Source organism: Lepisma saccharinum, chromosome 4 (assembly GCF_977018435.1).
Source record: "Lepisma saccharinum chromosome 4, izLepSacc3.1, whole genome shotgun sequence".
Lineage (NCBI taxonomy): Eukaryota > Metazoa > Arthropoda > Insecta > Zygentoma > Lepismatidae > Lepisma > Lepisma saccharinum.
Window position 1 is genome coordinate 79,221,949 of NC_139232.1, and position 60,948 is coordinate 79,282,896.

Below are 60,948 nucleotides of genomic sequence, written 5' to 3' on the forward strand. Positions count from 1 at the left end.
AAAGTAGATGGAAATTTCCAGGGGGGTCGACTGACAGGTTGGACACCCTCCCCTGCAGACGCCCATGCATACAATGATTGATTGATTTGACTTATTGTACTTCGCTTTTCTACCACTTTTGGCTAATTGCGAAGAATAGGATGATATGCTGAAATTGATGCAGGGACACTTACAAAGATCACCCATGCCGAGGCCGGGATTCAAATCCGAGACCACTGGAGACGTAGCGTGCTGTGCGAACCACTCGACTACGGACAATAAAGAATTACAACTATTTTTAAATTTACCGTGGCACTAAGATTAATAATTACAATGAACTTGACAATCAAGAAGTGACTAGAGAAGTAAGTTAAAATAAATAAATCAATAAGAATTGCATATTAAAGTAAACACCAATGAATAAAAAGTATCTCTTTATGTTCCATTATTTTTTGTACTTTAAAGCACTGTATTTTTATTTAAATATACCAACGTTTCAGAGATTCGTACTGTCTCCATCCTGAGGGCAAGGTATGTCTCATTCCAATGCCTTCCTCTTTGCAGTCTGATGAACGTCATCCAAGCAGGCCTGCCTGCTCGATTGATTGATTAAATTTAAAATTTTGGGAGCGTCAGCGCTTATGCTATTTTGCTCCTTTCACATTATACGGGGGCCAGCCCCTTGTCATTACAAATAACATCTCTAACGTTGCATAATTAAAATCTTAAAATGTTCTGACTTCTGTTAAAAGCTGAGGCTGCAAACGGGCACTCAGCACACAAAAGGACAAGAAACAAGACAACACACAATATTATACTGGCCATAGTGCCAGTCGCCAGAGCCTCGGTAGTCGTTAGTCCAGGGTACACTAGGTGGAAGTGAGGTTGACTTTTGGGCGCCTACGTGGAAGGTACCCCTTGCACCCCTGCCTGCCCGACTACTAGACAAGGTGGATCCTCGGTTGTAACTAAATAATTTTCCCAGGCATTGCCATCCATATTTTCAGTGTTATGTGGTCACATGTAGGTGGCCCTTGAACGCAGGATGTGCTTGGGGAAAACAGTCAATATGAATGGCAATGCCTGGGACAATTATTTAGTTACAACCGAGGTTCCACCTTGTCTAGTAGTCGGGCATGCAGGTCTGCTTGGATGACGTTCATCAGACTGCAAAGAGGAAGGCATTGGAATGAGACATACCTTGCCCTGAGGATGGAGACAGTACGAATCTCTGAATTTTTGGAATATTAAAAGAAAAAGAAAACATGCACATGTTTAAAATCCAAGGGATTCATGTCTACAGCAATACAATTAATGAATACAATATATTTAACTATAAGATTGTATTAGTTTATTGTGTGTATGTTACGCTTCAGCCTACATGAGCAATACGATATTTAAATGTGGAATTTAAAACAGGATACTTTTCGTATACATCAAATTCTCTTGTGACGCAATTGTGTAATCTTTCAAAATGGTTATTCACTAACCTGTGAGTCTTTCCGATTGCTATAGTGCGTCTCAAGAGTCTGTGGAGAAAGCTAACGAGAGCAAGTTCTCTGTGCAAGTGGTGACTCGACAGGGGGTCAACAAAGGAACGCCTGAGAGGGGAAAGGCCTGGCGTGGAGAAGAAAAGTAGACTGCAGCTACCAGCCGTTTGCAACACCGCGTACTGCTTCGTTTCGCCCACTCGCTTTCTCCCCTTCTCTACCGTTGTGCACGGTGTTGCTGCACAGAATTCTAACGGGGTATAGGCCATTTAGATTCCCACTTTACATGTGGGCGAGTGTTTAAAAATACAAGCAGTAATGACTCAATTCATATTTGACCTTGCAGCTTTTATACAGGGTGGTGCAAAAGTAGGTTGACAGCTTTTTTTTTTGTATTTGATAGGTTGGTGATTCGTAATGGCGGGCAAATTGACAGTCCGGGACAGAAAGTGGATTCTGAAGAATTACTGGAAATATGAAAATGCAGAGGAGTGGAGAGAAACCTTCCACACTATAATAAAATAACAATACTACTGTCAAACTACTTTTACACCACACTGTAGTCGTTTACAACCTTATTAATTTTTTTTTTTTTAAAAAAATCCTGGAAACAATATATTTGCTCATATCTTGTTCCATATTTGGCGTAGTGTTGCCCACGAGACGAGACTTTGGCCTGTCTCGTCTCGTGGAAATGCTGTCTCGTCTCGAAAATAGTTTGTCTTATGACACATGGTCAATCTCGTCTCGTCTCGTCCCGTGGGCAACACTAATTTGGCGATAAGAACAACAATAAGATAGAGTAGCTACTTGTATACTGTTTACAACCGAATATACTAAATATACCAATTATGTTCATCCGAATATGAATATATGATTTATACAGCAAACTTGGCAAATTTAACGCAAATTTTACTTTTATTTAGAATAATTTATAAAATATTATATTCTTGAAGTTCCAATACACATAATCAAATTTAATTACGTTTTTTTTTAGTAATAACGACCTAACAACAGACAAAAGGTTTACAAATAATTTGTATTTGTATTTTAATTTTACGTTGCATTTCTTCCACTTTTGGATAATTATAACGATGAGAATAAGCGATGGTTAGATAAAATTCACGGGGTGTAATGGGGTGACGTTATCAGAAGGCACCCAAATGTCAATATCTCTCTTCCACTAAGTACGCCCTGGATTGCATCTTGCAGGCTAGCGAGGCTCAGGTGTCGGAGTTCAATTCTATGCGGGGATTGTACTGTGCTCTGTCCATGTGTATAAGTGTTTGTCTTTTCTTCAATTTCATCTTATTACCACTCATCTTCATCTTCTCGACTAGGCAAAAGAGCGAAGTAAAATAAATTAATCTATTATGAAATTGACGAAAAGAAAGGCCAGGACTCTAAACCGAGATCTTCGGTGGACGCTCACAAACATCCATGCCCAGGCAGGAATTCGAACCCAGGACCCCTGGCGTCGTAGCGCGATGTGCTAACCACTCCGCCACGGGGGCCGGCTGAAGGAATATGACAGCGGATAAATTTCGTTGCATTTTTTTAGGATAAATAAATTTCTTTACCAGCAGAGGGAAAATTTGGAACTAAAAGGGAATTTTTATTGTCGAGAAAGGGATATTTGGACGAGAAAGGAAAGAACACTGTTACAGACGCGGTAGTCGGAGATTCAGAGGTTAAAAAAAATAGAATGGGGGAAAATGTATAAAACGGCTTGACCAGCCACCCACCTTCAACCCACACGTTAACTGCAGGTTGAGTGTCGCATTCCTGGACCCCTCCGGTCTCCGGGCTTTTCTTCAAAGTTGCGTTTTGGTGTGGGAATGGGCTTTCTTTGTCCCTCGGAGCTCTTTATCTGGAGCGAGGTGCCACCGTCCGGAGAGAGAGGAGAGCACAATGGAGTTGTCTGCTAAGAATTCCCAAGTCCCACAATCAGGCCCGTACATCGGCGTGGTTGCGTTTTTGTGTTCGGAATTTTCAAGGTTGCTGCGATCTGGGAGAGCGTCGGGTTGCGAAAGTTTGGCCGATGTCACGACCGCCAGTCTGTTCAATTAATTATGGGGGTCGGCGATGGCCTTTTTGCCTTTCCTCCGATACAGTTGGCCGTCTTTGGGGAGGCAAGGCAGATATGAAGAAAGAGTGCAAGAAAGAAAGAGCGAGATATTAGAGAAATGGAAGACAAAGAAAATAGGGAGAGAAATAGTGAGAGGAAAGAAATGGAAAGGTGTATATATGTAGAGATATAGGGAAAGATAATAGACTGAAAGAACGACAAAGATAGAAGAGAAACGGAAAGAAAAGAAAATTGGGGAAGTTGAGAGAAAAGAAATGAAAAGGGAGAGAACCAGCGAAAGTGTGTGAGAGAGAAAGTGTGTGTGAGAGAGAGAGAGAGAAAGAGAGATAGAGAGAGAAAGAGAGATAGAGAAAGGGAAGAAATGAAAGGTAGCGAAACGACGATAGAAAGAGAAAGAAGAGAATGACAATAGGGAAAGTAGAGAGAGAAAGGGAAGAAATTGAAGGTAGTGAAACGGCGATAGAAAGAGAAAGAAGACAAAGACGTTAATAGGGAAAGTAGAGAGAAAAAGAGAGAGAGAGAGAGAGAGAGAGAGAGAGAGAGGGGGAAGAAATGGAAGGTAGTGAAACGGCGATAGAAAGAGAAAGAAGACAAAGACAATAGGGAAAGTAGAGTGAAAGAGAGACAGAGAGAGAGAGAAAGGGAAGAAATAGAAAAGTGGGAAACAGCGAAAAAAAGAGAAAGATAGAAAAACGGAAGACAAATGAAAAATGGAAAGTAGAGACAGAGAGAGAGAGAAAGAAAGAAATGGAGAGAGAGATATGGAGAAATAGTGAAATAAGACACCGAAAGATAAGAGATAGATGAGGAAATGAAGGCAAAGCAGGGAAGTACCGAGAAAGACTGCAATTGAAAGAAATGATAAGATAGATATGGAGAAACAAGAACAGAAAGATAAAGTTAGAAGAGAATCAGAAGAGAGAAAAAGGGAGGAAGAATAGAGAGCCGACGCGGAGGTAAATAGAGAATAGACAATTTTCGTGATCATAACCACGGATGCAGGAGAAAACATTCCGTACACCTTGGAGCCCACCCGAGCAGAGTTCTCTGGTGATACCGATGCTGGATGAAGCAAGTAGCAAGGGATAGGTGGCGGCAAAATTAATCCTAGTGGGGTTACGTGTTATTGTGGGCGCCCGCAGGGGGAGCACCTGCCCTCCTGAGATTTCTGGAAAGTGTTAATGCAATTCGAATGGTGAAATTGTAGAGATATTTTATGTATAACAAAAAACAAAAAATATTGTTTTCTGTGACTTTCAGGTCGTAAGTTACAGCAACTTTTTTATTATTACTATTATTATTTGAAATAGGGTTACATTAAGCTTACAGTCTACTGTACACTATCTAATTATAAAAACAGCTTCTTTCATATATGAATTAATGTTAAGTTATACAGTTACGCAAATTGTATATAGATACAAATGTATGTAATTTAAAAAACATATGTTGTAGTAGTAATATTAATAGTAATGGAATAATAATAACAAAATAAAACAATAATAGCAGTAATAATATCAATAATAATAATAATAAAGTTTCTGTAACTCTTCCCCCCTGAGAAAAATTCTGCTGACGCCCTTGCTTGTTATTAATGAACTGGGGACTAAAGTGGTAAACGTTGTAAGTGCCAAAAGCGAAATATTGGGAAATCGCATCGTTCAGCACATCAGCCCGTAAGAACGTTCACACTAGTGACCTCTTTACACGCTCTTTGAACTACTTAGAGGGCTACCAGCCACATTTCACGTTTACCAATTTTAGTCTTCAACTTTCCTTGAAGATTGTCAAAATATACATATGCATACACACACACACACTATATATATACACATACACACACACACACACAAACACACAAACACACACAGGATGTTCATCCTAAAAGAATACCATAAACTAGATGCAGATTTCTAAATGTTAGTTCCATGCTGATAATTTGTGCTGTGTTGCTTGCGGGTAAGGTCACCAGGTGGCAGACTGTGAACAGGTTTCACTTATCAGGGTGGCAGTATATAAGCATGAAAAGCTGGCATCACTGCTTTTTTTTAAGGCACCGTGGATGGATGCAAATATCTGGTAGGCAAATATCTACCAGAAATTAATCAGATAGTTCACATTCCGACTAGAAAAGATTGAGCGTAAATTAGGGATGTGACGAAGCTGAAAATTCACCGATGCCGATGTACTCGCCGATAATTTTTGGTACCGATACCGATGCCGATATTTAACCGATTCCGATACATAAGGTTATTAAATAGAAATGGGATGTTATTTTCAGAATGACAAAAATAAATTTGCTATGTACATTTCTATTGCATATCATATGTATATACATATATATCCTCAAGAGATGCGGCCTCCCCGATGGCGCAGTGGTAGTGTCGTTGCCTTGTAATCAAGGGGTCCCGGGTTCGATTCCCGGTGGAGGCACATAGTGGTTCGGATCCCACTTTAAACTGTAGGTCCAGTCCCGATTAGTCTTACTGTGCATAAAGTGGACTTAAAACAACAAATCAATCCAATCCAATCAAGAGATGCGAATGTACATTTGCATCTACAAAAGGTGGTTATGTGAACCTTTAAGAAGCACATGGATTCTCAAGAGATTTAACATTAGTACACAAGCAGTTCTTTGAAATGCAAAATGAATTCCTGTTCTTAATGTTTGAAATTTACTGCTGCCAGATTCAACTTCAGAAACACGAGTTTTGGAAGCACTTCAGGAAGTAACCTACTTCTTCTCTTATCGCAAATCTGTTCAGCAACACTGAACACTCAATCACTGAATACTGATGCAGCAGGTATGCCCAAGTATTTTCTCATCACTTACTTCAGGTTTGAATACTCACTTCTGAATTTCCAATACAACAGCAGATCCTGGTTCAGCAATGTACTGTTTTATTTCCGATTTATAGTTAGGTTGATACTCTGAATGAGAGTTTGCAATAATTTTATTACATAAACTCTACAATAATGATGAATCAGAACCTAATTTTCAATTAATCTTACAAAACTGATATATATAACTTATTAGAAGGTAAAACTCTAGTATAATCTGTAAAGGTTTAAATATCGGATTTTTGCCGATTCCGATACCGATGCCGATATGTCAATTTCGGCCGATTTTCATACATCTGTAATCGGCTTCGGCACATCCCTAGCGTAAATGCTTGTCCAGAAAGATAGTTCAACTCAGCACGTTTCTACAATAACTATGACTATGTTTCGTTATCTTGCACCCTTAAGATTGTGAGGGGGATGAGGTCCTAGTTTCTTTAGGCTTGTCAGGAACTTTATAGAAGGATTTCTAAAAACTGGCAGTTGGGAAGGGAGATCACCCCTATCACCCTCCCCGTGGATCCACGCCTGGCTGGTGGGCCACGGGTTATCTTATGTGCGTCTAGGATGAACAATTTATAAAATATTCTGGGAGTTTATCTTAGCGGAGACAAAACAAGTCCAGAAGGAAAACAAAAAAATTACAATTTGAAAGGAAGGTAAGAATAATAAGGTGTCCGGGATAGATGTATACAAAAATATACGCACATATTTTAGGAATTGTAAACTTCATTAACTTTCTTGTCCCGGTTTTGTACTACAAACTATAACAGAAAGTTTTCATGTACACTGGTACGCCTCAATGTGGACACCACTTGTTGACAGATACCGAAACGACACTCATGCTCTTGCCAACTATATTTTTGTATACATCTAGCCCGGACACCTTGTATTTTTCAAACTGAGGAGGCTAAAGTTGGAGTATGCCCCCGCTCCCTCTCCAGCTACGCGCCTATGCGTTGGATGTTGGTGTGGACCCCGCAATCAACAAGCAATAGACTGCTATTTAAAAAAAAAGCAGTCAAAATATTTATTCTTGTTAAACCAAATGCCGGAAGCTAAAGGATGCAGTTTCCGTTTTTTACAAGAAATCAATGGTCTTAATTTGTCCGGTAATTGGACATTATCAACGGTATCAGACCGTTAGTTTCATTGTAAATGTTCTAATTGCGAACGTAGCTAATTACAAACGGCTCAAAACGGGTTTCTTACAATTCAATCTTTGTTCTAATCGATACGTACAGCTTTCTGATTCTTTATATCAGTGCTTTCTGGGCATTCTACGAGACAATTTTATTGTGACCTCACACGACGATATGTTTTTTTCTGAAAACAAGGTATTTTCTGTTTGATGTAGAATATGCACCTCACTGTGAGACGTGTTGTCTTTACTAATATGATCAAGTTCACTGAAAATACAGCGTGTCTACAAAAACATTCCGTGATTATAAACGACCACAAAATTTTAATTATGTATATTACGAAATTTATATCAATACCATTCGAAAGAACAGCTCAAAGAATTTTAACGAATGTGTAATTGTTGGCGTTAACTACAACAATAGATGGCATAACAATAAAATAATGAAAAAGGGATAAAATAGCCAAAAGTAGCAGAAAAACACATTTGAGGATATAAGAGAAAATTAATAATATTAATTGCACGGTAATACTCATGGATCCCACTGTACAAACCGAAACATCCAGTAAATATCAACAGTAACACAATTTGCTTCTAACAACAATGCCATTTACAATACCACATTAATAATCGAAAGATATTTTAGTGTGTTCTCTCTTGTCCACCATTATGTTTCTTCTTATTATTATTTGAAATTTCTTTGCAACACTCATTCATACAACATTGTACAGTGGGATCCGTGTACAATTTACCTTGCAAATTGTCCATGACTATTTTCATTAATTTTTCTCTTACATCCTAAAATGTGTCTTTCTGCTACTTTTGGCTATTTTTACCTTTTTTCATTCTTTTATTGTTATGCCATCTATTGTTGTAGTTAACGCCAACAATTACACATCCGCTAAAATTATTTGAGCTGTTCTTTCGAATGGTATAGGTATAAATTTCGTAATATACATAATTGAAATTTTGTGGTCGTTTATAATCACGGAATAATTTTGTAGACCGGCTGTATGTTCAGATACAGTGACAAAATCGAGAAAATTGTTTTTGGGTAACGATACAGAATATCACTGTCTACGTACGGAATGACATTATAGCTTACTTGAAAGCTTGATCAATGCGGACCTCTCCCATGAAGAAATTGGGGAGGGGAAACGAGCATTTATTTAATAAGATTTATTGATTTGGTGTATTTTACTTCGCTTTTCTGCCACGCTTGGCTAATTGCGAAGATGGGGATGAGTGATGATATGATGAAATTGATGAATGGACACTCGCAAACACCCATGGCGGGATTCGAACCCGGGACCTTAGTTAATATGAAATTTATTTCAATTTCTGTGAATTGTCAAATGATGAAAAATAAATAAATTAAGACAAAGAGACAAGGTAACTGACCTTTGAATATTAGTGGAGTTGAGGGGGAATGTAACAGTTAAAGGTGAAATGAGTTGATTTTTGGTGTTACACAATAGAAAACAAAAGTAAATAAAATACGTCAACAATATGTAAGTATCTTCTACCTTCTAACTTAATTATGCATAAGTAGGAACGTGAAGTTTTCGTTTTAACGATAACACCAAAAAATTGAGGAAAGCAAAATAAAGTGTTTAAAATGTATTTCCGTAGGTTAAGCACGCAAGTTTTCGGTGTTTCGGAATCACGAAATATCGCGAATTATGTAATTTTTTAGATTAACACCGAATTTTGCACTTTAACGCGAAAAACAGTGCGAAATATGCAATATGTATGCACTGGGGACGTGCTTCTTCTGTTCAAAGAGTGTTATGAGTATTATTATTATTATTATTATTTCTAGCCTAACTGGTGAGAGTTGCATTGAGAAGAGATTGTCATGCTTCATCTATTGTAATTTGGCTTGACCTCGTCCTGATCTAAATTCGCTGCAGGGATCTTCCCAGAAGGGAATTATCGTAGAAATGGGAAAATTTTGAGGGAGAGACACCTGTTGTGTTGTGGGAGGGGAGGAGGAGGTGAGAGTATGTGACTATGTACACAAAATGTTATTTGGGGGTCGCAGACGGATTTTTTGGCATTGTTAGGGAAGACAAGGAGTACGTGGTGGTACTTTGAATTGTGGAAGGCTTTGCTAAAGTAAAAATTTCATTGGAGTCAATGGAGAAAACTGCAATCTTTCTGTTTAGAAGAGTGTTTTAAATACAAAATTGTATAGGAAGTGTTGTGAGCGAATACTGTGAACAATTACTATGATATGTGGAAAATATATATTATTAATATATAATATATAATAAATATTATTGTAAGCTAACAAGTGAATTTAAAAAAAAACGAAAATTTTTGTATATTTCAACAAGCATTTAGTAGCCGATAAGGTGAAATAGTTTTCCAAATGAAAGACATTTGGTCATTTCTCACAAATATAAGCTTTAAATTATTTTTTGTCAATAAAACTAAAATTTGTCTCAATTTTCCAGAACTAAAGTAATGAGAAAATCTTAAGCAAAGAAGGGACTTTAAAAATGCAATAAAAATAACACGATTTTAAATTAATAACACCGAAATTTGCACTAAACCGCGAAAAATAACACCAAATTGCAGTAAAAAATAACATCGAAATGTGGGAAAAATAAAACGAAAACTTCACGTCCCTATACATAAGTTAATACTTGAACTTTTATGCAAATGGCAATTTTAGATTGTTCACTCACAAGGTAGTATAAAGTTACAACATTGCATTTAATCTTAAAAATTGAGGCACTTTGCCATCGAATGCCCCACAAAATGAGCACTGATAGACAAGAAAACATTAATAATAGAGTAAAATAGAGATAATGTTAATACTATAAATTGAGGGAGATAATGTTAAGAATAGGGACTAATGAAGACATACATTGTAATAAATGTATTGTAAAAATAACAATGGCGGAACAGATATTATGTAGAGATAAACATGTGCGATGGAATAAAATACAAGAAGAATATAAATATTGTAACGAGGAAGGAATCCAGAATTATGTCAAATGTATAGTGTGCTCATAATTACTACATACTACGGCTTACGCAAGTAAAAAAAAAATCAATGATATTAAGAATAGATATTTTTATTCCTGTAATTAAAATAATAATTTTTGTAGTTGTAATTGCGTCACTAGATTAATTTATCCACATTTCATATGAAGTATGGGAAGAGTTTAACAACTTCAATTGTTTATAAAGCTCACTAAGTGTTGAGTCTATTGAATTTAACTTATTGTAATAAATACCTCCTAATCCCGCCTGTGAACGTACTTTCCACCACAGTCTACGTCACGCTTATCATTATTTAGGCTAAAGTAAACAGGTTGCAAGTTTTTACATATACATATTTCTGCCCTGGAATAGGCAGCATTTTTCTCGGCCCACAATTCTTCCCTAATGGAGCGACACTCTGAGTGTCTGAAGGGTTTTTGCCTTTCCCCCCGTAAGAGCTCAATTAGCGGCAGTTAGCGTGACCATTCATACATAACCCGGAGCCCTGTGTTTTCAGCCCAGGCAATCCAATTCTTATGACTTACGGCATGAGGAAGGTTTCTGTCCAGCGGAAAATACAATTATGGTCTTAATGACAGAAACCAGTTTAGTCGACCAGCTCGTAATTTCTCTGTCGCGGGATTTTCTCCTTATATTAAACCGGGCGAAAAAATTGGCTATAATTTAAAGGCAAATGCTCTTCTTCGCGGTCCTGGGACACAGCACCACGTGGTTCGATTTGAAGAGCGGTTTACACGACATAAATAGCGCAAAGCAACTTTCTCCCTGTCTTAAACAATTGTCTCCTGGCCCTTCGCAGCTTGTAGACACTTCTCCCCATCTTTTTTTTTTGTCCGACAGACTTCACACGGTAGTCGTAAACATTCTCCAATCATTTTGATGAAGCGCCTCTATCTTGTCAGACTTATTTGTGAGGTGCAAATACTTTGCGGGAACCTTAGTCAGCTCCAAATGACTAACGACGTGGCCCCTTAGGCAAAAGCTTTATTCTGTTCCCACGAACAGCACGTTACTATCCAGGTTTGTCGTCACCCGGAAATTACCTTGCCCCCTCCCTCCTACCAAAATACATGATAGATTTACAGTATCAGTTAGAGTAGAGCAAGAATCACACACGGAAAAATAAAAATATGTAACGACACTATACAGGGTGGTACAAAAGCAGGTTGACAGTTCACAGTTGAGGTCACGTAGGTTTAGTATTCTTTATAATACCTTCTCTGCCTTCTCTTTCAGCACACCTCAGAAATAGAAATCCATGGGCGTAATGTCTGGGAATCGTGGGGGCCACTCAATGCTACCACTCAATGTAAAATAAGAAAGAAATACCAAAGTAAGACTGTCAACCTATTTTTGGACTCCCTGTATATCCGTGATAGAGGCAGATTAATGGCCTCTTTCCTCGAAAGGGTGGCCGAGAGGTTAGTATATCGCGCTGCGACGCCAAGGGTCCCGGGTTCGAATCCCGCTCGGACTTGGTTGTTTGTGAATGTCCATTCATCAATTTCATCACTCATCCCCGTCTTTGCAAATTAGCCATGTGCTACAAAACGCGAAGTAAAATAAACTAAATCAATCAATCTTTCCTCGAAAGGAACGTTGATTGTCTTTTTACTTGACACCCACCATGTTTTTTCATTTTTTTTTCATTTTACTTCGGATTTCTGACATTTTTGACTAATCGCGAAGATGAGGATGAATGCTATGATAAAATTGATGAAGGGGCACTCACAAAAGGCCAATGCTCAGGCAGGGATTCGAACTCTGTACCCCTGGCGTCGTAGCACCTTGTTCTAATCTCTTCGACGTCCACCATGTGTACTGAAGACTTATTGTTAGTTTCATTATGTGTAGGATTTTTTGACGTCAAGGTTGAAGCAACCATAATTTATTCTTAATAATACTGAAAATGTATTGTTAATTGTAAATGTCCCCCATTCCTCTTTTGAATTCGTACTGTATGGCGAAGCAAAAATGTTAAGACCATTGATTATATTTACAAGGCGAAAATCGACTCTTGTCAGGCCAACATTTGTTTTAAGTCCATTTCATGCATAGATAGGCTAACCGGGACTGGACTTACAGTTTAAAATGATATCCGAACTATGTGTTACTCTATGTGCCCCCACTGGGGACTGAATCCGGGACTTCTTCCTTCTCCAAAGCGTTACCACTAAGCTTTCGATAGATCGGATAGAGAAATTAATAGGGCAAAGGCGCCTTTCCCCGAGAGAGCAGACGGCAATAGGGAGCTGTGTCAGCGAAAACCAACCACGTCGGGAGACAGGCCACCGCTTTTGCCAAAGCTTACCGCATCAAAGGGTGCAAAATGGCCATGCGTGCCGACGCGTCTAAAAATTTTAGATCAATCAATCAGTCAAACAAACCTTTATTGAAATGGTCAAGGTCACATTCCCGGTTTTTCCCCTTACCCTTCATTTATCCTTCCAAAAAGTACATTTTGAAAAATCAACTGCTCATTACTTACAGTTACTTGAATTCCAGTCTATTCTTCTTTCTTTAGAGAGAAATGCGCTGATCACCGCCTCATAAAATTTGGATTTATCCCCTTCTCGCAGCTTAGAAAGTAATTCTTTCTCGTCATCCGGTTCTGAGTTTGAGTAGAGCGGCAGAATGTGTGGATCCTCTTCAGTGGTGAGAACGATCTCTCGACAGATAACGTCTTGGAAGGAATTGTTGCCATCAACACTGCTAATTTATATATTTCCGTAAACCCACCCACTAGATTCGTGTACAGTAGATCATTTACAATCTCAATTTGTGTTTTCTCTGATCCTTCAGTGGAAGCATACCAAACATAAAGTTAATTCTGTAGTTTGGTTAAATTAAACAGACTGCCATAAATTTCCTGCAATTTATGTAAGAGATGGTGAGGAAAGTTTTCTATTTTATTGAAGTAGTAGTAGTAGCATTGTGGGATTTAGTAAATCAAAATATTGCAATTTTTCAAATGATGCGAATCTAATTGTTATCTGGTTGCTGATATTATCAATGATTTCAAAGTAAAGCCTCCGGCAGTGGTCTTTCTGTGATTCGTTGTTCAGTCGCCTTCTTTTCATTTCAACAACCTCTTCCTCTTCTACTGCACCAGTTATAGAATTCCATAGTGTTTCGAAATTCTCCCTTTCCTTTTGCAGCTGCTGTTGAAATTCAGTTATTTTATTACTGCAATACAAAATATCAACATTTTTAGACTGCAATATACTGAATGATACGTCTGAAAAGGCAAGCAAGTTGGATAAAGCCTTTATTTAAAATATATTTTCGAAATCCTTCAGGAAGCTAGAAAATCCTCTTGAAGTCATTGCAGTCAAATGATCGAAGTCTCCACTTTCACTAACATGTTCAAAAAACATAAGCAGTACTTCTCTGTTGTCATTGACTGTCCACACTAGCCTAGAGGTAAAATTACATCTGGAAGGAGCTAATGACGGGAGCTTTCTGGACATGAAAGCAGAAAGTTCGTGTAACCTCTTTGGAGAATGAGAGAAGAACGTAGGCAGTGATTTAAGACTACAAAAGAACACCTTAAGCTCTTTGTTACATTATAACGATTGTTGCAGCACCAAGTTCATGACATGAGCATAACAATGCCTAGGCAATTAATTTATCCCCACACTTATATTTATCCACTATTTCAGTCACGTGACAAAAAATAGTTCCTGCAGTTTTATCGGCGCTCATGTCATGAAATCCAAGAAATCATTCAATTACTTTTTTCTGTGAGGCCGAAAAAAAAGTAACACGGTTGATTTATTGCTAATGTCTGATGTTTCATTGACCATGATAGCCACAAAGTCTGTGTTTTGAATTTAATTGTAGATTTCATCTCTCAGAACATCCGAAACTGAATTTATTAAATCACTTTGAATGTCTGCCGAAGTATCGCGAAAAACTGTAGAATTTAATAAAGTTCTTTTAATGAGGGATCAAACTCGGCACTTGCAATAAGGAATTCCATGTAATTGCCCTTATTTAGAAATGCTGCATTTTCCTCATGGCCTCGGAATGGCAGTTCTTGCTTTGCTAAATAGCAGACGGCGTTAATCAACCTCTTTAATATTTCCCTGTTCTTTTTTACTTTTTTCATTGTGTAGCTCTATTTCAGCATTTCGTTGAGTATCCAAAAGAACGTCAATTCTAGTAGGGGTGACAACAAAACTACTAATTTAAAGAAACTAGAAAGATAAAATTCAGACTCACTGTATTTTTTCACTGCAGTGTCGAGATGATTCAAATCTGCATACCCTTCATAATTCCAAACACATTTTTTAGTCGAGAATAATAAACATGTCCAACAGTAAAATTTATTCACCACATCACATCCGCAAAGCCAGTCCGAAATTTCATAGAGTTTTTTTCGAAAATGTCTCTCAAAACCTTTTCCAGCACCACTTCTTCCTTTATCATATGTTGACATCGTGAGCGAACATGGTCTACCATTGTCAATCACTTGTTTCTTCTCTTAATACGAAAGCGAAGAAAAGGAATTATTTAAATACTTTTGCACAACACTTTCACTATTCTCCATCTTAAAACAATCACATCACTTCACACCACACGTTTAAAAAATAATGCACAACAATCACGAGCAAAACAACGCGGAAGGCGGAGTGAATGAAAGCCAAATCGTTGGGAACAAATACAACGACTTGAGAAGCTAACCATGGTGGTGGGTGGCAGGGTGCGCATGCGCGGTCATTCTATGTTTTGGCAGGAGTAAGACGTTGGAATTCCTCGCCAAAGTCCTGCCCGTCCCGAACTAATCTGCCTGCCTGACAACCACTGCGCGCTGCGCCGCGTTCGAAAACTACCGGGCGCTCGAAACTGACAATTAAAGAAAAACGCTCAAAATCGTAATTTATAAAAGTACAGATACTTTCTTCTTTATTTCATTTTCCTTTGGGCGTTGACACACGACATACACACCCAGAGAAATCGCCACTGGTCTCTGTATATTATGGCTTATGCCTTGCTGGCGAATGTTGTCCAGCCGTTATTAATATCATACTTTCTTTGCCGACCAGCCTCTCTAAATACTTGAAGAGTTTTATAGAAACATAAAAAATGCACTTTCTTTGCTCATGTATTTAAGCACAGAAATTTTTATTATCTATAAATTATTTAACACTTCAACACTTCTCATGGTCTGCTTTCAAGGAAAACGAAATTGAAAATAACTTTGAAAACTCAAACTGCTTGAGATCCAAATCCAAAACAGAAAAACGATTTCCAAAACTGAAAGTAAGAAACCGTTTTCTGCAAATCCGAAAAACTGTTTTCGCAAAACTGAAACTGAAAAAAAAAAACTGTTTTACAAAACGTACCGCAAAACGGTTTTTTGAGAACAGCTCTCAAGAAAGATTTTAACGACTCTAGCACCTATGCGTTATACCCTGGGCGAATTCGTGCAACGTTCAAATAGAAGCTACTTGACGCAGGTCCCCAAAGAGCCCCATAATTCACTGGACGTACAGACAGCTGAATATATGCGCAGCCAGAGCGGGAGGATTTGGGGACCGAAGGATGTTGAGCATCTTAGCAGTCACGAGGAGAAGAAAAGGCAGAGAAAAAGGCTTGTCATTTCTCCGAGGTTCGGAAGGGAGTTGGAGGCCACCCCGGAGAGCAGTAGGGTCATGGAGAACCGAGACAAGTGAAGGTCACATAGCGCTGACCCACTAAGAGCTCAGTGTTTCCATCTTCTCAAGAAATGTACGCACTCTAGTTTCTAGTTGTTTCGTGTTCAAGACCTAAATGATTCAAATTCTTATTTACTTGATTATTTTCCCATTCCCTTATGCCGACGCCAGCCGAGCCGTGTTCGAAAATTCCTGTCCATTCGAAAAACTGCAATGACATTATAATTTCTGCTTTTAGAACTCCTAGTTGAGCATTCACGCGAACCTTTGTGTGGTTTGCTTTGAATGTTGTCTAGATTCTCGCAATAGTTTTAAGCCTATTTTCCATCACAGATATCTAAACAGCGAAAGAAAGTCTAGAAAGAATTCTAAGCAAATGTAATTTTTCAGAATTTGGAATTAGTTTTCCAAAGGAGATAAATTTTCGAAAACGGCTTGGCTGGCGTCGGTCAAAGATTCAGTGGACTGATTGATTTGGTTTATTTTACTTCTTTTTTTTTCTGCCACTTTTGGCTAATAGCGAAAATGAGGATGAGTGATGATATGATGAAATATATGAAAACACACATGCCTAGGCCGGGATTCGAATCCGGGACTTGGCGTTATAGCGCGCTGTGCTAACCAGTCAGCCACGGGAATTCCCCTGGAGCGTCTGAGAAAAAGAAATGGGACCGAGCCACACACTGCTTATAAAAACATCTCCTCGAAAGTTGTCGCGAGTATTCTTTTGTTCGGTTTGGGGTCGCCTCCGAACCTAGCATCGAGCAAATTTTCTTACAGTTAAGGCCGAGTCAAACGGAACTGGATTTCCAGTACGAATGCCCTAGATGGCGCTGGACTGGCTACCCATCTGCTAGTTTTCACCTCACACGATACTTGTCATACCGTACTCGTCGGTATACCTTTGTTCCCATAAGACATTGCGCGGATCTAAAAGGATGGACGAGCAATTTGAAGAACGTTGCCGGAGAATTACTGCTGTTATCAAAAAAGAAAAAAAAGTTAAAGTATGGACTAGAAATTAGCTCGAAAGAAAAATATAGTAATAAATGCGTAATGAAGAAGCTTTTTAATATTGTTACGCGAGCCATTTGTACCAGCGCGACCCTACTCCGCTCAACGATCGTCAGCATAAACGCACCCTCAATCAATTCTTCGGATTACATACTACAATCATACTTCTTCCGAGCCACTGTTTGGAGTACAATTGGAACACGAGGTTGAAACACTGCTTCAAGTAGAATACACGACCGAAGCAAGCAGGCGGCACTCACTCTGTGAGCCGAAAATTTCCGACTCCAGTCTCCCAGATAAAAATCTTGTCATAAACTTCGCCATTTTTTCACGTCGAGGCCGCACTGTCATAGTTTGAAAAACTACTGCTTTATAAATGTGACTGCGCGCGCTCATAAGCCTTGCAAGGTGAAGGGGGGAGCGCAAGGGGGAGGGGAGGGTTGGAGCCACGTCTCAGTTCGCCACTAAGCAAGATCCTTTGGAAGTTTCCCGCAGTGATCTGTTGCAAGCGAAGGCAACAAATCACGAAATGGAGTGCACGAGGCTAGCCGAGAGAAGTGGCAACACTGAGAACAGGGTTATGGAAGGCAAGAGAAAAGAAGGAGAGAAAAAAAGAGGAGAATGAAATAAAGATAAACATAGCGGAAACATGATTTATCTTTAATGGCGCTTGCCCATTCCCCCCGCTGCTATACTCCCAGGTGATCAAGCCTGGATGGAAACTGGGCGAAGTCTCGTCGAACGCCAATACAAGGCCCTTTCTCATAGATACAGGGATGCGTCCGTCTCTGCCATTGTTGAACGGAATGAGGTGGGCGAGGGGCTGATTTGCATATGTAATCGCCTCTGATTCACTGTCCCGGTTCTTCATATTTCCCGAAATTCCGTGTCCTTTCCCGAGGAAGATGCCGAAATGATGTACTTGAAACGGCCATCTGTTGCATGATATCCACAAGATCTACTCAACTTGAAGTTGAACAAGGTCGCTGCACAAGGCAGTGAATAGAGCTGTTCATTGTAAAACTTTACCGATAGTGGCGCTGTTGTAGGTGTGCACGAAGATAAATTTCGTTCCTTGTTTTGTCGTTTACAGGGAACGGATTTATATGTACTGAAAAGATGTAAGATATGTAATATATATTTAGTTATGTTAATCAAAATGTAGAATAAAATATGGATTTACAATTGTCAAAAATGGCAAATTTCATTAAGCAAGCTGCTCACCTAGCTGAACAAAATATGCATATTAGTCTTACATGACATTAACTGTAATGCATAATCCAAATACAAAAGTGATTTATCAAAATTTCATTTGAGTGCTGAATCGTGAATCTCCTATTGGCCCTAAAGACAGATTTATATTGACCGAAACTGCGTCCAATATCGCACGAAATAATGGGGATATATTTAAAATATGCAAAAGATTTCACTGCGAAATCTTAATATGAGCTTGCATTGTCTATTGTTGACAAGAAAGTTACAATGACAAATGCATTGTCTGTTGTTGACAAGAATGTTACAATGACAAATGCATTGTCTATTGTTGACAAGAATGTTACAATGACAAATGCATTGTCTATTGTTGACAAGAATGTTACAATGACAGAGGCAGTGTCTATTGTTGACAAGAATGTTACAATGACAAATCCATTGTCTATTGCCAAGATTTAAAATAAACAGAGTACAAAACGAACAAAATACAGATGAACGGTAAACCTTTTGTATTTAACACAAGAAAATGTAGTATTAGCATGAACATGGAATTATGCCGAAAAACGTTTAAAAATATGGACCTTATATGTATAAATAACAAATATGTGCTAAAAATATGTAAAAAATGGATAATAAGAACAGCATTTTTGGAGCTTACATACCACGATTCGCAAAGACAATATGCAATTACATTAATTTTAGCATTGTATGAATATATGTATTTACATATATCTAAATCCGTTCTCTGGCCATTTATGTAACACTGGAACGCCATGAAAAGTGACTCGGTCTTCTCTCGAATTGTACATTCCTGCTTCGTTCTTGGTATCTTCTCGGTTTTATGAACATTATGTCGGAAGATGTCGAATAGTAAAGTTAAAGTCTCTAAGTACCGTAGTCACTAAGAGACAAAGTGTCGTACACACTAAGTCTCGTTTTCCGTCTCGACAAGTCTCGAAGAGGCTGCTCTCGTTCTCGTCTCGATTTCTACAAGTCCATCTCGGTACAATCCCTACGACCCGCTACCAAATGTACCTAAGCGTACTTGAAGTGTACCAAACATGCATAATTGACTTCATTTTAAATCACATAATATTTTATACTTTTTATACACTTTCAATACATATTATTCTGAAAGAATGTGAACAAAATGTGAACAAAACGTGTAGACCTATTTTCTTACATTGTAAAATTGTCGCAAACCGTCTGTAAACGATTCAATTTGAGTTGAAACACAATATGTACAGTGAACAATGGATTTTGATCTTTTTTTTTAACGTCACTTCCCTTCCAATTTTGTCTAACCGCGATGATGAGGATGACTGACGACATGATGATGTTGATGAAGGAACATTCACAAAGAACGCCCATTCCCAGGCAGGCATTCGAACCCGGTATAGTCGCCAACAATTGAAATGTTGAAAACAGTTCTTATTGGTTAACTCCAAGGGCATTAAATTACATGCATACAATCATAGACAACCATTTCACTCATACCGAAAGATGGCAGGGCCATCCACAAGAAAATAAAATAAGTAAATGTGTCTTGATGATAATAATATTCATTATGTAGGCCTATATATTTTTTGGGTCTGGATCATCTCGGGATAGGGTATTGCCCGATGGCCCCCTTTCAAATGTAGCGCTTGTTAGACCTGCTTTACACGAAAACATTTCCTTACCATTTTTTAAAACATTTATTCCATTAAAATGAAGAATCTTATGGCATTTCAGATGCCATGGCATATTTCATGGCATTTCTCAAGGATAGAATCGATAGTATTTCCGCAGCAACCAATCAGAAGCGACCTCTAGGTCACGAGTGCAGATGTAAACAATGTATCAATTCATATTTTTAAAAACCGATAACTATTCAACCTAGAGGATTAACGTTTCCTATGAAACGGTATTAACTAACTCAATGGAGCTGCTTAAATACATACTTTATAGCTTATACAGTACACGTATGCAAGAACAAATTGGTTGTTTCAATTGTAAACACCGGTAACTGACTCATCTCGTATACCTTTCGTGCTGTATATATGTATTATCTAACGTTCTCTGCACGCTTCGCATCGCAATCGCAAAAGCTGACCGGAATGTTACAGGAAATGCATCCGTGTAAAGAATTGATTGATTTGCTTTATTTTACTTCGCTTTTTGTGCCACTTTTGGCTAATTTTAAGAAGATGGGGATGAGTGATGATATGATGAAACTGATGAATGAACACTCACAAACATCCATGCCCAGACCGGGATTCGAACCCGGGACCCCTGGCGTCGTAGCGCGACGTGCTAACCACTCCGCAACGAGGACCGCCCGTGTGTAAAGTATTGTCTGCTATAAAAAATGCTATAAGATTTTTGGAAGCATATATGCAAGCAAGAATGCTAAGGGAAATGGTTCTGTCTAAAGTGGGCCTACTCACATAAACCTTACGCCACAAGAAGCTTTAAATAAATCGCTTGATGCAGAGAATGTGATAAGATGTATGCTACAGCTGTTCAAGTTAATGTCCCAAAAGATGTTCCTAGCCTCATGTTAAAGAATCTTATCTCTTTCCTTTTCCAATTTTGTATTAAATTCGAAACTGTAGAAGGCGTTGGCAGGGGACATTTCCGGTGCCAAACTTCTGCCACTAATGATTTTCAGCATATGTAAAATCATTAGAAGATGCCGAAACAAGATAATGAAAAAATACCGTATGTGCAAACATGTAGGCTATAAGTACTCAATTAATTATATCTGAAGCTGCTGAAAGCTTGGTTGCACCTGCTCTTGTAACGGGTCACTAACTCAACCAATTAGCAACTGTTCTTTCTAGATGTAAGAAAGAAAGGCAAGAAAAACAAAAGACACGAAATGAAGCTGAGATAAAATAAGAGTAATGCAGTCGGCCTCCGTGGCTAAGTGGTAAGCGTAATGCGCAACGAAGCTAGAGGTCACAAGTTTGCATTCTGGTTAAAGTGTCGATATAGTATCATCAAGCTTGTCCTATGATCAATTCATCGTTCATCCTCATTAACAAAAGATGCAGAAAAGTTACCGAAGTAGGGGGAAAGTGAAAACATAAACCAGTAAGGTAATAAAATATTGATAGGAAGTAAATAATGTGTCGTCCTCCGTGGCCGTGCGGCATAGATTCGAGTCCGCCTGGGATTAGTCTCTGGGTTCTTGGCCTGTGTGTATAGAACCGGTGGCAACCCACCATCGTGAGGAAATTGTGGAGCTACGAGCGAGTAGCGTAACCCGGTCTGGTAAATCTCCTACGTATAACGGCTGAGGGTTCGACGTGCTGATCCCACTTCACCTCATTACCGCATTACCGGTTGAAGATCTCCACACCTCTAGATAGGATTATGGGAGGGAGACTGGCAGTCGGGAGATAGGCCATGGGTTATTATATTATTATATAAATAATTTGAAGAGGAATAATTCATCGATTGATTAATTTGTTGTTTTAAGCCCACTTTATGCACAGGAAGGCTAATCGGGACTGGACCGGACCTACAGTTTAAAGTGGCATGCGAACCATTGTGCCTCCACCGGGTATCGAACCCGGGACCCCTTGATTACAAGGAGACGACGTTACCACTACGCCGGAAAGGAATAAGAAAACAATACAGAAGTGTAATGCAAGACAGGGAAAATGAGGGAATCAGTGGGTAAAAAGGGAATTAAGATTGCTAAGGATACGAAAGGCCTAAGAGTGAAAGCAATGGAGATAAAACGAAGAAAAAGAAAAGAATGAAACAAATAAAAAATGAAGGCATGAACGGAAAAACAGACAAAAAGGAAAGAGGAAATTATAGAAAGGGCACTGAAAGAACAGAAAAGAAGAAAGAAAATCAATGGAAAAATATAATTTCGTATCAATCATTTTTTGGGTTCTCCACGATGCCAAAGTGGTAGCGTCGTCGCCTTGTAATCAAGGAGTGCCGGGTTCGATATCACATTGTGGTTCGAATCCCACTTTAAATTGTAGGTTCAGTCCCGATTAGCCTTATTGTGCATAAAGTAAACTTAAAACACAAAACTCATTATATATTAATCCGACTTTAGGGGGCATTGCAGTTTCTACACACCTATAATGCCTCCCAGTTAAGCACTGTCATTGAAACATTCCTTTGAATTTTAAATGTATGTGTTTCTCTCTCTCTGTGTGTGTGTGTGTGTGTGTGTGTGTGTTCACATATACACACGGCCCTTTTTGTGGGGAAATGCTGGGAGGGTTTCAACTTTCCTATAATATTAATACCTATTGATTATGGATGTTAGTCACTAATGAAGAACTGGTAAAAAATTACATTATCATTATCTTCAAACAGTTTCGAATTAATATTTCTAAAAGTCTCACTGTACGTACATATCGACGTGCACAACTTTTTATTCTCGAATAATATTACAAAATATCTCTGTCTGTTATTATTTTTAGAAAATAAGAGTTTAAGAGTTTTTGCCATTTTATACTTTATTTTTAATGTAATGAAAGCTGATACAGTTTCTGAAGATATGAACAAAATTACACTTTATTCATGTTCATGCTACAAGGTGTTAAAGAAATGTTTTCAACGGTTTCTCTCATTGTTGCAGGTGCACTAAGAAATGGAGCTCACACAAGCAGAACGCGTGGAAATCATCCTGATGTGTGAGGAAAGAAGCTCGAAAGTCATCGCCGATGAGTTCAATCAGCGCACCATCCAGAACGAGCTCCCATTGTTGACAGCACTGTGAGGAAACTGATCGCTAAGTTCAGAGAGACTGGATCCGTTGCAAACAGGCCCAAATCAGGTAGGACTAAGATAGCCACAGATGAAGCGACATCAACAGCTGTTGGCGGCAGTTACGTTGAGTCCGCACCGTAGTACCCGTAGTCATGCTCTGCTGTTACTGGTGTGAGTCGTGCTTCCATTATGAGGATTCTGAAAAGGCACAAATGGCATCCATACAAGATCCAGTTACTTCAACACCTGAGTGAGGACGATTCTGACCGCACGGTTGAATTTGCAGAAGAAATGTCCCGTAAGGTGTTACAAGACCCCACCTTCCCTCACAAGGTGTTGTTCAGTGATGAAACAAACTTTTATCTCAATGCGGAGGTGAACAGAAAAAAACATAAGATACTGGTCTGAATCGAATCCTCATTGGGTGGATACATCTGGAAAAGTCTTTCGTTCAAAAGTGATGGTATGGTGTGGCATATGAAGAACCCGTGTGGTAGGATCTTTCTTCATTGACGGTACCCTCAATGCCGAGGATTATTTGAACTTACTGGATACACAAGTCTTTCCATCTCTCATGATGGAGGATGGCAGTTTCCCTGAGTTCTTTCAACATGACGGCGCTCCGCCGCATTTTGGTCACAATGTTAGGGACTATCTGAACATCCAGTTCCCCAATCGGTGGATAGGTTGCAGGTGGCCTGTGGAATGGCCACCAGGCTCGCCGGACCTGACCCCCTCGATTTTTATCTGTGGGACCACGTGAAATCACTGGTCTATTCCGTAAAAATTCGTGATATGGAACATTTGAAAGACAGAATTGTCGAATGCTGTGCAAGCATCATACCCGACAACTTATCGAAAGTCCATCAGGAATGGGTGAATCGACTCAATATGATACTGGCCAACAATGGTGGACACATTGAACATATCCTCTAACATCCTGCAACAATGAGAGCTACCGTTGAAAACAGTTCTTTAACACACTGTAGCATGAACATGAATAAAGGTTTGCAAAAATGAATGCTATCATCGTGTTTGTGAGCTCTGTCCAGTGTACTTTCATGTGTCACATGCCTAGGTTTCGACTTAAAAAAAGTGATCTCGATCCAAGATGGCGACTTTCAAGATGGCGACCATATTTCAAAAGCGGTTCGGTAGGTTTTCCCCCATCCCCAAACTACATGTACACACACACACACACACACAAAATTTCAATAACCGCATGCATTTCGGTTTTATTCGGCCCGTTCCGCACTTTTGGACCACCCTGTAATACCATTCATTATGTCTGTGGATCACCTCTAAGCAATATTTTAAAAATGATTTCAAGTATTATAGTGATATGATCAAATATTGATGCGATTATTTAATGAATGCAAAATGTTTACTGAACAAATAGGAGGGGTTTGGACCCGTTAACCCTCCTCTTATACACGACCAAACACGCATTAATATGTTGTGTCTTGTCTTAACTTACCATCGACATCGTAGAGACTTCACCAGCTACAGACACGGTGGTCGAGAGGAAAATCAACAATAGAATGTGAACAATAACTGCCAGATAATGTTGCAAAAAAGGTACGACTGGAGTGCTATGACACTGAGAAAAAAGGGAAATAAAAATTTTCAGAGTCAAAGTAGCATGGAAAGGAAATGGGAAAATTCTCACGCTTGTCTCCGTTGAATTTCAACAATGAAAATTCTTGGCAATCAGAGTCTGCGTAGGAGAAACGCCAGGAAGCACGAAGCACTCCCGAAGAGTGATTGGGAAACAAGCGGCCGTCGACAGTCCAACTACTCCAGCGGTTGTAAAAGATAAAGAGCGAGTACTGAAGTCAGCCATAGCTGGAAGCCGGTATGATAATGGACAGAGGTGTTCTCCTCCGTAGACACACAACCTGCCATTTTTTTGGCACCGATTTTTCCTTATTCGGAATCGTCTGGACCGGCAGTTTAGCCAGTCGCAATTAATTTCGCCCGATGTTCATTTGTTGAGGCTCCCCACAAAGGAATTCCCCCTTTCATTGTCTTTTGGCTTCTTTTCGCGCAGGCTCGCCAACCGGCACTGCCAACAAGGTTAAAATGTAGAGTCGGTTCGTCGCTTTAGACAAATTTGAAGGCATGTAGAACAACCGTGTATCGAAGACGGAATGGTCCCGAAAGACCTGTTCCTCGCCTATCTTTAGTGCGTTTCGTGTACATGGGGAGATAAGAATCGAGGTTGTAAAAAAGTCTTCGTGCGTACTATGCCCTGGTAGACGTCCACCGGACTGTTGAAGGCATGGAGGAAGTTGTTTCGCCGCTGCCGAAGTATATAATTACACGAGACAAGACGAGCAATTACAAACAGCACATCAATTGGGCGGCAGCTAACAACAACGAAACCCCGCCTCCGAGAACATACCATTGGAGATATTTAAGTCGCCGACAACTCCTCTTTTGCCATACGTGCATCCGGTGGCTTGCGTGCTTCGGAAAATCAAGTTAAAATGGACAAAAAAGCAAAAAAGAGGAGCGAGCAACTGTTGACTTTCGTCGTCGTAATTTTCCAAGCATCAGCTTAATGACTCACAAAATGGCAATATATCTCTCTTTTCATTACCGCAGACATTGTTTCTGTTGCATATGGAAGGAGCATTGGCTGAAGGTCTTATTTCAGTGTTGGAGCCATAGCGAGCTAAGGTTCTCTCCTCGCCACTACAAAAGGGTACAAGTTGGCCAATGCGCGTAAAAACTCAAAAGGAGCTTCCATTCCTACGAACAACGTCATCCGTGTCGAATTCCAGGAAGGAGGAGAAGACATTGCATCACTCCCCCTTCGGCAAAATTCCAATTCCATTTTATTTCTTCGAAGCCGCCGAAAAACCCATGAGACTTGAGACCTGCTCAGCATTTGGTATTCTACTCTACTTCCGTTGTAGAGGAAGTTTTCCACATTTTTTAATAGAGTATGCACTTTTAATTCAAAACCCACTGTAATATTGAAGATTTATCAATTTAATTCCTTTCAGAAGCTTCATACCACAATATCATCCCCAGACATTTTCTATAACAACCATATTTTTTCCCAATGTATTATCTATGGTCATTTTAACACCCATCCCCCTAAAAGCACTCTTATCATCCCAACAATATTACCTACTAAATATAAGCTATTTCCGCTTTTATTTGTGAGGTACAGGTCGCTCTAATATCGATTGTCATATTCTTACATTGACATTCAGATGTAAAGATCGATCGAGATATTAAAAATTCCAACTGATATTTCCTTGTCCAATTTTTCTTTATCTGTAGCAGTAATCAACATAGTATCTTTCGACTGGTTCGATTATTGACATGACCAGACAAATGAACGTACCAACAAGTAAAATTCTGTAGAGGGCCTCCCCCATGGCGCAGTGGTAGCGTCTTTGCCTTGTAATCAAGGGGTTCCGGGTTCGATACCCGGTGGAGGCACAAGTGGTTCGGATCCCACATTAAACTGTAGGTCCAGTCCCGATTAGCCTTACTGTGCATAAAGTGGACTTAAAACAGCAACTCAAACTCAAAATTCTGTAGACTTAAACTGATATTTTAACATATCTTTTGGTACATAAGAGCATATATGTAGTTTCACTTCCCTCTCAGATTATCGAATATTACTACATATATGGATTGTTGACTTCAATTTGTGACACCCTCTTCCCCTAGATAGGTGAACTAGACCAATCAAAATTATTTGTACTGCATTAAAATGAAGTACTACATCGTAGTAAGATGGTAACAAATACTACTAGGTCTTCCAGTCTACTAAATTTTATATTTGTATTTTTAGTAGTTTTTGAGTGATAGGTATCGACTGGGTTCGATTGTTAACTAAAATAAATATACGGACGAAAATCGGGAGGGAAGATATCGAATCACGTTAATAATTTACGATTCTTTCAACTCTCCAAACTCCACATTTGTGTTTGAAATAATTCGATGATATCGTAAAGTAAAAAAAAAACCAACAACAATAGGTTATTAACGCTCGATTGGGCTTATATAACTTTACATTTGCATTTTGTGGGTATTAAATTTTACAAAATGTCAAATCTTCACATTGGATATTTACAGAGATACCCACAGGTCACTTAGATGGATTGTTGCCACCAGTGGCGGAGCAAGGGGTGGACGAAGTGGGCGACCGCCCGGGACCTCGCGGCTGAATGAGCCTCGCGTCTCATGGGGTTGATACAAAAAATGTATTAAATAGAAGTGAGGGGGGAAAAGATGGAAATGGCTAATTTTTGTAGAAAATAAAATTAAAACATTCTGTTTTTATCTGGCTTTAAATTATCGTTAAACGTTATAATACGTCAAGTGAGGAGTGTAGCATATAGCGGGCGGGCTCTAAGTCTAAGAGTCCCGGAAAAAGTAAAAATTATTGCCATATTTCTAATGTGAAATATTTACGCAATAATTCACGATAACTGGCGCGTGGACATTTTTACCCATTTATTCTTGCCTCGAATAAAAACAATTTGTCCTATCCTTCCTTCTTTCTCTTGACCTTGCACTCCTGATTTTAATATGTTAACAATAAAGCACCTCCAACTGCCATGGAGCAAGTGCATGGCATTTAAATGCTTGGATTGTTTGCAACTCAAAAAGGCAATGGATAATAAAAACAATTCTTACTTCCTTCTTACAGCTTCATATTTCAGCTCCCGGAATACACAGAAAGATATTTTTAGGGTGAGTAATATTATTAAATATCATTTTCTTCAGTAATTTATTATTATTATTTAAATATGATAATTTGCTGACGTATCCCTGAAAATTTTCTATCGATTCACATTGAGATTTCAAATTTAAAAACAAATGGGGGCCTCCAGGGGCGGCGCCAGGATTAATCATCTAGGGTTGCTGAGGGGACGCGATGCTGAAAGTAAGGAAAACATTAAAAATACGCATGCAACCTTTCAAAACTAGGGAAGTAAGGGGCCAAAACTGGGGGGAGGGAAGCCAGGACAATTTGCTTTCCCTTGGTAGATAAGGTTTAGCATAGTGTGGGGGCAAAAATATTAAAAAGCGGGGGGGGGGGGGGTGCAACGGCACCCCTAATAGCTGTCACTGATTATAACATAAATTACTCACTGAAATGAAATTATGTGTGAAATATATAACTTTTGATTGACATTCATTTTCCAGGGAAGCTGTGCCCCTCCCCTTGCCTCCCCCTGGACGTCCATGATGATTTTCATTAAGTCTTATACTCCTAGAAAGTGGTCAACCACTGTAAATATTCAGATACACGTTGCAGTCTTATTGAACTATGTACTGAAATACAAAATGAAATTATCCTTGCCTTTAAAAACACAATTTTTAACTTTTCAATGTAACCAATGGAGGTACAAAATACATAGTACGTACATTGTACCATCCGCCTGCCACTTCAGGACAAAACGCAAAGTCCACAGCAACTTCGTCTGTTAAAATCCCTTCTACCGCTGCACTATCACCAACAACGAACTGTAAAGTTTCTTCGTGAACATTGGGCCTCTTCCTAACAGTTTTTGCAAAAGCCTGAAATGGTACGTTTACTAGACATGTTACGTGGAACAAATACATAGAACGTATTACAGTAAGAAGAAAACTACTCTTCACGTTACAACTCGCATTAAATATCCCGAATACGACTTGGTGGTACCTTGAAGGCAGCTGAAATTTTTGCTCCAGTGTGAGGGAGAACAAGCAGGCGGAAAAGAAACCGTTTATCAACAATGCAAAAAAGAAACAAAAAATACAACTCACATTAAGCTATAGGCAATTATCGAAAACCACAAACATACCACTTGAAGAAACCAAAGAAGGAAAAAACATAACAACAATGCTGACGAAAGAAAAAAAGTGTCGACCACCAGTACAGGAAAGTATGTACTCGTACATCGGCATCTCTTTCAATGCTTACTTGTTGCATACAATAATAACGGTCTTACTTCAGTACCTAACATTCTGTGCTCAATATGACGACATGACATAATATGACACTCAAAGGGTTAGTATTTTCAGTTGAACGTAGGGGGTGCTGAAGGGGGTGCGGAAGAAAATTAAGGGGTGCGCAAGCAGCCCCTCGCACCCCCCTGGGGGCCTCGAATTCTAATCTCGCCCAGGGCCTTGCGATATGTTGCTACGCCACTGGTTGCCACGGTCACACGGACAATGCGTTCAAGTTAATTTATGTTGTCCTGAGTTACTATTTGGTAGATCTATCAGTGTACCCAATTTCATCTTTGTAGGCCTCGTATTTTCTGAGATACTGAAACGTGAGGCTGACGGCCGGACACATACAACCAGCACATAAGGGTACACTAAAAATCGTACCAAAAGAATAAAGGAACAAATTGAGAAGTAGACCTCATCTCCATCTACTTGAACTATCTTCGAGAGACGAAGTACTGCATTCCAACTGTTTGAGTCTATACATTTTACAACAGCATTGATTAACACATTCTGGCCCACGAATACGCACCCCATTAACTGCCGACAGTTTTTACCCGCGTCTTCCTCATTTTTCCAAAAACCTATAATGGCTGTATGGACAAAAGCGAAATCAGTCAGATGTCAGTTGTCGGCTTCTCATGTCCAGCGGGGAATGTCAGAGATTTTTATGTTGAGCACGTCTCGCCACGTCTCGAATTTGTAAATGTCACCTCCTAAAACAGCGAATAGCAACAAATAAGCGAGGACTAAGCAGTTGAGTTGTTCTTTCTGTGTTGCACGTGATTAGCCTGTGAAAATAACAGAATTACTTCAACACCAATTGTAAGTAATATTACTTTTGGAAAAATTGCAACAAATTTACCTTTATTATGTGAATTATTGAAGCTAAAAGCCACATATGGGTCATTCCATGTCAAATCAACCAATATATTTGAACCTTTAGGATTCAGATCTTTAAGATTTTTCTTTGATTATTCATTACACCTATCAAGAGGACAAAAACTGCCAAATTTCAGATTTTTTGGGCTCTTAGTTTTTGAGTTATTGACTTTCAAAACAGCAAAAATCCCAAAATTTTACGACATTTTGAAATCTGTAGATCAAAAATTATTTGACTTCGAAAGCTCAAATTAGTGTCATTCTCTTCTGCTTTCAATGAGTTTTAATTAGAAATGCAACATGACTGCGTTGTTGGAATTTTATAATATTTCAGAAACCTGAAAAAAAAGTTTTTTTGAAAATCTAAAAAAAAAACTTTTCATTTTTTTTTAAAGAAATATTTGTTTTGAAGACATCAATTGACTACTTTGGTGCAGAATTTCATAATGGGACGGCAATGCGTTCCTGTGTAAATTATTGTTTTTGTTGTAATATGTGTGATATTTGCTAAATTTTGTGAATTTCCATGTTAAATAATATGAAAATACCTAAAATTTATCACTTTTAATATCAGGTAAGCAAATTGAAAAATGTACGAGGGGAAGTTATTAGATAACAGAAATTTTATTCTAGACTTCATGGAGTTTTATGTACAACAAAAATTTGTATTTCGGGTCTCAAAATGGTTCCTTAGTAACACGCCACAAAGATGTCGTGACGATGGAGCAGTATGTGCCTGCACAGTAGCTCGAACAACATGGCTCTCCACTGTTGACTTGCATCGTAGAAGTGTAACGAAGTGTTATTCGGTTTTTGTCGTCAGAGGGAGTGAAACCTTCTGAAATCTACAGCAGAATGAAAGTTCAGTATGGAGACAATTGTTTAAGTCAGCGGAGAATGTACTAAATTAACGGATTCGCTGGTCTATCTGCTGTTTCAATGCCTCAGTTGCCACGGAAACTGGCCTCCCTATCTCGTTTTCATCACTGATATTTCATCTTCCGTCTTTAAATCTTTCCACCCGTTCATACACTTTGCCATAATTCATGTACACTTTTGAAGCACTTTCTAGAAATCACTTGTAATCAGTTCTTGTACACTATTCGAGGACTTTCAAACACTTCTGAAACACATTGAGTGTATACTAGAAGTATCAATTTGCGCGAAAAGTGACACTACGAAATGTTATCTTAGCAACTGTATTAGCTTTCCCATCAGTCAACACATATAGCTAATGGTTCTATTGTTGACGCATTAATAAGCAAATAGATGGAGAAATCAACAACATTTTGGAACGAACGAAGTTGATATTCAATATATCGTTCTGTATACGGCAAACTGCATGTTCATAGCTTTATTTAATATAATTCTGAGATTATCAAAGGTTTGACAGTCAGAACAAGAATCTTTACCTCGTCTTAGGTTAATTAATATCAATCCGTATTTGGTATAGATTAGAGCCTGCTATTTACCTGTCGAATTTTATGTTTACATCTTTGTTTCTCGATTTGAGATTGCCGACTAGAACATTATAATGGTATTGGCAATCAAGTACACTGATATCACATAAAATTGGTATTTCGCAGGTATTTGAACCTATCGAAGTTCATATTTATATCTACAATGGTTTCGGACATATATCGATTTTTATATTTAGTTGCTTGATCTCACAGTCAGGCAAACAGACAGACAGATGTAAGGAGTGACACGATCGTCACATAAGTGTAGAGTGATCACAAAGTCCCCTTACCCTCTATCGCGTATCCACATCGTCATAGATGGTCGCATTGTATTAATGTGAGATCATGGCAGAGGACAACTCGGAGGTAGTGTGACTCTTCGTTATGATTTAGTTCAGAGTGTCTGTGTGTACACCATCGTTTTCATAACAGAGTATGATTCTCCGCCATGTACGATGGCGATCATCATGATCATCATCATCAGCCATGATTTAGATGTAGATTCTGCAACAATAAGAAACAACAATTCATTAAAATCTATGTAATGCATAGGGGGTAATGGGACTTTGTGATCACTCTGTACTTCACCAGATTTTACTGATGGGTATCTTAAAAATATTATTTGAAGTTCAGCACTACATTGTGGACATTTAATCAACAATGTCTATAAACCGAGAAACTGTTAGGTTGATTTTGTCATAGTAACTAGCATTCTCCTAGATTTTACATCTGCAAAGCATCAAGATTCGAATTTCTCAATTGATGATCTTTTTAGGAACACAAGGTAACGTACTAGCAAATAAAAATCCTTAGCAAATATGATAACTTTCCGAATTAATTGATTGATTGACTGATTTGCTTTATTTTACTTCTCTCTTTATACAACTTTTGGCTAATTTGCGAAGATGGGGATGAGTGATGACATGATGAAATTGATGAATGGACGAATTAAGTGTGAGAGAGTTGAATCTGTTGATTCGTTAGGTTAAGATTGAGAATTTAATTCAACGTCTGTCTCTTATAATTCATTCATATTTATTTTTAATCGAATTGGAAATACCAAGTCAGCTTTATAGACATTCAAATATCAAGCACATTAAAAAAATAAATCACATAAAAATTGTCACAGAATATGCATTTTATTAATAGAGGCTGTCATATTATATTAGCCTCAAAATGGGTATTGCATTTGATGTAGCTACTATTAGTTCATTCAACTAAAACACTTCCTAAAATTCCTGCAATTTATATTCCTTTTTGGCAAGTATTTGTTATGGAACCATTAAAAGATATCCTACATCGTACAGGACGATTGACAAGAGCGGGTATAGAAGTGTGGTTGCTTCTTCTTCTCTACACAAAACCGCATTTTCATCAAATTTGTCTTGGATCTCCCAACTGCAGACCCCAGTCAAATGCCCGATTTAAGGTTGTTTAGTTTTCCGTATGTCCAGGATGCAAGCATTCCTTGGGTTTCATCCAATGCATCAAATTCTTTGTTCTTTCTTTCCAAATTGAGACTCTGGAATCTCTTGCGATCCCGTCCATGATTTGATTCTTGAATGAACATGTTGATATGCATCAGGATGGTGAGAGTATGTGAAATATTAAGTTTTAAAGAAATACATACTACGAGTAGAAAGCGCATTTGAAAATTAATTTACTTCAGAAAGAACGAGACATGATAGCTAAAGAGTGTACATACAACTCCATGCATAGAAGTATGGTATAGTACTGTAAAACTGCAGTATTTGTTGTTGATGGCATGATTCGGTCGCTAAAATGGGAATATAATGGATATTGGCAGTAACTAGTGTGTAAAAAAAATTAGATATTACAGCATGGAATGAACCCCAGAGTATACTAATTTCAATATTTTATTTTTACAACATAACGCTAGACATTGCGCTTTCAGAGATACTGATGATTACCTAAAGGTCTACAAACGTAAAAGTAATTACACGCTATGATGGGGAAATTAGCGCACACCACACGCGATAAGCCAAATGACCTAAATTCGGCCTTTGTGAAAAAAATGAGGGGTGTTTAGGAAATTTGAGGAGTGTGTTAGGGGAGTTTTGGGATCATGAGGATATATCACTGCCATCGTACATATTTCCAAATCTGCCGATCCATTTGATATTTATTATGTGTAGCAATACAAGAACGGGCTTCTAACTTGGTTTCTATTTCAATCAAACCTTCTATTTTGTTAGCGACTGTCTTAGTCTTGTCCCTCACAGTATAAATTTTCAGTGAAATAGTCGTCTAACCAAAATACTTGTTTCATCACTCACGTAACCATATTCAAATTAGCTGTTTTAATGTCACACATGTTACAGTGGGCACATATGACAGTATTTGTTGTATTGTGAGTCTACGAAAATACACTCAGTATTAAAAAAAAGTTTGCATTTCCCTTTGTCGTCTTTTTGAAAAGGTGGGATAGATTGCTGTTAATCTGAAACCATAAGTTTGACTTAAAGCTCTGGTAACATCTGAAATGGTGATAGCTGACATGGACGGAATGGACATGCGATAGATTTTGCTATGGGCGATAGTCGATTTATTCAGCAAATATATGTTGATAATAATGTATGTATATACACATATATACATACGTAAATTGTACGTCCTTCATATGATACTTTTATTGATAAACTTAAACTTGGCCATAACTGAAATTGTAAGCAGCAGAATTGATTGAGGCTAACAGCTGTTTCCCACGTTTCCCATTACTGCAAAATATTTACAATTATCTGATATCCTGTATTCTCAGTTATTCCAAATGGCAATACACATACCCCCCCCCCCCCCGCCCTCCAACATACACATATATACACTGGAAGCAAAGATCTACAGGTATGAAACATTTATCATACTTTGATTATAACAAACTTGATTATTCACACTATATTCATTGGAGGGAGTTAAGGTAACCACATGCCATCAAAATTTTCAGTAAATCTTCCAAGTTAGGAGCAATTTTGTTAACCTCCTGGGTCCTGAGGGCAAAGTAATAAAGAGTAATATTTGTGATTTTGCAAATATAACAGCTATTAACGAAAAATCCTGAAAGTTACTTTTATGGAATGGAAACTTTTGGAGTCTGCCCTGCTCAAGTTAAGCCCCAAATTCGATTCTACTCCCTCTCCCCATATTAGGCCCTAAGTTATGCCCATGCCCACCTTATTCCCTGGAAAATGAACGTCTGCTTAAATTACATATTTTACAGATATAATTTCATTTCAGACACAGCAATTTGTGTTTATATATATATTTCACAAGGCCTACCAAAATTTGTCTACTCCTTTACGGAGTGACTGCACTTTCTCAGAGATAATCAGGAGTTGTTAACATTTGATCTCCTTTCATAAGATCATTGTAGCCATTGTTTTTGCAAAGGTTGAATAATTTCATATTACAATTTATTTCCAGTCTTAAAATGCCGAGAAAACTGAGAGTGCCCCGCTTGTACTACTACTCCCTCGAAGCGACCTTCCAGCTGATCATCGACGTCAGAATAGAACCCCTGAGAGGGTTCTCAAGGGAGCTGCCCTTCGACAGATTCCCTTCCCACATCGTCACCGACCTCATGGAGATGGCCTACATCAAGAAGCTTCAATACGGAGAAGAGAATAAGAAGATCCTCTTCACCCCAACCGTGAGGAAAGCCATTTTGAACTGGTGTGCAAGTGACTTCGAAGTGGTCAGAGTTAGATGCTGTAATGTTAGAGAAATTATTATTGTTATAAATAATTATGACCGTGGTGTGCAGAGAAACGTGAAACTAATACTTGGCTCGCCAAAGATTACTAGGATTGTTTTTGTGAATTGGACGTACGAAGGAATGTTCGAGCACTCAGAGCTCGGTCAGTTGCCAACGATTTTTAGCTGGATTTTCCAAGAAAATACCAACTTGTTCTTGATGAGCAAACTGCCAAGATTAGCTGAAAGTGTTTCACAGACAACAGAAGTTTACTTCGACTTTTCGATGCCAGATTGCACCCATCTCCAAGAAATTCTACGAAATTGTCCTTGCATTCGTGTTCTTAGGCATTCTTCACTGGTGCCAGCACTCTACTATCTAAATAGAGGGCAGAAAAACAAACCCAGATATATGTTGAAAAATTTAGACATAGAAGTAAAGTGGTATTTCTCATTCAGCGTTTCTGAAGCTGTGAAACTATGTGTTGAGATGTGTCCAGAAGTTTCAGTGGTGGATTTCAATTTAGCGAACACGGTTGCCTTGAAGGAGTTAGCAGAGCCTTTGGTTTCCTTGGATAGATTGGAAGTTCTGTGCCTTCGGGACTTGAAGGAGAGCTCAACAGATCTTCTACAAAGCATCCTAGACAAGCACGGCAGCAGCCTCCTACAACTCCAGACAGATATTCCAGAAGGGCTGGATGTAATGAACATTTTCAAGGCCTGTCCTAATCTTCGGTCCCTTGAACTGTCCGATCAGAGGTTCTCCACGTACAGTGTCCCTGACCTCTCCAGAGAGGTCTTCCCAAACCTTATAGAGCTGAGTCTCAAGAGCCAGAACTCCAACGCTCCCTCGCCACTCTCCAAGCTTCTTCTGAGCAGGTCACTCACCGTTGTGAAGCTAACCAACATAAAAGTAGAGGAAAATGTATTGGATTCAGTGGTGCAAGATGGCTACTGGCCTAATTTGACACAATTCGAAGCCAGCCAGAGTAATAACCTGAAACTCCAACATGTAATGAGTCTGCTAGAATCATCAAATGACTTAGCAAGATTGTCACTGAAATGTTGTGATGAATTAAACAGACCTCAAATAGTTGATATTAAGAAGTGCATTGAAGATTTGAACCTCAATATTTATGACGACAGTTATTCCGAAAGCTGAAAATTGCGGCCCTAATTGTATTGGTACAAATTTTTCACGCGAGAGCGACTCCAACAGCGATCAACCCTGCTACGTGATTCATTCAGTAGGGCCCTTTATAACTTCATTGTTTTACGCTAATTAATAAAATCCTTGTGTAAAAAGTGTTCTAATATTTCTATCTTACTAAATAGTAGACAGAGTATTTTAAAAATGCTTTTTCCGTCCATGGACATTTCTACACCACTGGACCCGAGAGAACAAATAAAATAATGCTCCCATAAGAGCAATGCATTTCTCCTTGCCTCCTACGGCTATCCTGGCAATGTTGCCAAACTTGCTGCGCATAAAAGAGCTAAATTTCACCTTAAATGGAGCTAAAGTTGACTTTCAAGGAGCTAGATTTACTAAGGCTGGATAAAGTGCCTCCTAGGGCAATTTTAGCTGTCAAAGGAGGTGGGTGCAGCTGTTACCGTTAACTTTAAAGTGATGACAATTTATTCACGGTTTTCACCATCTAGATCTGGCGGCAGCACCCATCTCAATAATCCATCGATGGTCGTATGAAATCGAAAATAAAGGATATCCGGATAACAATATTATGACATCATCACGTCAGCAACGGCTCTATAAAAAAGTAGCTGGTGTGGTAAAACGGGAGGTGAGACGCAGACAATATAACAAATATCACTTCACGTGGAAAAAGTATACTCATGGCAAAAGTTGGTCTATGTGAGCCAGATCCAGTGATGGCATCATAATGGGGCAGGGGGGCGGGCGTTCCAGTTCACAGCCAAACGAGTGCACGAAAGAGCCAGATCTGTCTCCAAGAGAGCTAAATTGGAAACAGTGCTCCCCAGTTGCGCCGAGGAAAGAACCTCGGGGAAACCCTCCCTCGTGCCCTTAACATTCCCTATAAAATGTAAAGGAAAACCTCCAAAATATGACATTTGTTACAATCATGCACTCATAACGTTTTACTGGTTAAAGATAGTTGAAAAAAATTTATTATTGCATTCTCGTGAAATTCTAGCCTGATTTGATATATTACATCACCCTCTACACATTCAAATATTTTGGTTGAATTCCATATGGCGGACGTGCGCTCGGAATTCACCTACAGGCCTAACCTTTTTCTATCATGACCAATTATACTCTGCCTAACTCCTTCACATTTTATAGGGGTCGTGAAGGGAATTTTGAATCATCCTGTGAAAGATCCGCTTTACTACTTTCGAAATATCTAAAAGAGAGTAAATCCGAAATGCTGTTGGAATATTAGATATGACCGCCAATACTATGATATTATTGCAGTTCAATTGTAGAGTTGCAATATTATAGTCCAAAGTAATGAAAATAATTCAGGTCTCATATAGACTCCTCTGAGCCGCCAATAAGCAAGACATTCTTCTTCTTCTCTTCCATTCCCTTATGCCGTTAAGCATCGGGTACCTCGTTCTGTCCATCTCATCCACTCCGTCCGGTCTCGACTCATTCTTCTCATTTCGTTCTTAGTTTTTCCATATTTTAATCCTATCTTTTGTATTCTATCTTCCCGTGTATTTCTTGGCCTGCCTCTTCCTACTCTACCCTCAACCCTCATCTCCATCACTTGCTTGGCTTTCCTATCTTCATTCATTCTATTTACATGTCCATACCACTTCAGCTGGCGTTCCTCTACTACTTCAGTCATTGTCTTCTTTTGTTTTACCTCTTCTCTTATTCTTTCATTTGTTATTCTGTCTCTTCGAGTTTTCCCCACTGTTCTTCTAAGATATTTCATCTCCATTGCATGCTATTCGACATTCACTGTCGAAAATGGCTATCAGCACCAAACGTAACTCTCCTAACGACGTAAAATTATAAACACCAATAAATCTCACTCCTAACAATAATTTTACTTCTATTTTTGTTTCATAAGTTTTCAGTTCTTCGTGTTTGATTTACTTTTTTTATATAATACATACTCGTATATGAAACGATAGGCAACGTTCCTTCTGCTGCTGTTGAAGAATGTCGAGTTGGGTGCTACATTCACTTGCGCGAAGGCTTCGGGCTGTTCTGATTCACACTAATATAAGGTAACAGACGTACTTAACGTCACAATAACTAGAGCCACATATTTATGGTGAATCAAAGATCAAGATTTCGGTACAAAACCTAGGCACATTTCATGATCAACAGCGGTATATAAAATGGTGAATAAACACCTAAATTTGTTTCATAAACTATACTTATCACACAAAATTAACATTTCACTTCTAATAGCACATTTATATAGTTATCAGAGCATTAAGTTTATTCCTTTGTATTTCAGTGCCAACATTACTCTCTCTAAATTTGGTTCTCTTGTGTTTTAAATATTTCCAATTGTTTTTGAGTAATTTTAAGACAAAATGAAAAAAAAATATATATATACTTACTTTTTTCTTTTTGACACTGTATTTTCGTTACGAATGATAATAATGGAAAATTATCCAAACAAAAGTTGGAGAGTATAAAATTATCTTTAATTTGATACCAATAATGACAAGCTTGCTACTAAAAATGTGTTCTGTAGCGAGTAAAGTTTGAACGCGCGTGCGCGCTTTCACTCGCTATGTGTGCTCCCCTACTCTGGCTGCGTTCCGCAAGAATACGCACATTTTGATGTTTTTTGTTCATGTGTGATACATTTAGACAATATTTTTAATATTTAGTAACATTTTAAAGTAGCCCATGTGCTGTAGATAGATATAATATACAATTTTAATTATCTTATTTTGAAAATGTTAAAACGACCTGCATGCAAATATTTGCATTAGTTACCTCAGAAAAATATTATTCTTGTCTGTCATTCTCATATTGTTGAACTATACACGTGATTGTTTCAAATACTTTCTCGTAGCTTAGTTACACTCTGTACCGGGAATCTGCGGAGCAGCGTCGCGTACAACGGTAGAGAAGGGGAGAAAGCGAGTGGACGTAACAAAGCAGTGAACGATGCTGCAAACAGTTGGTAGCTGCAGCTTTGTTTCCCCTCCATGCACTCACTGATCGAACCCTCTCAAGTCCTACTTGCGTAGAGGACTTGCTTTTGTTTTTCTTGCTCCAGAGTTTCCCGGGTCAGAGTGTAACATATCTAATCCTCTTTAAAGATATTCTTCATTTTATGTACACATACGTACGCTATTTAGAGGGTCTATGGTATTCTACAACTAATGTTGAAAGTGTAGTTAATTTTCTTGAGCAACCACTAGAGAATTGTAGCAGGAAAGTCAGATGCAGTGCTCCCACATAGCAGTGCAGTTATACATGTATCCTGATCTCCGCCATCCACGGAAGCCTCCACAAAATGTCCTGCAGCCACATGAAATGAGAGGAAAAACGTCGTAGCAACAGATTGGGTGTTTGTCATTGGTATCAAATCTTGACCACGTTTTTTCCATCCCCGGTCAGTATGTTGAAGTTTGTTTCCAAACCATGTCTGGATTTGTAAGGAAGCTCTGAAAATATGTTGACGTGCTGTCGAGGCACTTTGAGGGAGTTCATCCAAATCAGAATGAGCTTTGTAATACGATTTGCTTGTTTGAATTATGAAGCTAAAGTTACAAACTTCATCTAGATGTTTGTATTTACTCAACCCAAACAAGACAAGAATAATATTTTTTTTTCCTTTTGTATTCAATTCTTCTTGAGAGCATCCTCCTTGGCTGAAGATGGCTGCCTGATCTTTTGCATCAGATGATAACAAGCTCTCTGCTTTTGTCTTCCCCAACCCCACTCTCCCTAGAAAAAAGAAGCCCTTTAATGGCCATGAGGAAACATATCTAGGATCATCTCGGTGAATGAGTTTTTGGATACTGTGAAATACAGGGGACTTCGGAGTCAGTGCAACTGCAGGACCAGCAAATCTATATCTGATCCAACTATTATAACTTTTGACTAATCATCAATTTCTGAATACCCACCTGAATTATGTCAACATCAGCAACCGCTTCTGCAAGAACTACCTCTAAAACAAGTTTCTTAGCAACAGTATTAGCTAGTTTCCTTTTGTTCGATGCATTAGCCTGGTTGTTCTTTCAAACCTCTTAGCCATAAGAAATAGTGACGACACAATTGATGTTGTTTCTGAAAGATCCCTGATGCAGTGTTCGAAGTGAGGGCGGATGGGAGAGCTGTCTAATTGTTACCATGTTGAATCATAGGAGCACCCCCAACCCTCAGCCAATCCCATTGCTCGTCCAAACATTCCCCCAGATAACATTTTGCACTTCAAGCGCTGCCCTGAAGATCTCTATAGTCCATGATTCATTCACTTTTAAGTACTGCTTTTTTTTGTTTCTTTTTGACAACTGGAACATGTCAGAATATCAATAAGTTGCTTAGTTTGTTTGAGTTTGGTTTTAAGGCCACTTTATACACAGAAAGATTACACGGGACTGAACCTAAAATTTCAAGTAGGATCCGAACCACTATGTGCCTCCACCAGGTATCAAACCTTAAACCTCTTGGTAATAAGTCGAGAACGTTAGCACTACGCCATCCAACCACCATACAGCCAATGAAACGGTAATGTCAGTAAAATTTCAATTGGTGATTGAAATGGCCATTGCCTAATAGCTAATATTATCACATTAGTTATTGCTATTGATCTACAGAGAGCCATAACGAATTTTCTTCTTTGGTCTCTTTGTAAAAGCTTTAAGAGTTTCAGGCTTTAGTCCTTCTCCTCCATACCATACTGATTCCAGTGAAGTGACTTATTCAGATCTAAGGGCCATCTCTTGAGTGTCTTCGATCATTATTACAACAGCGGTCGATGCAATCCACAACCCTTCTATACCTTTATCACTAATCCACTAATTTGAGCTTTGACTGCCAAATAGACTAAACAAAAACAAGTGCTCTGCGCAAGTAGGACTCGAGAGGGTTCGACCAATGAATGTGTGTGAAGGTTGATCACGGAGCAAGGTGAAACGAAGTTGCAGTTACCAACTCCTTGCAGCGGCGTGCACTGCTTTGTTCCGTCCACTTGCTTTCTCCCCTTCTCTACCGTTGTGAGAATAGTCAGGGGGCGTAAGGGGGGAAGCTAGTGGGGGAGGGGCGGGGACTTTTGGAAAAATACATCTCTTATGATGGTCTACCAATAGGCTACACCAAAATACAGCTTTCCCCTAATTATTTCCGACAAATTTTCTTCGTTTCAAGATAACAGAATTTGTGCAGATACAAAGAGGACTCAAGAGAGACAACTCTGGTAACGGTTCCGAATGTTTAATGATTATTTGCAAGTTTTATAGGAGTGAGAAAGTGTTTCAGATTACGTGCAACTCTTGTGGAAGTAAGTTAGATTTTTTTATAATGCTACGAGCTCTAAACCAGGATGGTTATAGGTCCAAGATCCAATAAATTATAATGGGGTTCTATTGGGTTACGCTGCAGGACCGGAACCTTTTTCTCACACAATTTTAATTCGGTCCAAGTTGCGTATTTTTCATTGAAAAAAGGTTCCTGGACAGTATTTAAATTGAAGCGAAAAAAGTTGCTGCAACGTATTTAAATTGAGTCGGAAAAAGGTTCCTGGACCGTATTTAAATTGAGTCGGAAAAAGGTTCCTGGACCGTATTTGAATTGATCCGGAAAAAAGTTCCCGGACCGTATTTAAATTGAGCCGGAAAAAAAAAATTCCTGGATCGTATTAAATTGAGCCGGAAAAAAGGTTATTAGACCGTATTTAAATTGAACCCGTAAAAGGTTCCTGGACCGTAATAAAATTGAGGAGGAAGAGAGGTTCCTGGAACGTATTTAATTTGAGCCTGAAAAACGGTAAGAAAACTTTCCTGGAACCTATTTAAATTGATCCGGAAAAAATATTCCTGGACCATATTTAAATTGAGCCCGAAAAAGGTTCATGGACCATATTCAAATCGAGCCCGAAAAGGGTTCATGGACCATAATGAAATTGAGGGTTCCTGGACCGTTTTGAAATTGAGCCGAAGAAAACGTTCCTGGAACGTATTTAATTTGATCCGGAAAAAAAAAATCCTGGACCGTTGACACGGTCGTGCCAGGTTCAACAATAGGATATTAATAACAATAAGAATATATTCAACTCAATACAAATTGAGAATGAGCAACGTGAAACTGTCCATTGGTATACGAATGACACCTCTCAGGGCACGGGGAAAAACCTTAAGATTTGCAGTAAAAAGAAATAAAAAATAGAACTTACGTTTTAAAATATGGATTCAGAATCTATTTATCTTGATTATCCAATTAAAAACAAAGTTGTACATCATAACGAAACACACTAATAGTCACAGTAACAGCATAAATTTTCTTCCATTCGCTTATTCCACCGTAATTCTCCAGCAACAAGATTAATATATACCAGGCGGGATGGTGTACTTCAACAGTCTGTTCATACGTCCGGAAAGGACATGTCACCATATTAAATTGAGCCGGAAAAAGGTTCCTGGACCTATTTAAATTGAACAGGAAAAAAGGTTCCTGGACAGTATCTAAATTGAGTCGAAAGAAAGGTTCCTGGAACGAATTTAAATTCATCCGGAGAGGAGGTGCCTGGACCGAATTGAAATACTTTACAGATAAAAAGGTTCTTTACGGTCCAGAACCCATTTACGCTTGCTGATTTTCTCTCCTGGACCGGAATTGAATTTCTTTAAAATTCCTGGACCTTTAACAATCCTGCCCTAAACCTGATCCACTTAACCTATAACAACGAAAGGATTTAGCTACGAAATACCCCTCCGCATCCCAGGAAGGATCATATATGGGGTTTATGGAAAGTATAATCGACAGAAAACAGGTAAGGTCAACGAAGTTAGTAATAAGTTGTGTTTTATACAGCGTATATTGATACACTTGTATCTTGAATTGTATCTTCTACAAATATGCTGTATAAAGAACCAAACTGCCGAAGTACTAAGTTAGGTGACTGTACTAAGGACTCATTAAGACTCTGAAGTGTGTTTTAACATACATAATTAGAAATTGAAACACGTAAAAAATGCCTGTGCACCAGGACAAATTCGGAATTAAAAAATCGGAACCTGGGACAGGAATGTTAGAGTAGCACTTATTCTCCCTCGCAAAACGACACTAGAAACGTACAGGAATCTAAACAAAATATGACAATGATTATGCAACCAAACCAAAGTGGCTCACATAGCCACAATTACATAATGTCAAGAAAAATCAAATCTACGTATACGGTCGTGGAAAGAAACACTTCCCCCATAAGACTTCTGGGTCATTCCACGCCATTTCAACGAGGTCATGACACCCACCAACCCCGATTTCGATTAAATTTGGTATACACCTTTCCTTTATGGTTGAAAGAAACCGCCTAAATTTTTTTCATTTTACAGCACTTTGAAATGTCATGAAATCAGTGTTGTCTGTCACTCTTGAGACCCCTCGACACAACATACCCTTGCTTACATTTTATTTATTTACTCTTTAACCAATCATCAGATCTCTTTGAAATTTTACACAAAGTTTAATAAAATAATGAGGATTTCAGAAAAAAATACATCAGCACTCAAAAATTTTACATATGCCTATAAAAAGCCTAATAATGGATTTGTAGCCTAATTTTTGTGGTGGGAAAACTAGGTTACAAAAATCTGAATTTTCATCATGTGGGTATGATGGATCCAAAAACTTGTGATGTTGAAAATCATTGCTAAGACATAATGAACTATCATGCAATTACAGTTATTGTACGTATTAATTAATTGCAACATACGAATGGCATAGTAAGCCCGTTAATAGCTATTATCAAAGAAAAGGTGTGTACAGCTGTGTGTCAAATATGTTCTGCTGAAACTTTAGATGTATATGTTTCCTCTAAAGAAAATTATAGGTCTGAAATCTCATTGCTTACCTACAAAAAAATATCCTATACATTGATTTCCCTTCAAAATTGAATATCAGTCAGTTTTGACCCTAAATTCCAGTCATTTGCATTAGATGTGGTGAAAAAAGACACGGAACACAAAATGTAGCCTGAAATATACTGAAAACAATGCTTTTCACCCCAGAATTCTATTTTTTTCTTAACTGAGTTATCATAATTATCGCAACTGTCTGCATAGGCCAAAAATGTTGCAAGTCATGAAACAAAAATGACCGCCATTTTCAAATGAAGTCTAGTTTTAGAAAAATAATGCCTGTTTTGAAATATCCTTGTAGGGTTACGACAAACAAATGAAAAATTTTAAAAATGGTTACACCAGTGCTGGACCATTTGGTACGGATTGACCCTGAAATTTTAGGCAATTTCCAAAAAACATAAAATTTTCGTTAGAAGGAATTAAAAAACCAAAAATTTTATTTTTTGTAAAGAAAGAGCATGTCTTTGCAATGATTTTCAACATCACAAGTTTTTGGTTCCACCATGCCCACATGATGAAAATTCAGATTTTTGTAACCTAGTTTTCCCACCACAAAAATTAGACTACAAATCCATTATTAGTTTTTTTATAGGCATTTGTAAAAATTTTTGAGTGAAGATGTATTTTTTTCAAATCCTCATTATTTCATTGAACTTTGTGTAAAATTTCAAAGAGATCTGATGATTGGTTAAGGAGAGAATAAATAAAATGTAAGCAAGGGTATGTTGTGTCGAGGGTCTCAAGAGTGACAGACAACACTGATTTAATCACATTTCAAAGTGCTATAAAATGAAAACCTTTTGAGATAGAGTGGAAAAAAATTAGGGGGTTTCTTTCAACCATAATGTAAAGGTGTATACCAAATTTAATCGAAATCGGAGTTGGTGGGTGTCAAAATCTTAGTTTTTTGCGTTGATTTGATGTGGAATGACCCTTCTTGCAATAAGTAGAGACCGGATGTTTAGGCATTAAAAACATATAAAATAGGCAGGCAAATAAGCACTTATAATTTTCAAAATAGGCATTAAAATACAAATAGGCAATAAAAAAGGCAATGAAATTTAACTGAAAATAATGAAGATAGACATACAAAAAGAAATAGGTGTTTAAATAATATAAAGACTTACCTGTACATTCTTTATAGTTGCTTAAAATAAACCAGGAGCTCATCATTAGAGACAACAGTCCAATGTTGTACTTAATAAATCACTGCAAACAGGAGTCACGTCAGCCCAAAATTTTTTATTGTATAATGGCTACACACAATAGTCTGACAAAAGAAATTGTTGGCTACTTCCAACCAGTACGCAAATTATTTAAATATACACTTTATCACTGCACACAGGGTTATTTCAGTTAAAAAATTTACACTGTATATTCCACACAGAAGTTCGAACTGAGAAACTGTTTAAATGCATTTCAAGTTTGTACTGTACGGTTTGGCAGTCTCTGAATAAGAAGCACTAATTGCGGTACAAGGTATTTCTTCAGGTGATCAACCGACAAGTTATGTCTATGATCGGACAACACATTTTTTAGAATTGAAAAAGATCTTTCAACCTCCACAGATGTTACCGGAGCATACTTAAAGCACGCGAGAACATGTGGATCTAACTCAGTTTGTATATTTTACCTTTCAGAACTTGTTGAATTGCCCTTAATTTGTCCAAGTCCTGCAATAACTCGCTAACTGTTACTTTTACATTTCTTGGAAGCATCGGAAACTAATCCTGGGAACAGGAAATTGTATGCGCAGAGTTCAGTCATGTCCCAATTTGAAAGAAAATGCCTAAAATAGGCAATATCTGGCATTTATGAAATAATATAGGCAATATCGTATGAAATAGGCAAAATAGGCAAAATTAAATTGGCTTTAAATGAAGCTAATCCCTCCCCCCTGGCCTTCGCAACATTCGTTTTCATCATATCTCTAACAGGAAAGAATAAGCATTTTGCCTAACATCCGGTCTCTAGTAATAAGGAGGCTCTATGGGGGAAGTATTGTTTTCCATGAATGTACATTTGGAAGAACTAATCCAAAGAAAAGAAAACTTAAGTCTCTGAAAATTAACGTAACCACGAACTTGTGAATTGGTGATTTTGCAAAGGCGGAAACATGAATTGTCAGACAAATTGAGTACAAGAACAAACATGTACGTCATTAATATGCATCAACGAATCAAGATTTCACATGATAAATAGACACCATACAACTCGTTTGCAGCTCATCTTGTGCTTACGAAATGACCATCAAAAACAGCGTAATGGTATCGGACGATATTCATGTGAAAGACTCAAACAAGACGAAAACAAATACATTAAGCTCCTAAATGCATTTATTACTTTCCCCATAGATCGCGACAACAACCACATCATACAGAATATAGTAATAATAATAATCCGTTGCGCAACAGCCCATGAAGGGCCTAGGCATACCTACCGACTGCCGATCTCCCTCCCACGCTTTCCTTCGTCACCTCTAAGCGTGGAGATCTTCAACCAGTATTGGAATAGTCGGGGGGTCAGCCCGACGTATCCCCAGCCGTTATAGTAGGTCTTCTCGACCGGATTACGCTCACTCATTCGGAGCTTCCCAATTTCCTCACGATGGTGGGTTGCCACCGGCCCTATACGTAGGCCGAATAAATTCCGAGCAGAGCCGGATTCGAACCTACGCCGTCCCGCAGCGAACGATCTCAAGACGAGTGAACGCCTTAACCCGCTCGGCTACGGAGGAGGACAACAGAATATAGTATGCACTACATAGTGTAGTAACTTTCATCCATTAACTTGCTGGTTTAATAACCGGTTGCAACAGGGGTGCCCATCCCCCCCAAGGCCAATGGCGCATTCCTCCCAAATCAAATCATTCCCGCCCTCAAACCATATCGTATTCCCTACAAAGTATTAATTACGACAGCGTGTCACCGAAAATAACTTTTTCCTTAGCTTTACTGAACACTGCCCCTCCTCCCTAAACAGGGATGCCCATCACTCAAGACCACACCTAAAATCGTTGATCATAATCGAAACTATCGAGAATATCGCTATAGTACTGTATAAAAACTTCACATTCACCTCATTAAGATCCAAACACGCATGCTCGTAACACATTAATGCGAGCAAGAAATTTTTTTCATCAATTTCTTTGCAGGATTTCAAGAATATTCATTTAATGGGGTGTCAATACTTTTTTAATATCCATTCCAGAGATATTTTGTCTTTTCCAGCTTATCTTTTGGCACGTTCGGGGTCGAAAACTTGTAAATACAGTCTCAGAAATGTAATGTTCGAACTCTCTCTCCACTATAGAAATTCCTTGACAATCTAAGATTTAACGCTTTATCAATAGCTTTCTATCTCCCTCTCTAAATTTAATACTCAATCCTACCACCAATTTTAGACTAACTAAAATACAAAGCTATAATCCAAGACCTATAGTTGGATACTGTCCACCCCCAAAAGTTTAATTCAGAGCCCCCACCAGAACCCACGTGCCTATTAAGGCCTAATATGTAAGAGTTGGACATTTCTCCCCCCCTGCTTTCTTCATCTAATGGATTAAATACGGTGCATTTAAGGTGCAAAATTTTTACATATATTTTAGAAAGCGATACAAATGTTGAATTTTATATTATTTGAAGGGAAAAAATCACCCCCAAAAATCTCGATGGCGCAACTTGCGTTACAATTCCCCCCTGTGGGCACCCCTGGGTTGTAAGTGGTCAGAAATATTTACGCTCGTTTGCACCTACGTCGATTTACTCGCGAGGGTGAATACGTATCTGTTGCAGCAACAGAAACGGTGAACAAATTGGGAGTAAAGGGACGGTCAACTTTACCCTCCGAGATCGGCGAGTAAGAACGCAGTTAACCCAGACCAAACCAGTAATGGCTGCCATCTGCAACCGATATAATGCATCCCTTCAGAATATCAAAACTAAAAAAACATTAAATAGGAAGCAGAGAAATGTATAATTTGTTATTATATAGAGTTTGTAAATTTGCAGGTCCAATGCAAACATAAACATACAACCGGTAACCGGACAAAATGGAGCCTGAACGAATGTGATTCTTTTTCTTTTACGTGTTTGATAATGCGTGTAATTTTAGCCTTCTTCACTCCAGCTTGATGAATAACATCAACAACCACAACAATTGTATTTAAAACACGAAAAATAATATTTGAGGTAAATGATGTTAGTTTGGTTGTTATTTGTTACAATACTAATACATATTGTACAGAAAATTGACAAATTATTACACGTAGAAAGTAATGATTCGTCAGTATAGAAATACTCGTATGAATAAGAAGACATATCAAAATAATTAGCGATGTAAACGTTAGTTATAAAACGATCGTGGATACTACGTGAAGGTAGATGTATATATCGAACATCGAACTAAGAAAACATTACTGTAATCTGCATGTAAATATGTCTCCCCTCCCCATATTTATTACGTACGTGAATTTTTTTCGTGCAAGTTGCTTGCCACTACGGATATTAATGAAGCGTTGATTCCATTCATGATCCTTCATCTTTCTTTCAATACGTACTTCCATTTGTACGACTTTTAGACACTACCACAGAGTAAAACAACAAAACAGAATGATATATGTGGTACTCACCTTTCAGCTAATCACGATCTCAGCTGAACTGCTTGACCAACATTCTCGATCAGGGTAGGCTCTCTAGTAATGAACATTCCATATCGTCCACTCTGACTGTGAAAGTTTACAATCTAGACGTCTTGCACATGCAATTCTGTGAACGTAGTAGGGGATTGATTCTTACCAAACGCCCAATTCCTGAGAACACAACACTCTTACTTCACTAACACGCAAAAACCAACGAATGTTATTTGCAGAACAGCTTGGCTTATCTCTCTTCCAACTACGCCACCTGGTGTTGAAACATACTCCCTCTGTCCCATAATTATAGTCCGGTATGCCAAAATGGTAGTACAGGAATTACAGACGAAGAGGCAGATGGAAAGCACATGGATGAGGAGAGGCACAGTACATCAGTCTTCAAGATTGTGAAGAGGAACAACGTGACCTTATCGCAACGAGCAAGAAATACCGCCCAGACGATTACCAAAAGGAGGCGTTGGGTTGCAACACACCGGTGTGGCACTGTATGACAACCGGCCTAGCAAGGCACGCTGTAAATCATTAGTAGAGCACTCCTTCAGTGAGTACGTGTGAGAAGAACAGCCATGAACACACAACCCATGATAGGAAGCGACAGGGGTAGCAAGAACCTCACGGACAGTAAACGACAAGCAGTGTACGATTTTTTCTTTGAAAACAGTACGGCTGGGGTAGTGAAGAATGGTCACCAAACCATTAACTGTTACCAAAGATGTTTACCGGGACATGCTCATCAACAAGTTAATCCCAGCAATAGATGCACAATGGCCTCGTGGACTGCGCGCAGGGAGGATCCAGGTGTCCGTTCAGCAGGACAATGCGCGTCCGCATATCGTTCCCAATGACCGCGCCTGTATGGATGCTGCAGCGACCAGTGGAATCACTTTGGATCTCGTATGCCAACCGCCAAACAGTCCGGACATGAATGTTTTAGATCTGGGGTACTTCCGGGCAATTCAGTCTCTCCAGCATCAGGCAGCTCCACAAACTATTGATGAGTTGATCGCCGCAGTTGAAAAATCTTTCTCTGATCTGACACGTGACAAGATCAACAACATCTTTTTCATTTTGCAGTCCTGTCTCATTGAAATTATGCGCCTCCAAAGGTGGGGACAACTACAGGATTCCCCATATGCAAAAAGCACACTTGAACCACTGAAACGTCCTGCCATCTCGCTTGGAGTGTCCTCGAAACATTTACGACGAGGCTAGAGCAGCACTGCAGCACTAGATCTAGCTCGTTGAGGGGATGACAACCTTCCCGGACCAACAATATCTTTCGTCTTGATGTTTTAGTTTGTCGAACTTCTTGGTCACTTTGTATTGATCCTGGATTGATAACTTTTTATTTAGGTTCTTTTGGATACTTGATCGGCCAATTTGTACTGATCCTTGAGTTATAAAGTTGTATGACTCATTCCCGTGTTTCATTTTCTTCTTCTGTATACACTAATGTCACAGTTTGAATATCGGACAATTATTATGGGACAAGAAACAAAGGTGTACCGGACAATAATTATGGGACAGAGGGAGTAGTAGGGTTCACACCTACCAGCTTCAGTGGTTCCAGAATGATCTACCTTACACAGGCTGTGAATTAAGGGGGAGGAGTGCAGGAATACATCCCAAAATAACGTCTCTGGTACCAGAGGTAAATTTTTCTTCCTGTGGGGGATAATTTCGTAACACCGGTAATAAAATAGTCACATTGAAACACCAGCATTGCTATTAGATTTTTAAAAGTAAACCTTTAAAATAGTTGCATACTTTCACATGTCAATTGTGCAACCATCTGGCTATGGTGAAATTGATAGTATGGGCCTGCCCATTTTTATGCATTAGTTAGTAAATCTTAATATCAGTATTGATTTTAAAGAAAAACAGTACATTTGGTGTAGAACAAAGAAACTATTATATACATGTTAAAAAATACAATAATAATGCATAATAACAATGAGTGAAAAATGAAAATCAAGATGATCTAGCAGTTGAACAGCGAATGCACGAGAAATTTATGCTGGAAAAAATAATAATTGTTATATTTATTCTTCATTTCTTCGATTTATTATTAGTATTATTTTAGTGTGGGGTGTGCCCAGAAAAAAAATCAGGAGTGTTTTTGTGTTTTGACATATATATATATATATAGTGTGTGTGTGTTTGTGTGTGCATAGCTACTATATACTACTATATAACAAAATATGGTACTGGAAGCAAAATAATATAAATGCAGCTCAACATTTGTATAAGGAAAATTGATTGATAGAAAAATGCAATGAATTACTTGTCGTTACGTTCTACAAGATTTCTCCTTCGCTTGCTGTTGGCGTCAAATTCTTAGAAATGATTGCATCACAATTAAGTATAAGACGACAGGTATAGTTTGCTGGACGCAATTTTGAATCGACGCAGCAGAAGGATTGATTTAGATTATTTTACTTCGTTTTTCTGCCAATTTTGGCTAATCACAAAGATAAGGATGAATGATGATTAGAGATGAAAGATGAAAGGACAATCACAAACACATGTAGACAACATGTCCCATAGAGGATTACACTGGCCGTGAATCCAGTCGCCAGAGCCTCGTTAGTCTGCAAAATACAGTCCAGAGCGTACTACGAGGATGTGAGGTTGACGTTTGGGTTTCTTCGAAAAGGGACATGCCCTTACACTCCGCAGCAATAGAAGTTTTGGGGTATAAGTACGTTATTCAGGAATACGTCTAAAGTAACGCTTCACCAATTTCCTGCTTTACCCTTTTTATTGTAATGTAATAAACTAAAATTATTATTGTTCCATTTGCAAGAGCCAAATTAACTTATTCGTTCATTATGAATTCTTATTTCTTTTGGGTAACTCGTGTATACTTCTTGCAAGAAATATTGGTTCTAGCTGGAATGCAACAGCTGTGATAAGTGCGAAGACCAAACAGGATATTTATCGTCTAAAACTGAGGATACAGACCTCAATTGTAAAGTTCCGATCCCTTGAACACGAGACACGGAAGAAATTTGTTTGGCGACTAATTCTTTATTTTCCCAGAGTCTTTCAAGCCAGTATGGGATTGGATAGTTGATCCTTTCTCTTCAAACACAACAGGCTGATTACTATTTGGAATTTTACATATTTTTCAAAATAATAACACGTATATTAATGTATTCTAAAATGTAATAGAAATGTTATATTGAAGACAACAAAAACATAATACTCGTTTTACTTGCAATTAGACTGTATTGTTTTTTTTTCAATCATTTTAACATGGGGCCTCCCCGATGGTGTAGTGGTAACGTCGTCGCCTTGTAATCAAGGTTCGAAACCCGGTGGAGGAACATAGTGGTTCGGATCCAACTTTAAACTGTAGGTCCAGTCCCGATTAACTTTACTGTGCATAAAGTAGACCTAAAACACAAAATAAATAAATCAATCAAACTAAAACATGTCTTTCCAGTTCTACATCTTCCGCATAATATTTCGCACAAATTTTCGATTCATCGGTTATAGCTCCTAACCACTAACGAAATTCCTTAACATGTCATACCACTCGGAATCATTTCATATTATTTGAAGGAGGCTCATTATTACAAGTTATAATGTCTCATCTTTCTAATCTTGTCTCTTTCAAACTATAGGATTTGTTTAACTTTTTGACTGAATCCGACCACACCGGCAAAAGTCTGATTGGTATTAAACACACATTTATGATATTTTTCTACCAATTTCAAAACAATAAACTAAAATATGTATAAATCACTATTACTGTGTACCTTGTTAAGTACGGACGTTTCCCTGGAGAACGAAAACAGTTGCTATGAACAAGAGCGCCGTTGAAAATGTTTTAGGGGTTCAAAATGAAAGTTATGTCCTGGAGGGCGATATATAGCAGTACATATGTCTTTAGATATATATATATATATATATAAAACCCCGTGACACTACAAACTGTGCGGGCCAGGGCCTAGCTACCGACTATCAACTGTTACACGGTGACGTGTGGTCAACACGACGAACCCCCAGTATTTGTTATGTTGCTGTAGGTTTCCGGATACATATATATGCTGGTTTTCTACGGATCTACTTCGTGTGTATATGTAAACACACACACGCATAAAGAGGAGATCCACTTTAATGTTTGAAATTTCCTTGGAAGCCGACTTGTCATTTTGTTTTGAGCCTAAATTAAAGAAAATCCAGTTACTTGGTTAGCCACCATTAGTTACAGACAGGGAGGTGTAGAAGGAACAAGGATTGAAACATGAGCAGAGCAGTAAGCTGAGAAGAAAATAGCAATAATATAATTTGGTGACTTCGTCCCCCCCCCCCCCCATCTTTCCCGCTTGTGGAAATGTTGATTGTATTGTTTTTCTTCCTTTTTATTCTCCGCTAGCAAGCAGTAACACCTCAAACCCATGTGGAATTCACAGCAAAAATTACTGCGAGTGAAGGAGCTAGACAACTTTTATTTCTATTTCTTTGAAAACAATATCGATTTAATATCGCACCAATACTGTCACTTTTTCCCCCTTTATCTCCTTCTTGGTACCCGGAGTGATCGCCGCCTCCATCCCTCTGCACTTTTAAAGAATACACAACATGTAAACTCCAATGTACACACCGACAGTTGATGAGGAGTAATTGATCAGTTTTCAGGGGTGAAGTCACAGCCCTTGCTCGGCTCTTGGCTACTACAGTCATCTCTTCTGTATTATTGAAGAGACGCGTTACTCTGTACCCTGCTAAAGATATCTGTGTGTGTTTCCTTACCATGAACAAACTCCAAGATTTACACCTGAACCACAAGAAACATTTCTGGATCGTTATCAGGGTGTCTACCAGTCAAGAATGTCAAGTAAGTCAAGAAATCAATAGATAGGTCAAGGAAGTCGAGCAAAAGTCAAGATATTATGCTTGTGGTCAAGAATGTTTGCTATTACATTGTTATATACCTGTACTGAATTTGATAAAATCGATTATTTGGAAATCTAAAATTGTATTCAGTAGTGGTTAATATTTGTTCACTTTGTTTCTTAAGAATTATATTCTTGTATGCGTGAAGTTTTGTAAAAATATTAAATAAAATAAAATGACCATTCACCATCCAGAATGAAGTCTGAAGCATTAATTTTTACTCAAGTCTGAGTCTCTTGTTAAAGTACAGCTTCATTTTTCAACCCTTGTGGTAAGGGTTTTTCAATTAATAAAACTACATATTTCTTAATTTACCACTACACCTAGGCAGAGGGCGATTAAATAAATGTTAGGAAAAAGGAAAAAAAGGTCAAGAAAAGTCCATTTAAAAGTCGAACCCTGATTATTTAATCTATCTATGGTAATCTACAAATATTCAACCACTTCTATATGTAAGGCTTATATTAATGTGTGAAAAACCATGAACCCACTAAGGATTGTACTTCACAATTATAAAACATTAAGTTGGTGACAATAGCCTATAGTTTGGATCACCCCCCCTGAAAATTATAATGTAAGGATAGTTATTGCCGCAAATTTTATATCCTGCCAAGACTGTTGTGATACACATTCAACTTCAAATCTGCAATGCACTTCGTAATAGCAAAAATGTCGCTAGCGCTTACTCCATCACAATCAAAAATTGACAAAGAAGCTAAGTCATTTGGCGATTCCAGCAAACTCATCACATGTTGGCATTTCAGGTTTCCACTCTTAAAAGCTTCGAAGTGCCTCAAGTTGGGCCAGTACCCGCTTTGCGCTACGGCATCCAATACGCTTTCCTCTATTTTAATATAGGTCAACTTCACGATGACGAGAGACCTGCTCAGAAGCAGCTTGGAGAGTGGCGAAGGAGCGTTGGAGTTCCGGCGGCCAATGAGACTCAGCTCCACAAGGTTTGGGAAGATTTCTCTGGAGAGGTCAGGGACACTGTACGTGGAGAACCTCTGATCGGACAACTCAAGGGACTGAAGGTTAGGACAGACGTTGAATATGTTCATAACATCCAACCCATCTGGAATAATTGTCTGGAGTTGTAGGAGGCTGCTTCCGTGCTTGTCCAGGATGCTTTGTAGAAGATCTGTTGAGCTCTCCATCAAGTCCCGAAGGCACAGAACTTCCAGTTTATCCAGGGAGACCAAAGGCTCTGCTAACTCCCTTAGAGCAACCTTGTTCCCTAGACTTAAATCCACCACTGACACTTCTGGACACATCTCGACGCATACTTTCACAACCTCTGCAACGTTAAAATAGACAAACAATTGTATCTGCATGTCCAAATTTTTCAATTTGAATCGAACTTTGTTCTGATGGTACTTACTCAGATGGTAGAGAGCTTCCATCAGGGAAGGATGTCTAAGGACACGAACTTGTGGATAGGTTTTTAGAATCTGTTGAATAGGAATGAAGTCTAAAATCGAACTTTCAAAGTAGAATTCTGTCGTATATAGAACACTTTCATCCAGAATAGGTTGTTTTCTCATAAGAAAAATGTTGTTTTCTTGGAAGATGTGGTTATAAATTGTTGGTAACTTACCAAGCTCTGAGTGCTTTAATGAAGACGCACGTCTGCAATTCACAAAAACAATTCTATTAATCTTGTGTGAACTGAATAGTAGTTTCACGTTTCTTCGTACGGTCTCGTCGTAGGTATGTACACCAACAATAATTTCTGTAAGATTGGGACATCTAGCTAATGCCAACTCGAAGTCACTTGCAGACCAGTTCAAAATGGCTTTCCTCACGGTTGGGGTGAAGAGGATCTTCTTGTTCTCTTCTCCATATTGAAGCCTCCTGATGAAAGTCATCTCCATGAGGTCGGTGACGATGTGGGAGGGGAATCTGTCGAAGGGCAGCTCCTTCGAGAGACCAGCGAGGGGTTCTGGTCTGGCATCGACGATCAGCCGGAAGGTCGCTTCTAGGGAGTAGTAGTACAAGCGAGGAACTCTCAGATGTCTAGGCATTTTTAGCCTGTAAAAGAGAATTGGAATATGTGCATTAAGAAACTATCCAACAAATGGAACGACAAAATTTAATGAAATGGAAAGTTTACAAGTGGAAACATCTTTAAGAAATGGGGGATTAATCTATGAAATCCACCTTTGAGAAAGTATTGTCCGTTTGTGGCCAGTTACACAAATTCGATTTGTTGAAAAATCCCACAACCTATGATATCTTAAATTCGTGATATAGGTTTGCGTGTCAAGTCGATATGCTAAAAAAGTTCGGTGTGAAGGGCAAAAAGATTAAAAAAAAACTGATATTAGAAAGTGATATTTCTTTCAGTTCACGAAATTATATCTGTATACCTATAGTAGTTTCCGTGTAATCAAGTGATATTGAATGGTTCGGTTATTGTCATGTTTTCGAATAACCAATCAGAAACATTCTAGATTTAAACTGATACCTTATGTATCTTTAGATACACTATTCTACATATTTGTAACTACACATTGTCCATTGATAATGCGAATGTGCCATCTCCAAATTGTAAACAAGTGGAGATATTTTGGCTGAAGTCTATTTAGGATGCAATTGTTTCATCCCTGCAATCGTCTGGTGCCTACATACAACACATATTGATATATTGAGAGTATTTTTGGTTCATGTGCAGAAATTGGAAACAGCCACGAGAATGCAAACTCCAACAGCTAATGAAAGCTTACGACAATTTCTTAAACCAACTACAAGCGCCATCAGAGTATGAGATAAACCACTTGCATTCTAACCTTAGTCACTTGTGGGATATGCTTAACAATGGTAGTGGTCTTCGGATCTTACTTTTGTGGTTAACAGACAATAATTTTGAATAATAGTGGATTCAAAGTAGTTGATTGATTACCCAAAATATGAATTATTTATTTTACTTTGCTACCAAATGACAAATTTATCATGAAATTGTTTCATCTCCATCTCGTTTCCAGAATGTTGTGTTAAATCTGGTAGATAGAACATTGGCACTCTCAAATCAAAACTAGTATTGGGTGCATTGTTCTATCTGAAATTTCAATAATTAATTAGAGCATACATACCTAACCAAACAACTACTTACTTTTAGAGAGACTTCAATATATCAGCCTTTGGAATGGCACAAACTTTCAGCACAATCGTTACAAAGGTCCAATAAATATATCATGTCAAACTTTAAAGAGCTCTCCTGAAAATATGAAAAATTGGACATAGAACATTTACATTCTCAGTGGACGACATATCAATTATTGACATGCAATTGTGTGGTTCTACGAAATCGAATTGTATCTATTCGTATCTGTTTTTGTCTCGTACAGACAAATGTAATCCTTACCATAAGCTCATACATTTGCCTGTACGAGACAAAAACAGATACGAATAGATACAATTCGATTTCGTAGAACCACACAATTGCATGTCAATAATTGATATGTCGTCCACTGAGAATGTAAATGTTCTATGTCCAATTTTTCCTTTTTTCAGGAGAGGGTAAGGATGTCGAATCGACCCTTCCTAATAGAAACGTGTATCGTACATCGTTGGAAAGGGTATGAATCAAGGATTCCAGAAATGTAGGATTTAGAGTGAGAAAACAATTGGAAGTGGAGAGAAATCTAGTATTAAGTTTGTGCAACCTCCATTATAAATGAAACATAATGAGTCTAATTTACGTGCAGATGTAAGGCTAGATGCCTAGTTTGTTATTTTAGACTTGTTGGGTTTAGTTATCTCCGCATAAATAATACATTTATAGTGTATTTATGCTAAGAAAACCAAACATAACAGACCTAACCTAACAACGTAGGCATTCCTCGAGTGCCGTCACAACGCAAGGTTGTCCTTACTTTGTGCGATAAGAGAGACAAGTGAATTCAGGGTCTCCCTTATAGACCAACGCTAGGACAACCTTGAACAATACAATCACAAAAAAACATATATTTCCCAAACAAATTGAAGAAAAACAATTTAAATTAACGAAAATAATTTACAGCTATTAAAAAATAGAATCTTTAATATCCAAAAATAAAATGAAAATCATAAATACGGATATAAAAACGAAATAAAGAAAGTTGAATCCTAGTGGAAATTCGCATATATATCCACGTTAAAAATCAAAGTTCGACCTGGCAATACTGTGTGTTTACAACATGGAAATACGATAAAGGAAAGCTCCTATGGCAAGTAATGTAAGATAGTTTATATGTATTTCACAGAGCAGGAACTTCTAATTGAAAAATGCACAGCGCCAAATCGAAACACGAATTGAGTACTACGAGTGAACATATTTTTATTTTTTGACGGCGAAACTGTAAAACACAAGGGTCGATTGTGTAGTATAGCCTTAATTTTTTCTACATTTTAATTTTTCTACTGCAACAGTGATTTCAAGAAACTGTAAAGTACTAATTCCACCGGGGTTTGTTGCAAAAGCTGCTTTCGAGGACGAAACACGCTCGTTCAAGAAATGCGATTCTATTCTATTTTATTCTTCTACAACCGCACAGAAGTGAATTTATGGTGCAATAAGGAAATATTTAGTACGTTCACCAGTTCATCAAATATTATCTTCATAACCCTGGAAGTTTATGAGATACCGATAGTTAACATGGACCAAAGACGCATGAAAACGACCGTTGCATAGCTTCTTTTCGCTGATCAGTGCCCGAAAATTGTTGCTAAATGTGTCCGTTAAGAAGGGAACTCTATGAAACGTTAATCAAACGAATCTTAATTGCTGATATATTACCTTGCGCTTCTTCCTGACTAAAAGACCATAGTTAAAATTTGCACAGGACATGGATTTGAACTTCGAATATAAGGTCTAGCAGAATACTAGTTACCATGGCACTACAATGTTAAGACTGCTTTGATTTAGAGCAATTGTCGGTTATATTATTTGCTTATCGTGTATTGTTGACCTCCAAATGATATTTTTCGTACTGAGATACCAAAAATGAAATTTTACAGATGGACCCATTAGAATAGTAAACGAGCACCATCGGAAGATATCACGTCGGAATTCTTCACTCGTACAAAGAAACAAAAATTCTGCTTTGCAAACCTGGCTTAGGTGCTTGCAGTCCAGCTTTTCATGAAGGAAGTACCTGGCGTTGCCACCAGGAAGCTGAATGAGCTCTAGCGCCCTACTTGCTCGGGCAAAGAACTTAATTATGCATTTTCGAAAGCATTTATGTTAGAGCTAGAATCACACATAGAGAGGGATCCTAAGTAAAAGGAAGAAAGGAAATAAGAAATTTTGTACAGAGGTTGATTCGCTTCCAACCGGATGATATAAAGTGTTCGCTCACCCATGTCCTGCCTTACACCACCGGTTATGTTCGATGTGAAGGCCAACATATGTCCGACATTGCAGTTTTCATTGGAAAAGACTTATTTGCACTGTACCATCAGAACTCCAAATGTACAGTAATCCATAAGACTGCCATCGGGATGCCATTGAAGGAAACTTAACGAAAACTGTCCACTACTTCTCCCCGACACTATCTATGAATGCTCGTGGAAAAATAAGTGGAAAAATTTGCCGCCAGAGCAGAGGCCTAGCAACGGGGGAGTCAGGGGACTGATGAAGAGGGTGTCGAATCAGCAAAGATTCAAATATTGGAATAGAGTAAATACAGCTGCGCCCTGTATAGTATTGACGCTCCATTATCCATATTGTTAGTTTACAAAGAAGTAAATAGGAACATTTTTGCTCATAGTTCCTGTCGTTGCTGTAAGACAGTTCATTCTTACTGCTTAGAAATAGATATTGCATGCTAGTTCTGATCAACCCGCCCTATTCACTGAATCAATTGAATTGTTGTTTTAAGTCCACTTGCTGCGCAGAAAGGCTAATCGTGACTGGATCTACAGTTTAAAGTTGGATCCGAACCACTTTGTCATGTTCTTACACCGGGTATTGAACCCGGAGCCTCTTGATTACAAGGCGAGGACGTTACCACTACGCCATCGGGGAGTCCCTGTACGAGAACGTTCTGAAGAGCGTTCTCGTATGCACATTTGGACTGCGGAGCAAGCAGAGATGCTGCAGTGTTGTAAGAAGGATGGAAAGGAGGCTTCAGTCAACGCAAGCTGCTCTCCCACTCATCTACTGCCTACTTACTGGCCTTGAGGCTAGTGACGTGCAGGCGAGAAACTCGCACCGCACGGAACGCTCGTTGGCCTACACAAGGGCAAGCAAGTTGCCCAAGCCTATTATTGTGTGTGATATGATTAATGATGGTAGTACGAACTTATGATTTAAAGTACGTGCAGGAGTATTTTGAAAATCGAAAATGATGAAAGAACTTTGGACCTAACTTTGATTGCAAGAATCAAACTTGGAGCATAACGTTGGGGGAGGAAGGGTGCAGACTCGAAAAGTTGTCCACGCCACAAAAATAGTGTCCAGCACTATTTTGTTAAATAGCTTTTACACTTAAGAAATCATAAAAAATACTCTCTATTTATTTGTTCCTCACAAAATAGCATTAACTTGTAAAATTTAATAAACTTGAATTTTTGAGTGGGAGGGGGCTGCTGATCTCCCCTGCATACAGTTTAGCTGCATTAAGAGACATGAGAATATTCTCACTATTGAATAAGGTCAGTTAAAAAATAATAATTCGTCACTGTGATCTATTATATTTAAAGCAAATGTCCATCATTTGTACAACGTGTTCTGTTAGAAATGCCACTCTGTTTACGATTATTCTTTGTTTCTTTGATTGATTGATTAGGTTTATTTTACTTCGCTTTCCTGCCACTTTTGGCTAATCGCGAAGATGAGGATGATTGATGACATCACGAAAATGATGAAGGGAAACTCACATAGAATACTCATGACCAGGCCGGGATTCGAACCCGGGTTCCATGACGTCATGCGCACTGCGCTAACCACTCCGCCACGGAGATCGGCTATCGATACCTTGTATACTGTCATCAGTGTACTCAATATACTGAATAATAACGCATTCTTAAATATCCAATAGAACAGAAATTAGGATAAAAAATGTATCTTAAAAGAGGTAAATTGGGACAGGGGGCGCAGTGAAGGCCCGTTGCGCAGAAATCTCTAGCTACGGCCAATAATGTTAAATTTTTGCTTAAAGAAAATTCCGGGAAAAGAAAAAGAAT

At 38.4% G+C, this 60,948-nt stretch overlaps 2 protein-coding genes across 2 annotated transcripts; one reads left to right on the forward strand and one right to left on the reverse strand.

Annotated features, from left to right (window-relative positions):
* Positions 1-32,186: 32,186 nt before the first annotated feature.
* On the forward strand, positions 32,187-36,376 carry LOC145987226 (uncharacterized). The gene is made up of 2 exons (XM_083121743.1): positions 32,187-32,253; positions 34,908-36,376. Exon 2 carries the CDS (start codon positions 34,915-34,917, stop codon positions 36,337-36,339), a length of 1,425 nt encoding a protein of 474 aa, XP_082977869.1. The 5' UTR covers positions 32,187-32,253; positions 34,908-34,914; the 3' UTR covers positions 36,340-36,376.
* A 17,818-nt stretch (positions 36,377-54,194) lies between these two features.
* On the reverse strand, positions 54,195-58,658 carry LOC145987227 (uncharacterized). The gene is made up of 2 exons (XM_083121744.1): positions 58,559-58,658; positions 54,195-55,812 (listed from the first exon to the last, which is right to left on the reverse strand). The coding sequence occupies exon 2, from the start codon at positions 55,803-55,805 to the stop codon at positions 54,381-54,383; it is 1,425 nt and encodes a 474-aa protein (XP_082977870.1). The 5' UTR covers positions 55,806-55,812; positions 58,559-58,658; the 3' UTR covers positions 54,195-54,380.
* Positions 58,659-60,948: the final 2,290 nt, after the last annotated feature.

What these genes read in the sequence shown, in the direction of transcription:
- LOC145987227 (XM_083121744.1), bottom strand. Translation starts at nt 55,805, where the DNA reads ATGCCTAGACATCTGAGAGTTCCTCGCTTGTACTACTACTCCCTAGAA.
- LOC145987226 (XM_083121743.1), top strand. Translation starts at nt 34,915, where the DNA reads ATGCCGAGAAAACTGAGAGTGCCCCGCTTGTACTACTACTCCCTCGAA.